Source organism: Anomaloglossus baeobatrachus, chromosome 6, assembly GCF_048569485.1.
Source record: "Anomaloglossus baeobatrachus isolate aAnoBae1 chromosome 6, aAnoBae1.hap1, whole genome shotgun sequence".
Classification (NCBI taxonomy): Eukaryota; Metazoa; Chordata; class Amphibia; order Anura; family Aromobatidae; genus Anomaloglossus; species Anomaloglossus baeobatrachus.
The window spans coordinates 75073423-75145511 of record NC_134358.1 but is presented as its reverse complement, the minus strand read 5'-3'; the positions used below and the strand labels follow the sequence as shown (position 1 = coordinate 75145511).

At 46.2% G+C, this 72089-nt stretch overlaps 2 protein-coding genes across 3 annotated transcripts in view; one reads left to right on the top strand and one right to left on the bottom strand.

The window, feature by feature from the left end:
- LOC142243817 (general transcription factor II-I repeat domain-containing protein 2A-like) overlaps positions 1–7898 on the bottom strand; it is a 9446-nt gene extending 1548 nt beyond the window's left edge. Inside the window, exons 1-2 of the mRNA XM_075316021.1 lie at positions 7002–7898; positions 1496–2309 (exon numbers count right to left, since the gene is read on the bottom strand). Of these exons, the coding sequence (XP_075172136.1) occupies positions 1496–2309; positions 7002–7898 (1711 nt within the window). The remainder of the gene's footprint in view (positions 1–1495; positions 2310–7001) is intronic.
- Positions 7899–44123: 36225 nt separating this feature from the next.
- PDP1 (pyruvate dehydrogenase phosphatase catalytic subunit 1) lies at positions 44124–61320 on the top strand. Of its 2 annotated transcripts, none has more exons than XM_075353046.1 (2): positions 44124–44208; positions 50317–61320. In XM_075353046.1, exon 2 carries the CDS (start codon positions 50361–50363, stop codon positions 51960–51962), a length of 1602 nt encoding a protein of 533 aa, XP_075209161.1. In that variant the 5' UTR covers positions 44124–44208; positions 50317–50360; the 3' UTR covers positions 51963–61320. The 2 variants fall into 2 exon arrangements, with proteins under 2 accessions (XP_075209161.1, XP_075209159.1); XM_075353044.1 differs by lacking the exon at positions 44124–44208 and adding an exon at positions 44255–44393.
- The last annotated feature ends 10769 nt before the right edge of the window (positions 61321–72089 follow it).

The window sequence follows — 72089 nt, the reverse complement described above, 5'->3', positions numbered from 1 at the left end:
ATGATGCAGAATTTGAAATTCACAAGGATTCAGTTCGTAAGGGATTTGATCAGCACGAGTTAAATGATTTAGCACCTGAATTGGGCTTATCAAAAAAAGCTTCAGAATTACTAGCATCAAGGCTGAATGAGAAACAGTTACTTGAACAAGGAGCGAAGGTATCATACTTTCGTACTGGAGAAAGTACATTTTTGCAGTTCTTTTGGTGTGACAGCAGTTTTGTGTTTTGCCATAATATTCCTGGTTTACTACAAGAATTAGGGCTTTCAATGTACAATCCAAATGAATGGTGACTGTTTATTGATAGCTCAAAGCGGAGTCTAAAGTGTGTCCTTCTACACAATGGCAATTTATTTGGTGAAGTCCCTATTGGGCATTCTGTCTCTCTTCGTGAAGAACATGGAGATGTAAAGAGAGTTATTGAGTTATTGAAATATGACACACACAATTGGATCATCTGTGTTGACCTTAAAATGGTTTGCTTCCTTCTTGGTCAGCAACGTGGGTACACAAAGTATCCCTGCTTTCTTTGTATGTGGGATAGCAGAGCTTGAGAAAAGCATTGGGTTGAGTCGAATTGGCCTCCAAGATCTGGTCTTAAACCTGGAGATCCTAACATTCTACATCAGCCACTTGTTGACAGGAAGAATATACTTTTCCCACCTCTGCACATAAAACTAGGTCTCATGAAGCAATTTGTAAAAGCATTGCCAACTGACGGCGACTGTTTTAAGTACATCATGTTGGCACTTCCTGGACTGTCCATTGAAAAAAATCAAGGCTGGTGTGTTTGATGGTCCACAAATTCGACAGCTCATCAAAGATGAACATTTCACCGGGACTATGTCAGATCTTGAGAAGAATGCTTGGTTATCATTCAAAGACATCGTCAAGAACTTTCTTGGAAATACAAGTGCATGTAATTACAAAGAAATTGTTCAGAAACTATTGGAGAGCTACAAAGCGCTTGGTTGCAACATGAGTATTAAACTACATTTTCTGCATTGCCATCTTGCCAACTTTCCGGAAAATCTTGGTGCTGTTAGCGATGAGCAAGGTGAACGATTTCACCAAGATTTGAAGGTTATGGAAGACCGCTACCAGGGTGGATGGGATGTACATATGATGGCTGACTATTGCTGGAGCATCAAACGTGATTGTCCTCAAGTTAAACACTCCAGAAAAAGCTATAAATGTACATTTTTACCTTAAATACTTGCATATATATATATATCCTTTGTAAAAAACATGATAGTGTTAAAAAACATATTTGTCATGCCTATTTCTTAAATATTTCATTTTTTGTTCATATTTGTACTATTTAAAAAAAAAAAACAAAACACTTTTTAGGTACAGTAGTTTACATGTTTTTGAGAAGACAAAAATCCTATAGTTCAAAAACTTGACGTGATAGACAAAAACTGAGATCATTTCTGGATTCAGCATCCAAAAATTAATTAAGAACAGTTGTCTGACCTAACTCCTAAAAAATTGCGTTCCCCAGTGTTAGTTTTAGTGACTTTTTGTTGCTGAATTTCATTGGCTAAATGTTCAATTGAAGGTTGGTATTTTGTACACTTCAAGCCCAAGCAAGCGCTACTAAGTTCCTCTGTCAATCTGTTTCTTTTGTTGGTTTTGATATTATTTAATGCTGAGAATAAGGTCTCACAAAAGTAGGTAGAGGGAAAAATAGTGAGTAAAGCCATTGCTATATTTTTCAGGGTGCTAAAAGTGTCTGGTAACCTATTCCAGGCACTCCAAATTTCCTGTTCATAGTGGCACTCCTCTTGATTCTCCAAGCGGCACCTTTCTAGATTCTCAAGCTTTGACCTCAAGTCAACAAACACTTGAGCCCAGATGCTGTCCTGAAATTCTGCAAGTTGCATCTTCAAATCATCAATTTGCATCCACTGGAAACCATTTAATTCCAAACTACTGTAGACTACTACATCAGGATACTTAATTATTTTCATGGTCTGTTCTAGGCTTCTAAATTGATTAAATCTATCACTGAACTGGTCAAGTAACGAGTCTAAAACATGCTGGTACTTTATATGCAAGGGTTCCATTTCATTTTGTACAGCTGCACTGGCCTTCTCAAAATACTTTGTTACTCGAGGAAAATACTTATAAGTTTTAGTTTCTACATCTCGCTTGAAAATTTTAAGTTTACTTTCAAAAGCTTTTATGTATCCAAACATAACGTCAATACTTTTGCCAAAACCTTGAAGCTTTAAGTTCAGTTCATTAATATGAACAGAGAGATCTGTAAAAAACATCAGGTTGTTGACCCACTTAGAATCATAGAGCTGTGGAAAGTTTCCCAGATCCTTATCCTCAAGAAATACCTTAACCCCTTCACCCCCGGCCACTAAAACACCCTAATGACCGGGCCATTTTTTGCAATTCTGACCAGTGTCACTTTGACAGGTTATAACTCTGGAACGCTTCAACGGATCCTGGCGATTCTGAGATTGTTTTTTCGTGACATATTGTACTTCATGTCAGTTGTAAATTTAGGCCGATATTTTTTGCGTTTATTTGTGAAAATTTAGGAAATTTGGCGAAAATTTTGAAAATTTCGCAATTTTCAAACTTTGAAAATTTATGCCCATAAATCTGAGAGATATGTCACACAAAATAGTTACTAAATAACATTTCCCACATGTCTACTTTACATCAGCGCAATTTTCGAAACAAATTTTTTTTCCGTTAGGAAGTTAGAAGGGGTCAAAGGTCATCAGCAATTTCTCATTTTTCCAACAAAATTTACAAAATAATTTTTTTTAGGGACCACATTACATTTGAGGTGACTTTGAGAGGCCTAGGTAACAGAAAATACCCAAAAGTGACCCCATTCTAAAAACTACACCCCTCACACTGCTCAAAACCACATCCAATAAGTTTATTAACCCTTTAGGTGCTTCACAGGAACCAAAGCAATGTGGAAGGAAAAAATGAAAATTTTACTTTTTAACACAAAAATGTTACTTTAGCCATAAAATTTTCATTTTTACAAGGGAGAAAAGAGAAAGTACACCATACAATTTATTGTGCATTTTCTCCTGAGTACGCTGATACCCCATATGTGGTAAAAATCAATTGTTTGGGCGCACGGCAGAGCTCGGAAGGGAAGGAGCGCCATTTGAATTTTTGAACGCAAAATTAGCTGCACTCATTAGCGGACGCCATGTCGGGTTTGAAGACCCCCTGAGGTGCCTAAACAATGGAGCTCCCCCACAAGTGACCCCATTTTGGAAACTAGAGCCCTCAAATAATTGTTCTAGATGTTTGGTGAGCACTTTGAACACCTGGGGGCTTCACAGAAGTTTATAGCGTTGAGCCGTGAAAAGAAAAAAATTTTTTTTTACAACAAAACGGTTGCTTCAACTAGGTAGCTTTTTTTTTCACAAGGGTAACAGGAAAAAATGCACCATAAAATGTATTGTGCATTTTCTCCTGAGTACGCAGATACCTCATATGTGGTGGAAATCAAATGTTTGGACACACAGCAGTGCTCGGAAGGCAAGGAGCGCCATTTGAATTTTTGAGTGCAAAATTAGCTGCACCTGTTAGCGGACGCCATGTCGGGTTTGAAGACCCCCTGAGGTGCCTAAACAATGGAGCTCCCCCACAAGTGACCCCATTTTGGAAACTAGAGCCCTCAAATAATTTTTCTAGATGTTTGGTGAGCACTTTGAACACCTGGGGGCTTCACAGAAGTTTATAGCGTTGAGCCGTGAAAAGAAAAACATTTTTTTTTACAACAAAACGGTTGCTTCAACTAGGTAGCTTTTTTTTTCACAAGGGTAACAGGAAAAAATGCACCATAAAATGTATTGTGCATTTTCTCCTGAATACGCAGATACCTCATATGTGGTGGAAATCAAATCTTTGGACACACGGCAGTGCTCGGAAGGCAAGGAGCACCATTTGAATTTTTGAGTGCAAAATTAGCTGCACCTGTTAGCGGACGCCATGTCGGGTTTGAAGACCCCCTGAGGTGCCTAAACAATGGAGCTCCCCCACAAGTGACCCCATTTTGGAAACTTGAGCCCTCAAATAATTTTTCTAGATGTTTGGTGAGCACTTTGAACACCTGGGGGCTTCACAGAAGTTTATAGCGTTGAGCCGTGAAAATAATTTTTTTTTTTTTCTACCACAAAACGGTTGCTTCAACTAGGTAGCTTTTTTTTTCACAAGGCTATCAGGAAAAAATGCACCATAAAATGTATTGTGCATTTTCTCCTGAGTACGCAGATACCTCATATGTGGTGGAAAGTAATTGTTTGGGCGCATGGCGGGGTTCAGAAGAGAAGGAGCGCCATTTGACAGCAAAATTGGTTGGAATCATTAGCGGACGCCATGTCACGTTTGGAGACCCCCTATGGTGCCTAAACAGTGGAGCTCCCCCACAAGTGACACCATTTTGGAAACTAGAGCCCTCAAATAATTTTTCTAGATGTTTGGTGAGCACTTTGAACACCTGGGGGCTTCACAGAAGTTTATAGCGTTGAGCCGTGAAAAGAAAATTTATTTTTTTTACCACAAAACGGTTGCTTCAACTAGGTAGCTTTTTTTTTCACAAGGGTAACAGGAAAAAATGCACCATAAAACGTATTGTGCATTTTCTCCTGAGTACGCAGATACCTCACATGTGGTGGAAAGTAATTGTTTGAGCGCATGGCGGGGCTCAGAAGAGAAGGAGCGCCATTTGACTTTTCAAACGCACAGACGCAGTGCACTGATCGGTCGCTGCAGGACGCACGGTCGGATGCGATAAAAAAAGCGTCGGGGATACGTAAAAAAAAAAAAAGTCACGCCAAAAATTGACCATGGATGCAGATACGTTATGTGCATCCCTGATCAGCGCTTGGCGGGATGCACGGACGGATGTGATACAAAAAGCGTCGCAAATACGGAAAAAAGTCACGCCAAAAATTGAGCAGGGATGCCGATCCGTTATGTGCATCCCTGATCAGCGCTTGGCGGGACGCACGGACGGATGCGATACAAAAAGCGTCGGGGATACGGAAAAAAGTCACGCCAAAAATTGACCATGGATGCCGATCCGTTATCTGCATCCCTGATCAGCGCTTGGCGGGACGCACGGACGGATGCGATACAAAAAGCGTCGGGGATACGGAAAAAAAAGTCACGCCGAAAATTGAGCAGGGATGCCGATCCGTTATCTGCATTCCTGATCAGCGCTTGGCGGGACGCACGGACGGATGCGATACAAAAAGCGTCGGGGATACGGAAAAAAAAGTCACGCCAAAAATTGAGCAGGGATGCCGATCCGTTATCTGCATCCCTGATCAGCGCTTGGCGGGACGCACGGACGGATGCGATACAAAAAGCGTCGGGGATACGGAAAAAAGTCACGCCAAAAATTGAGCAGGGATGCCGATCCGTTATCTGCATCCCTGATCAGCGCTTGGCAGGACGCACGGACGGATGAGGTGTAAAAATGGACAGGGGATACGGAAAAAAAAAAAAAAGTTATACTCACAGTACCCACAGGACTAGCAGGAGGATCACTGACCAGAAGAGCTGCAGAGGAACAGATGGCAGAGAGATGGACAGCTTTACAGGAGCAGCAGGCAGATCAGCAGAATGCCCAGGAAGGACCCAGCGATGGACGCAGATGTGATCAGGCCGGTGAAGACAGGTAAGAGGACGTCGGGGGAGAGCAGAGGGGGGGGAGAGCAGAGGGGGAGAGGGGGGGTGAGAGCAGAGGGGGGGGTGAGAGCAGAGGGGGGGCTGAGAGCAGAGGGGGGGCTGAGAGCAGAGGGGGGGAGCAGAGGGGGAGGGGGTAGAGCAGAGGGGGAGACCGGAGAGGGAGCTGCAGAAGCAGAACAGAGATAATGGGGGAGGCAGTCAGAGGGGGGAGGGGGGGGGGGTTGGGGGGAGCAGATCGCAGGGGGCGCACGGCAGGGGCTATCACGGCAGCGCGCAGGGGCACCACGGGAGCGCGCACGGGCTGCAAAGTGAGCACAGTACTCACGTGCAGCAGCGGCGGCGGCGGCAGCAGCGGCGGCGGTGGCGTGGTACCACAAGTACCAGCCACTGCACGCTGCAGACATGTTGGGGGAGGGCTCGCAGCGGCAGGGGGCATATCGCAGCAGGGAGGCAGATGGCAGCAGGGGGCAGATTGCGGCAGGAGGCAGATCGCAGCAGTGGGGCACATCATGACAGAGGACAGATCGCAGCAGGAAGCAGATTGCAGCAGGGGGGCACATTGTGGCAGGGGGGCAGATCGCAGCAGAGGGGCAGATCGTGGCGGGGAGCAGATCGGGGGGACACATCGGCAGGGGGCAGGGCCATCACAGGAGCGCGCAGGGGCTATCAGGCGCGCAATACTCAAGTGGGGCAGGAGCGGCGATCGGGCGGCGGCAGCAGCGTTGTGTGGTACTACAAGTACCAGCCAGTGCACGCCGCAAACATGCTGGGGGAGGGCTTCCCAAACCAACACAGGCCTGGGGAGGGCGGCCACCTCCAGATCAGACCGCCCCACTGCACACTGATTGGAGCGATTGCGCGTCATAGCACGATCGCTCCAATCAGTGCTGCAGGGGCTGGGGGCGACATGTTTGAGGTCCACCTATGATATGCTACTGCAGCTGCGGCATGTCATAGCTGGATCTCACAGGATCGCACTAATTCGGGCATTATTTTTGCCGAAATTAGTGCGATCGATGTGGTTGGCGGTTCAGATTTGAACAGCCAATCACATCGATCGTCGATAGGGGGTGGCGATGCCGCCCCCCCTGGGGTCAAGCAAAGGTCCCCTGCTGTAAGAAACAGCAGGGGACATCATTTGAAAGCCGTTGCTATGGCCACGGCAATCAAATGAAGTTTAGGCCGTAAAATTACGTCCCTGGTCGTTAAGTCACGTTAAAATAGGACGTAATTTTACGGCCCGCGGTCGTGAAGGGGTTAATTTCTTCAAAGCACTCCACAAAGCGCTCAAGAACTTTGCCTCGGCTCAGCCATCTTACATTATTGTACATCAGCAGTCCACTGTAGGTGGAATCAACCTCCAGTAAAAGTGCAGAAAATTCTCGCTTGTGAAGGGGGCGAGCAGCTATTAAATTAACTATTTTTGTAACAATTGACATTAAGTCGTTTAAGTCAGTGAATCCTGCTTTGGCACATAAAGCCTCCTGATGGATAATACAATGAAAAGGCACAATCGGATGTCCAATACCTTCCGTAAACAATTTAACAAATCCGACTTTTTTCCCCACCATGTTTGGTGCCCCATCTGTCGTCACTGACACAACTTTAGAGATATCAATGCTTAGGTCACAGAATGTTTGCATAACAACCTTACATATTTCACTTCCTGATGTACTTGTTGGCACTGATACTAACTTTATCAACTCTTCTCTCATTGTGGGACCATCAGAATATCGACCAATAATGGCCAACTGAGCATGTGATGTGACATCAGTAGTTTCATCAAGAGAGATCGAAAAATATTTACAATTACTTATGTCTCTCTTTAATTGATGTTGTACGTTTGTGTTCAGTCTCATTATTCGGTCTTTTATGATATTTCTACTGAGTGGTAACTCAGATATTCTCTTAATAATTGCATCTTTATTCTGCATATCATGAAATAGAACTAGTGCACATCTTAAGAGAGTTTCTTTAATAAATTCTCCCTCACTGAGTGCTTTTCCATGCTGAGCTATGGAGTGAGCAATGCTCAGACTTGCAGATGTTAAATTTGTAGAGCTTTTTACAAATTTAAGGATGGAATTAGATTGGCTCTTATGAAGGTGTAGCTGCCTGGAAATGTATTCCTTCCTTTCATCCTCACTTTTTTTCAAGAGCTGGGAATGATTAGTTTCAAAATGTCTATTTATATTCCACGTTCTGCTTACTACCATTTCACTACATAGAACGCAAAATGATCTGCCATTTTTTTCTATAATGCCATACATCTCAGTCCATGGCTCTTGAAAGGGTCGGCTACTGCTACTACCACTCCCTTTACTTAACTTTGTTTTTTTAATTTGTGGCTTCTCCATGAGAGGGCCAGTGAGAGAAGATATATAGTTAGCCCTGCAGGCAATTAGGGGTTAACTAAACCTAACTGACCATATGATGGCACATGTAACTGTCTCTTAGGAAAGGGCAGAGTTAATAAGCAGAAATAGGGGTTAATAAGGATGCACAACAGTAATGGTGGTGAAATGGAGTCTGTACTATGCTGCAAGATGGCATTCCTTATGTAAATTAATGGCGGGAAACGGCACCCATAGCACAGGCCTCTTCCAGCCTCCCCCTCACTTATCTCAGTAATGGCCAGTGACACCCCACAGTTCACTGGATGATGGTTGCTGTAGTAATCACAGGGCCTGCAGACAGCAATCACAGGGCCTCCAGACAGCAATCACCTCAGGCCTCAGAAGTGCGTCCCCCGCGGCATTGCGCCGCTCCCTGCTGCGCCAGCCGGAAGTTCAGGCCTACCGTAAGTCCCAGACCTAGACGCTCTGCGCCGGAGCTCTGTTGTTTGGGCGGCATTGCGCTGCTCCCTGCTGCGCCAGCCGGAAGTTCAGGCCTACCGGAAGTCCCAGGCCTTCTTTGAGTTCCAGAACTGCTCTGGACCACATGAATAGTCTTAAATCTATGCTAAATAGAAAAACACGCCTATGGTGGAATGTGGCTTTCATGAAGAGGTATTTGGATAGAGGGTTGGTTCCGAGGGGACTTAGGGTCAGGGTCTTCCCCTCCTTCTCCGTCTCGGATGAAACTATTAAAACCAAATGGGAAGAAGCAGCGGCTGGCTGCTCCCGGACTTTCATGCAGCTCCTTATTGAGCTGAATGAGAAGTCCATCAGCGAACTCGAGGCGGAGATTGGGGAGGCTCAGGCCCTTCTCTCCTCGGAGCTAACACAAGATGAGATGTCCAAGTATAACAAGTCTCTGGACAAGGAATTCTCAAAATGGGAAAAAGAAATTTTGCATACAAAAACGAAAAAGTACCAGAGGGACGTGATGGACTATAAAAACGGACAGGTCTATCGGTGGCGGGGTGTGTCACATCCCAGGAAAAAACATCATGCTTCAATGGTGTTAATCTCAGCCGCCTCATCTATGTCCTCACTGGATGAGGAGTCTACCTCTAATAACAAAAATATGAATATGAGACCTAATACTAGAGCCACCAATGCACGGAACAAACAAGGTATAGCCTTGGGTGGTGGACGCGGGACTCTTCCTCCAGTTCAGAAGAAAGGGGGAGATGCGCACCTTGAGGTGATTAATTTATCCATGCATGTGCTCACCCCTTCTCAGACTGAAGTCCTTAAATTGGGGCTGTCGTTTGTGCCTCAAGCTGACTTTGATCTCTTTTCAGTGATTAAAGATCTTCACTTATTTCTACGGAAGTTGGTGCTACATAAACTGCACCACAAAGTAACTTCTGGTGAACCATCTTTGTCTGCCCGTGAACAGGAAGCGATTGCTACCCTGGAAGAACTGGAGGCGGAGTCCACTCATCATCCACCAGGTAATTTTCCACAACATACCATGCCAAGATCCACCACATTCCCGCCTTTGTCACTTTGTCCTCCCATTCAGATTTTTGGGGAGCTAGTGACTAGAGATATCCAGCGACTCTCCCGTAAGGGGAGTGGTAATAATCTCACTAGATTGCAGCAGTCCGCATTGAGGGAGATACAGTCACTTCAAGGCGTAGTGATCAAACCCGCAGACAAAGGCGGGAATGTGGTGGTATGGCCTGTGGATTTATATGAGAGGGAGGCATGGCGTCAACTCAGAGACCGGGATGCCTACGAATCTCTCCACCATAACCCAGTGCGCGGCTATACCGTCGACCTGGAAGAAATATTGTCACGGGCTTTTGAGGAGGGGATTATTCCTAAAAAGATCTATGAGGGCCTCTTAGTCAGATCGCCAGTGGTTCCAACTTTCTACCTCCTTCCCAAGATTCACAAAAACCCTAAGGTGCCTCCGGGTCGTCCCATTGTTTCTGGCATGGGAGGGCGGTGTGACGTCACTTGCAAATTTATTGAACACTACTTGCACCCATTAGTGAAGACGTTGCCCTCCCATGTCAGAGACACTTCGGACGTCCTTAGGAGGCTGGAGGGCTTGGTCTTGGAGGAGGAGGTATCGCTGGTAACCATGGACGTTGAGGCCCTTTATTCTAGTATTGGTCACCGCGATGGACTTGTAGCCACTCAGTTTTATCTGGATGCTAGTAATCTTGATAGGTCACTGTCCGGTCTGATTATGGAGTTGTTGGAGTTTGTGCTGATGCACAACTTCTTCGTTTTTCGGGACCGGTTATTCCTCCAGCGGCGCGGCACTGCGATGGGGGCGGCCTGCGCGCCGTCTTACGCAAACCTCTTTCTCGGCTATTGGGAGAGGGAGGTTTTCGGGGACGGCGTGCCGGCTAGCTCCCATGCGCAGTGCTGGCTCCACTACATAGACGACATATTTGTCGTCTGGGGGGGAACCGGTTCTGAACTTGAGGATTTTGTGCGTCGGCTCAACTCCAATGACCGGAACATCTTACTTACCTATCAGACTGGGCAGAGGACCATCGACTTTCTTGACATCCGGATATCTATTGAACTGAGTGGCGCCGTATCTACTACCATCTTTCGCAAGTCCACCGCGGTTAATTCCCTCCTCCATGCCACTTCGGGACATCCCAGGTCGACGGTCAATGCAATACCAACGGGCCAATTTCTGCGCCTGCGCAGATTGTGCTCCTCGGATTGCTCTTTTGAGGCCGCATCAGGGGATATGAGGGAGAGATTCATTAATAGGGGTTACAGTGGTCGATCCATCAAAAAAGGCTACCAGCGGGCCAAATTCTCGAAACGCGACCATCTCTTGTCTGGGCAGAATACGATGGCAAAACAATCAGGCTCAGTAGCCAGATTTATCTCTACCTACTGTAGACAGTGGGAACAGATAAGGGGTGTGTTGACCAAACATTGGGCCATTCTCCAAACAGAATCTTCTTTGGAAGGGTATCTGCCTGACCGTCCTATGATGACGGCAAAGAGGGGTAAGAGTCTCAAAGACATGCTGGTGCATAGCCATCATGTATTAAAGATACCTCCCATTTTTGGTTCTGGACCCCAGCGGGTTGGTTGCGACCCATGTGGCTGTTGTCGAGGATGTAAAAACATTATTAGAGCCACTGCGTTTCGCTCTGCCGATGGTCTCAGAGAGTTTACAATCCGGGAATATATTTCTTGCAACACATCTGGCGTAATTTATTACGCCACATGTGGTTCCAACAAAATATATATCGGATTGACCTCCCGGGAGCTCCGTATTCGTACAAGGGAGCATGTACGGGACATTCTTGCAGCCAAGGAGGTTACTAACCCAGAATCCCTGAAGACGATCCCCCGTCACTTCAGAGAGGTTCACAATTGTGACACAACATCTCTGAAGGTTCGGGGGATAGATAGAGTACATCTTGGGATCCGTGGGGGCGATCTTAAAAAGCGCCTGGCACAGGTGGAGTGCCGGTGGATTTTTACCCTGGGAACCATGTCCCCCTTTGGTCTTAATGAGCGGCTTACTTTTGCTCCGTTTTTGTAGATATTCTGCCCTCCATCGTTTTGAGTCTGCTCTACAATGGGCCTCCTTTGTTTATGGAGGCAAATATTCCTATCCTCCTCTTCTTCTTTTTCCCTCCCTTCCTTCCCCCTCCCTCCCCTCCCCCTTCTCCTCCTACTTTCCCCATCCCCTTCTTATTACTCCACCTTCTCTCTTTCTCTTTTTCTTTACATGGCTGGCGTATTGGCCCGTATAGCGGGTTGCAATACTACGTTGGGGATATTCCCCATAGCATTACTAAGGGGTTTTTGACAGTTCTTGGCTGTCTGCGCAGTATTCTTTGGTCCTCAACTTTAACAGTGCCTTGTTTTATTTATTTTTTAGTTTATTATTTTGCCTCATTCCCTGCTGATCCTGCCCTTGCCTATACCTCCTCGGGACATATACTGTGGAAGAAGGGTGATTTTCTCTACAAGCCTTTTGAATATGGACTCTTATGGCATTGGATGTACTACATGGCGTGTACTGCAGTTCGTTTCTAATGATATTTATGATCATGATTGTCTTATATGTCTTTTATGTACATACGTGGATGTTTATATGTACATATTGCAGTATGCTATGAGTGCTTTATATGCCATTATATATTTTCATGTGGCTCAGGCCTTATGTGTCTCTCTACCTTCACTCCTTCTCCCTATCTCTCTATATGCCCCGACTTATATTCCTATATGTTTCGGCCCATCCCCTGCAAATCGCGGTAATATTCTGCCTGTTTTGTAAACCTGCAGGATTTCCACAGGCTTTCTGCTCTGTGGGCGTGAGCTTTACCTCTGGATGGGCTGGCTTCGTGACGCGCTGGTTGGAGGCATTTGCCTTCCGGGTACGACCGCGGTAGCGTCCTTAGCAGCGGAGAACCGGAAGTGTTGGTGACGTCACAGGAAGTTTTCTTCCATCCGATCTCCGCTGCTGATGCCTGACCGCGGCGTTACCCTGCGTGTCATTCACCTGGAAGCACTGATGAGGGGGCGTTCTAATGGGGTCTGATGCCCTTTATAAAGCCTACACTCTGCACTAGTTTTATTGTCCCCCGACGAAGCACATCCAGCGAAACACGTGTTGGGACGCCGGTCCCCACGTGTTATCCCGGCTTTCTGATTGCTTTCCCTGGTAAGTGGTTCCTTTTCCCCTTAGGCCACAATTGAAACCAAGTTGGTTTGTTAGGCTATACCTGTTTTCTTGGGGGTTTTTTCATCCGCTTAGTGACTTGGCTAACTTGGGAAAGTTTATCAGATTTGGAGACCTGTTCTCCATTACCTTTTTTCCGGGACACGTGGGGTATCTCCCCTTAGCACTCATTCTCCTTGGTCCTTCTTATGTATATGTTTTTGCTATATTTTTTGATATACCCTATACTATTATAAATAAAATGTTTTATATATTTATAACTGTGAAGTGTATAGGTGTCTTTTTTACTGGGCAAATTTAAAGACTCTTCTGCCTTGGTTTATTAGTAATCACAGGGCCTGCAGACAGCAATCACAGGGCCTCCAGACAGCGATCACCTCAGGCCTCAGAAGTGCATCCCCCGCAGCATTGCGCTGCTCCCTGCTGCGCCAGCCGGAAGTTCAGGCCTACCGGAAGTCCCAAGCCTAGACGCTCTGCGCCGGAGCTCTGTTGTTTGGGCGGCATTGCGCTGCTCCCTGCTGCGCCAGCCGGAAGTTCGGGCCTACCGGAAGTCCCAGGCCTAGACGCTCTGCGCCGGAGCTCGGTTGTTTGGGCCTACAGACCTCCGGCACAGACCTCCTGCATGGCATCCGATCCGATAAAAAATCAGAACGGCTTGCCATGCTATTTAAAGGATGATTAATTTCTATGGGGCCGCGGCCGGCGGCCGCGTGCCACTGAAAATGACTACGCGTGTCAGCACTGACACGCGTGTCATAGGTTCGCCATCACGGGTTTAGGCAGTACATCCGACTACTAATACCTCAAATTGCTGTATAACATCTGGCAGGAGTAGGGTATCATGTCATAGCCCATCCTCTCTGTCAGAAGCATGTATGGATGTTACCTTATAGTAGGGCATGGGGTATGTGAAACTCCACAAAGACTTGTTACAGCCCAAGGTAAAAAATGCATAAACATGCTCAGTGCTCTCCTTCTCTTCCCGACGTGTTTCCTCTTTGGTGATTCATCAGGGGAAATTTTGGAGGCTGTAGTGTAAGCGACATAATGAGCTAAAAACCAATCCAAGTGGTACTAGAGATAGAATAAAAGAAATGATATGCAGATCCCCATTATTAATAAACATGGAGTATTACCTTATCAAGGGAGCATGGAGCTTATTAATCCCTGTGAATGAACTCCATGTCACTCTGTGCCAAGGGCTGCGCTTCCTATAGAGTCCACGTTTGTTGGTGGACTGGTCGGTACTTTTTTTTCCGGTCTAGGAATTGCGCGATACGTGACAGTAGTCACATAATCGCGAGGGCGAGTACGTGACCACCGCGTCACGAACCCAATCACGTGGTTGTTTCAGTTTCCGGGCCGCGTGACCACCGCGTCATAGATCACGGTCACGTGTCCTCCCCAGTTTCTAGTCAGGAGCATGCTGGGAAGCAAAGCTCACCAGGCGGACCAAGCGGCACCATGTGACCACCGAACAACGCCACGCCCATAGACAAAAGCATATATAGATATTACATATCAATATACAAAGTATGTATTTGATGGCGAGAGCGCAATTGTGCACTTATAAGGAACATTTTCTAGCACAGTCATGACTTATAATCAAGAGATTGATCACCTATAAAGTCATGTGATCGCATGAGATGACCATATATCAGGCAAAAGGTACCTCAATGATATTGATTGCTATAACTATGGATCTAGGCCATGTCTAGCAATATGAAATATACTTTTATAAAGTAGGGGTATAGATGCTTACTCTATCTTGTAGAAGGTGATAAAAAACGGAAAAAAAACCGTCACAAACCACTTGTACCAAACCTATGGATACTGAAAGATAAGGTATTTTTGGCAGAATTCCCAGAGAAACAGGGACCGGTATGACTATATATGTTGTAGAAGAAGTAAATGATAGGGGCAACAATAAATGTGAAAATACCTTGAGATCTGTTACGGGGGGCTGTCTGATAATAACCGAAAGGAGTATCAGACAGTCAGGGTCCACCGTGCAAAGACTTTGCTGCAGACTATGGCAGAGTGCAATACCTCTGTTAACTCACAGAAGGATATAATAAGTAAGTAAAGCAATTCCTCCCTTACTTGGAGGGTGTGTGGAATGATCTCTGTTAATAATCACAGAGACAAAGGCAATGTGTGCGAAATGGCACCTACCTAGGTCCGCTCTTCTAGTGGTGCAAAAGAGACGAACAGCAGCGTAAGCCGCACAAAGCTCCTACCTACGTTCGCTCCACTAGTGTGCGAGGACACGAACCACTAGATATGGCACCTGCCTAGGTCCGCTCTTCTAGTGGTGCAAAAGAGACGAACAGCAGCGTAAGCCGCACAAAGCTCCTACCTCTGTTCGCTCCCCTAGTGTGCGAGGATACGAACAACTGCCAGACGCAGTATAAGGAACGTTACCCTAGCGGCAACGTCCACCTACGAGTAGAATCACAAGGCCCAGCCAGACCATGTGCCTCAGGCACCTGCCTATGTCCGCTCCCCTAAGAGGTAAGGATACGGACAGCAGCCGAAGCTGTAAGGTATAAGAACGCTACCCTGCCGGTAGCGCTCACCTAGCATAGACAGAGGAATGCCTAGAGGAACGCGCACAGAGCGTCTACTCATATGCATGAACCAAGAGGACTGAGCACCATGCGGCGTGTGTCAGGGTCTTATATAGACTCTGTGCCTCATCCAAGATGGAGGACACCAGAGCCAATCCGCTGCCAGAACGACAGGAGTGACGTCATGCTGGCCTATCACCGAGCAAGACGTCACAAGCACATGACCAGCGACCAATCGGCATAGAAGGTGTCAGAGACATGTGACCTTGTGTCAGCGATGATGTCACCCGCACATGTGCAATGGCTCCAAGATTGGACTTAGTCTCCGGCGCTCGCACATGTGCAGTAGCAAGAAATCTGGACTTAGTCTCCAGCGCTCGCACATGTGCAGTAGCAAGAAATCTGGACTTAGTCTCCAGCGCTCGCACATGTGCAGTAGCAAGAAATCTGGACTTAGTCTCCAGCGCTCGCACATGTGCAGTAGCAAGAAATCTGGACATAGTCTCCAGTGCTCGTGTCGCGGGCGGGGAGGAGGGTGTCAGCACACCGCGCTCACCCCTTCTGCTCGGGTCCGGCAGCTGCTCACTGGTGGCTCGAGCCGTGGGCCGGATCCCGGGGTGTCTCGAGTGACACTCCTCGCCCGTGAGTGAAAGGGAGGTGTTTGATGTGGGGATTGTTATAGTTCGTGACGCCACCCACGGTTGTGGTGATTGCACCACCGCTGCTCAGTGTGGGGGTCCCGGGGATGGTGATGCGGAGCAGCCAGGTGTTGTGTTGCCCCTCCGTGGGTAGGGGTTGGTGATCCCGGGGCCCGGTGATGAGATGTGAAGTGTAGGGCCTGGAGGGCGCAGGGACGCGGGGGCAGCGCTGTGCCTTGCGGCACTATGGTACTCACTCAGCCTGACACACGGACACAGTCTGTACGGTAAACCAACGGCTGGTAGGACGGTCCCACAGACGGCTGCACCTGCACTCCCGGTAGGTGACGGTGACGTTTCTCTTCCTTGCACCTATGTTGTCTGATGGTAGCGGTGGATTCCCTCCGGTTACCCGCTCCCCGACTGCAATCTGGGCCGGAGGAGCTCTACACTTTGCCCGCAGGCGCTGGCCCTGGGGAAACTGGTGCCCTGGCGGTGGCGGTGTCTCCCCGGTAATGGTCGGGCTGTTGCCGTCAATCGGGACTTGGTTGCTGGGGGATCTGCGTCCCCGTCACTGACGGATTTGGCAAATCTGGCGACTCCTAGCCTTGCCGGGGTCCGAGAGGCCCCTGCCCTGGTGCTGACTGTCCTTCGGAACACTGCTCCAGACCACCGGGCACACAGCCAACGGGGTCCTTCCAGGAACTTCCAAACGGTCCCCCTCCAAACAGTCACCGCCGTCGCTGACCTTGCTGTTCTGGCCCTACACACGGCTGGGCTCTCAGGCTTTCTTTCCTTCTGTCACTTTGCTTGCTTTTCCTCCTTTTCTACTTTCCTTCCTTCACTTTCACTTAGTTGTTTACTGTAGCCCTGTCTAGACTACTCCTTCACTCCTTCCACTTCCTCCTCCCTGACTAGACTGCCTGGTCTCTTCCTGCCTCCAGTGTTGTGAGCTCCTTGGTGGGCGGAGCCAACCGCATGGCCCACCCCCTGGTGTGCATCACAGACTCCTGGAGGAAGGCAACAAGGATTTGTAGGTTAGCAGGTGTGCCTACCTGGAGTGTGGGGTGTGGTGGTGTTGTGACCTGTGTCCCCTGGCTTGCCCAGGGCGACACACTCGCAGCAACCGTAACAAGATCAGACTGACCAGTCCTCATAAAAAAGGACTATCATTCATTTTTAGAGAAGGTTTTTGTATAAATTTATATATGCATCCACGATTATGGACACATACGTATATCTGGGACTACTCACTGGCTAACCCTGACTCGGCCTATTATCTGTCCCTACCTGACTGCGGATGTCGGCACCCTACCCGTCATGTCAAGGCGCCCCCACTCGGTGGTGGCTTACCCTATCTAGCCCTATTTTGTCCCTTTCAAAGAAAACAGCTGAATGTGAGGATCTCATTTAGTCCCATGGGGGCCTGAGTCCTCAGGGTATATATCCAGAAGGTTTCACGTTGTAAAAGGCTCTTGTCCCAATCACCGCCCCGCATTGGTGGTTTTACAGAAGGAAAGGGGTGCAGATGGACTGTCATAACAGCCAGGAGGCTAACAAAGACCCACTGGTCTGCCATATAAGTGAATCTATTAAGCTTCATGAAATATATTTACTGCAATATAGTGTAATTAACAAAAAACGTTTAGGTAAAAATACTTACCCAATTTTTTATTGTGAAAAAAAAAAACACTCTACACTCCAGGCTGCAGCATCTATTGGAAACCCATTTTGAGCTTGAGATTTCAGTTTTAACATTTTAAAGTTTGTTGTTTTTTGTTTTTTTTGTTTTTTTTTAAATAAGCAGTTTAGGAATTTCCATTAACTTCTGGGGCTTTATTGCATATGATGATGTCACATTCTGTACATTTTTTGCAGCTCAAATTGCCATGTTATTAAAGTCTTGTTTTGCAACTCACAAGAAAGTGTTGTTCTCTTTGAACAAGTTAAAGTGCAAGAAGGACCTTTTTTTTCCACAAGGCATATCAATGCAATTTCCTAACTTTAAAGGAGTTGTCCGGCCTTATGATACTTATCTCCAAAATAGATCATCAATATCAGATCCGACAAAAAGGTTAATCTAAGCAAAAATTCAGTTTGGTGCGCCACCCCCCATACTGAGGGAAATCTGGGCTTAAAATAACATTTTAGTGGCAAAAATATAATTTTTTTTTTCTTAACTGCCCAATTGTATAGCATTTTGTGACATACCTGTAGTGACACAGCACCCCTAGATGAATTAATTGAGGCGTGTAGTTTGTAAAACCACAAGGGGTTTCTGCTGTTCTGGCACCTCAGGGGCTCTGCCAATGTGCATTGCACCTGCAAACTTTTCCAACTAAATCTGAACTCCAATATGGCACTGCTCCTTCCCTTCTGAGCTTTGCACTGAAAACTTTGCCTCAAAAGTAGCTTTCAACCTCGTGTACTCGTATGGGATGTTGGCGAACTCAATTGAAATTCTTCGACAAATTTTTTGGTCCATTTTCTCCTATTACCCTTTTTGAAAACGAAAACTTTGGAGTCAAAGCAACAATTTGGCGAAATTGTTTTATATTTTTTTATTTTCACAGCCCAATGTCATAGAATTCAGTGCATCAAATAAGGTTTAAAACTGCCCACTACACCCCAAGATAAATTCATCGAGAGGTGTAGTATCAAGAAGGGGTCACTTGTGGGGGGTTTCTGCTGTTTTGGAATGTCAGGGGCTCTTCAAATGTGACATGGCATCTGCAAACTATTCCAGCCAAAATGGCGCTCTAAAATTCAAATCACGCTCTTTTTCAAGCCTTGCTTTTTTTTGGTGTACTCAGGATACATTTCAAAATAATTTGTATGGGGCATTTTCTCCTGTTACCCTTGTGAAATTACAAAATTTGGGGCAAAAAACATTTTTGTGGTTAAAATTTGATTTTTCACTTTCACAGCTCATCATTATAAATAAAATTCTGTGAAGCACCTGGGGGTTCAAGACGCTCACCAAATATCTAGATAAGTTCCTTAAGGGGTCTAGTATCCAAAATGGGGTCACTTGTGGGGGAGCTTCACTGTTTAGGAATATCAGGGACTCTGCACATGTGACATGGCACTCACTATCAATTGAGAGACTATTTTGCTTTCTAAAAGGGAAATAGCGCTCCTCCCCTTCCGATCCCTACTGTGTGCCCATATAAGGTATCGGTACACTCAGGAGAAATTGCACAACAAATTGTATAGTGAATTTTCTCCTGTTACCTTGTAAAAATGCAAAATTTGGGGCTAAAGTAACATTTTTTGTGGGAAAAAAGTAAAATTTTAATTTTTTTTTTCTTACACATTGCATTAGTTTCTGTAAAGCACCTGAAGCATTAGTAAACTTCTTGGATGTGATTTTGAGCACTTTGAGAGGAGTAGTTTTTAGAATGGTGTCACTTTTGTGTATTTTCTGTTACCTAGGCCTTTCAAAGTCACTTCAAATGTGATGTGGTCCCTTAAAAAATGTTTTTGTAAATTTTGTTGGAAAAATTAGAAATTGCTGATAAACTTGAACTCTTCTAACTTTCTAACAAAAAAAATATATATTTCAAATTTTGCACTGATGTAAAGTAGACATGTGGGAAATGTTACATATTTACTATTTTGTGTGATATAACTCTCTAGTTCAAGGGCACACTCCCAATATTGCCCCTCACACTTTTCTCATCCCACACATACTGTCTCTTCACACTTTTCCCCTCCCATGTTGTCTCCTCACAGTTCCCTCCACATACTTCCCCCTCATACTTTCTCATTACAGTTCTTCACTACTGTCCCCACAAAGATCCCCCAATGTCCCCTCTCATTTTCCCCCTCATATTGACCTTCACTTTTCTCCCCATACTATCTCCTCACGTACTATTTTCTCCCACTTTTATTCCCCATGCTGTTTCCCCACAATTTCCTCCCCTCACACTGCTCCCCATACTGTCTCTTTACAAGTTTTTTTCTGTCCCCTCAAGAGATCCTCCATCTTCAATAAAACTCCTGTTTCTTTGGCTCCTTTGGAGCATTTCCATTACTGCCATCCACCATTTTTGCAGCAAAGGATCTCCAACTGTATGTGCGTTGTCTCCGCAGACATTTTCCTGAAGCCCATCGCATCCACTGCCCGGGGATGAATGGTGCTCGCATCGCACCGCCGCAACACCACGTCCTACTAGCCCCGGGCTTGCAGCATTGCCCTACTTGTGCTGCCGCAGACGTCCTTTATCTGCAACCCTGCCTCCTGTGACCCCACTCCATCGCCGCTGCGCCCCCCCCTTCCTGGCGAGCTATGTCTGGCCTATAAGACGCACCCCCATTTCCCGCCAAATTGGGGGAAAAAGTGTGTCTTATAATCCAAAAACTACGGTATTTCTTTTTCCTGTGTGTGCATGTTGGAGGGGTCACAGCACACTGGTTTGCCCAGGTGCCCATAATGCTGTTAAGATGGCCCTGCTCATGCCAACTTGGTTACCAAGATTAGATTCATATGTGGCGCCCTGGCCTAGCCAGGTCGTCACAGATAACATACAAACACCCCCCCACCCCCATTAGACAGGGACATCAGCCAAACAAAAATCCTTGTTGCCTCCCTCCAGAGTCTGATGTTCACACCAGGTGGGGCGGGGCTAAGCGGTTGGCTCCACCCACCGAGGAGTTCACAGTCCTAGAGGCTGGAAAAGTGACAGAGAGAGTTTGGAGTTTGAGGAGTGAGGAGTGAGCACTTGGGTGTCTGGGTTTGTGGCCCAGGCACTGACAGCAAGGTTGGCAGATGGTGGTGGCCGTCTGCAGGAGTGGTGGAGCAACGCGGAACCGTAGGACCGGGGACGGGCGACGGCCCGCCGGTACCGACCGGGGAGCGAAGTGAAGCCAGCACACACAGGCAGGGCCATCGGACCCCGACCAGGCTTGGAGCCGCCGTCAATAGTCAGATCCAAATGTGACTGGAACCCCAGGGGTTTCATAACAGCAAAAGTCCCGATTGAAGGCAACCGCCCACACCGTGAGGGTATACAGCTACCGCCTAAGGCTAGAGACCCAAGGGCCAGCGCCTGCGGGCAAACGGGCTCCTCCGGTACCCATACACCGGGGAGCGGACTACCGTTGGGAATCCATAGTAGTCAAAAGGAGAACATCAAGGTGCAGGGAAAGACAGCCGCCATCACCTGTCCGGGGAGAGACACTGCAGCCGGCTGCGGGACCCGTCCATCCAGCCGTTTGGTTTACCGAGGACTTTGTACCTTTCTTGCTGAGTGAGTACACCTGTGCCATCCGGCACCGCGCCGCGCTGTCCCTGCAACCCTGCACCTCACCGACCCTGCCTCCCCGTCACATCATCGGGCCCCGGGACCACCGACCCCTACCCATGGAGGGGAAAAACAACATCCCAGCTGCTCCCTACCATCGCTCCCGGGATCCCCGTCACCAGCAGCGGTGGTACCCATCTTCACCACGACCCGTGGGTGGCGTCACGGACTAAATCCCCCAAACCAACCACCCCTTTCACTCACGGGCGAGGAGCGCCGCTCGAGTCCCCGGATCCGGCCCACCGCTTAAGCCACCGAGCAGCCGCAGCAGCGCCGGACCCGAGCGTTAGCGAGAGCGCAGCAGCGACGGCGTCCTCCCCGCCAGCGACACATATACAAAAATAAGAGGGCTATATTTGAAGCATAGAGAGGAGTAGGAACCAAGCAAAAAAACATACCAGATTAATGAAAAGACAAGGCTTTGACCACAAAAAAAATAATTACATATAAGTGAAAAGTTCTTTCTAAAGTGATCCAGTATTCTCCCAGGTTGGCAACGAAGGAAAGAAAAACAAAACAAAGAAACCAGTCTGTAAATGTAAAGTGATCAGTGCTGCAGACCAGAATAATTAGATGCCCCACACCCGGCCACTGCGCATACTGTATACAATGCATTCCTTATTTTGGCCACACACGTTACATTCCTTTTCTGACTTACAGGTGAAGTAAAATGACAAGTAAGCCTGATCTAGAATAACTGAACCTCCAGACATTTATAAGACGTGTCAAGGTCTCCTCCAGCAGGATCTGACCAGAACTGGTTGCCCACCAGTACCATGTAGTAGGTTTGTGACCTTTCCATTGCTGATGGCAATGCTGATAATCTACAGAGCGCAGTCATTGTTCCTCCCGCTTCTCTGACAATGAATGATTTATGTACAAGCTAAATAATGATTACTGGAAGCATTGTTCGATTAAGAAGCTAGCTTATAAGGCTGGACTCTTAAATATGCAGTGCTCTCGGCTTAGCAATGCGTTGAGGTTTCTGTTGAAAAACTCAATAATATGATTCCAACTCGCTACAATTTATGTGAAGCTCTATTCCCTATTCCAGTGTGCCCAATTATATGCTGTACACCATACCAGTAATTATCCCCTCCTTGAACCTTCCTCCAATGTATATGTTGTCATCAGTGACATCAAGTACAGTACATGGGCATCATCACTATGACTTTGGGATAGCAGGGAACCGAGACCCCTAAGCTGTCCCTCAAGCTAGGGGACCCTATGCTATCTGTAATCTCAGAGATACTCCTGATGGTGGAAAGGCCTGAGTCTCTTTCCTGGCCCTGCTCCTGACCAGTCCTGATCTAATTCCTCCTCCACCGAGGGAGGTATGGGACAGGAGTGTGATGAAACCCACAGGTAAAGACAGATAAGTGAAAACAAAAACTCTATCACACAGCACACACAAAGGTAAAGAGAATAAGAGATTCAGGAGGAAATACAAGAGCAGGAAGGAAGTACAAAACAACAGGGGTAAACTCCATAACTGCATCAAGCAATAGGCACAACTTAAGCACAACTTTCACCAGAGAGTCTGAGACACCACACCTCAAAGACCAACATAGAAAAATTATAGCTGGCATGGGTAGGAGGACTACACCAGCATAAATAGGAGGGGAGTATATGTGATAGGTCACCCCCACAACATATGATTAAAGGAGCAATCAGACTAGCAGATATTAACTCTTGCTAGCCTGTCTATGAATCAGCACACAGCAGGTCGACACCCGAATCTTTCTGTGCTGATCCCTGACACTAAAGAAACCATAGGGCGGAGTGTTAGAATCTACAATCTGAACCAAATCCATTGCTGCCATGTCAATCAGTGAAATTTGTGCAAAACTCCATGTGACAGGCAATCTGGTCAGAGCACGTGTGTGGGAAAGAGCTTGTCAACATGCCCAACTACAAAATGCAACTCTTAGCAAATATATTGGAGGACGGTCCGAGCAGCGGATAATCATGGGCATGATGTGCAGCAGACAATCAGGCACAATGCTGAAATAGGGAACTGAATGTAGCATGACCCGTAGCGAGAACAGCAGAAACTGTGAGTAAATAATTAATATGGGATGTAACAAAAATAGAGTACATTAGGATATTAATTAAAAAGAGATTAAAAAAAATAATCTGGGGACACTCCTCAATTGTTGCCAATAACAGAAAGGCATTTAAGATTTGTTCACGGTTGAGCATTACAGCTGGAGAATACATTGACTTCTAAAGGACATGTAGACTTTTGCAACTAAATCTTTGTTTTAATGACTCTAAAAAAAAAAATACATATTCCGTTTTGTATGTATAGTTTTATATTTTTATGGTTATTTTGTATAATTATGACAGTTTTGAATCTGCTGCTCACTGAGTGACAATAGTTGACAGAGGCCATGCTAGGTTGTCAGAAATGTGAATGGATAACCCAGCTGCTCAATCAGGGACTGGAGTGTGCTGACTATTCTCATGCTATTCAGGAATGCCCAGCAGCCAATCAGGCTGGGCCTGCTGGGCTTCCTCCAGTTGTCACCCTATCCGGGTGATTACCTGGCCATTTGGCTAGCTGGCCATAGTCAGACCATTCCTAGTCATAACTTTGCTCGGTGGTGTGTGCGCTTTGTGCTGTAGTGTACCATTGTTCTGATCGCTTGCTTCCTGATCTCGGACCTTGCATTTGACCATTCGTTTGCCTGGCCCCTTTTGTCTCAATTCGTAACCGTTTTGGACTTCTGACTTCGGGCTGTGACTTTTCTCTTTTGCCTCTCTACCTTTGATGCACATTCTTGTTAATTTGACCCTAGACTTCTTGACTCCTCTGTCTCACGACTTATCTGTGAAAAGTGACGATAGCCAGCGTCACAGACACCATGAAAAGATGGGACAGTCACTTGCACACGACTCTGTACCTTCTATTATCAGATAAACAACAAAAAATACACAAAGTCATTGGCAGTATGCCCAAAAGAACTAATAATGATTGGGTGACCTCACTTATGTTTAGTGTAAATATAAGAATGTAATTAAATTTTCCAATTCGCCCATCCTTTGCCTATTGCATGTGTATAATTTACAGATATACAGTATATAATATAGAGATGGAGATAAGTGAATTCGAACTCCACTGTAGACCATTACTGTATGTGTGTATTGTCTCGCAGATGATGCTTTACAAGAACATGTTAACTCTGGTTTACCGCCTCCTTCAAAATTCTACTTTTCCCCTCCCCTGTTATTGTAAACCCCTTAAAATGTAATAAAGTATACAAAATTCTACTTGTCTCCAGTGTGCAGCTGGGTCTTTGGACTAAATAAAAAAAAAACCTACCTCTTGTCACTTCTCACCAAGTTCTTTGCCCTTACTTTTTGGTAAAAACTACCTCTCGCCACTTCTCAATAGGGTATGTGGTCTTAATTTTTTGTTAAAACCTACCTCTCGACACTTTTCTCCAAGGTATGTGGCTTTAGTTTTTAACAAACGTCTACTTGTCGTCAGTCTGCAGGGTCTGTGAAAAACAAAAATTAGTCACTGTGCACCAGGTATTGCGGGCTTTATCGGTCACAAACCTGTAACTCTGCTGCAGCAAGCACAGTATTGCAGAGCTCAGAAAACCATCCGTACTACAGCACTGTGCAAGACTGTTGGATCCTGGGCAATCTTGGCTGTGAGGATCAACTGGGTGCAGAGGCTGTTTAAGGGCTTTAATAAAATAGGTTTTCTGGAGGGTGGGAAGGCAATCTGTACATTTTATACTGCAATACACCTCCAACTGATGACAGGTTGTTGTTGCTTCTGGGCAATGTGGCTAACGTGAGTTAATCCTCGCAGTGACTGCCAAGTGACTGCCAAGTTCTCCTGTTACCAGTGCTAATTACTGGCTGGCCGCCTGCTGGATGCTCGCTACTACGTCAAGGTGCCATGTTTACTTCCATCACCGAAGTGTGGCCGAGTCACCTCTTCATCATGGCCACAGTACCAAAACCAAAAATGGAAACAGAGTTAATCCATTATTCAAAGCTGTCATATTCAGACAGTACTACCTGCTTTGACCAATAATTTTTTCAAAATAAATGCTTTGGATTCACGGGATACACACTGAGCAGGATAGGTGGGCCACTTCAAGTCAAATAAAACAGTGAGTATAGCGTGCCATGCTTTGTGAATATCTGTGAAAATTGATACTGCGTTGCATCACGCAGCTTTGGATAGCTGTCCAAAATTGCTGTGTACAAGTAGCGTAATCTCTTAGTGGCGACAGTACCACCAAATCCAAAAATGGAAGTGCAGCCTTAGTCCATTATTGAAAGCTGTCCTATTCAGACAGAGCTTCTTGCTCTGAACAATATTTTTTTCAAAATAAATGCTTCGTATTCGCAGGATAGACACTGAGCAACATGGGTGCGCTGCTTCAAGTTTAAATGGCTGGGACTGGCAGTAGCAAGTCTAGCTGGCGTACCTCTGGCTTGATTCCAAATCCAACTATGAGCTTTTTAAAAGCAGAAACTAGACTGTCCACCATTGGAGCAGAAAATTGGCTTCTGTGTTGGAACTGTTAAAACAGGCAGTCAAAGAATTTGTGCCCTGCTGAAAATGCATCTGAGGAGCATGGCCATGTTTCGTCAATTTCACCCCCTTGAAAATTAGCAAAGCAGTGTGAGCTTCAACAAGTCAGGCACCTCACACTTCTGGTTTATGAGCACTCTGTTGGATGGAGTCTCGTGGCCCATCTCTGTTTTAATTGGCTGCTGTGTGGTAGAGCTCAGGCAAAGAGAGCTGTAAGGGTCAACAGGCAGTTTAGGGGTCTTATTTTTACAATTTGGTGGTCTGTGGGGGAACTTTGTCAATCTTGGCTGTGTGGGTGAACTGGGAATACAGGTTACATGGGGGACATTATTTGTTAAACTTGTTGCTCTGTGGGTAAACTATGCCAATGTGTACTGTATGCCTGCTTTGTACAGTAATGTTTTCAAAATAAATGCTTCAGATTCATGGAATACACAATGAGTAGGATGGGTGGGCTGCTGCTAGTCAAACAAACATAATAGTGTGCGTACAGCGTGTCTTGCTTTGTGAATATCTGTGAAACTGTGTTGCAGCATGCACCTGGTTTTTGAGCACTCTGTTGGATGGGGTTGCATGGCAAATTGCTATTTTAATTGAGTGCTGTGTGGTGGATCTCGGGCAATGAGGGTCAACTGGATAATCAGGCTGTTTATGGGCCTTTTTAAACATTGGATGCTGTGTGGAGGATCTCAGGCAATCTTGGTTGTGAGGGTCAACCAGTTAAAGAGGCTGTTTTACAATTCGGTGGTCTGTGGTGGAACTCTGTCAATCTTGGCTCTGTGGGGAACTGGGAATGCAGGTAACATAATGGAAATTTGTTAAACTTCCTCCTCTGTGGGGGAAGTCTTGCAATCTGCTCTGTGTGTGGCAACCGTTTAAAGAGGCTCTGTTGTGGCCTCCATTTGAAATTTATACTCTTTGGTTAAACTGACTGTCTTGACTGTGTAGGTGAACTGGGAATACAGTATCTGTAAGGACTCTTTCTTAAATTATTGGTCTGTGATTATCTGAAATCCATCTGTGGCATAAAGGAGGCTTTACACGCAGCGACTTCGCTAGCGATGTCGCTCGTAAAAGCACCCACCCCCGTCGTTTGTGCGTCACGGGCAAATCGCTGCCCGTGGCGCACAATATCGCTAGGCCCCGTCACATGGAGTTACTTGCCTAGCGACGTCGCTGTGGCTAACCGCCTCATTTCTAAGGGGGGCGGTTTGTGTGGCATCACAGCGACGTCACACGGCAGCCGTCCAATAGAAGCGGAGGGGCGGAGAGCAGCCGAAAGAAAGTGACGCCCACCTCGTTGCCGGAGGACGCAAGTAAGGTGTTGTTCGTCGTTCCTGGGGTGTCACACGTAGCGATGTGTGCTGCCTCAGGAATGACGAACAACCTGCATCCAGCACCATCAACGATATTTGGGATTAGAACGACGTGTCAACGGTCAACGATAAGGTATTTTTGATCGTTAGCAGTCGTTCGTACGTTTCACACGCAACGACGTCGCTAAAAAGGCCGGATGTGCGTCACGAATTCCGTGACCCCAACGGCATCTCGTTAGGGATGTCGTTATGTGTAAAGCCCCCTTAACTGTGAACATTTTGAGTTTCTTCATTTACTTGCTATGTAACTATAATTACGAGGGTGACAGAACCCCTTTAAGTCATTTGCCTATCCACATTTGTTTGCATATTTTATGCCCATTCAGGTTCCTTTTGCAGGCTCCGAGCACTTACTACAAAGATTTTACAGCCCTGAACTTGGGCTCCCCATTGACTTGTATGGGCTTCATTGTTCAGGGGTTAAGTCCGACAGCAAGTTTGCTCGCCGATCCCGATTTTTTTTTCTCGTGCTAGTTTGGGTTTGCTCATCACTAATGGTGACTGCTACTTCGGTTTTCATCTTCACATTTTAATAAGTATATAAACAAAGCAATGTGAGTTGTACTTTTGAATGTCACTGTCCATATTATTATATGATGTAATGGTAAGTGAAAATTTTCTTTAAAGTGTAGCGAAATAGCAAAAAAAAGTGAAATTCTGCAATTGGTTTTTAGTTAAAGTTCATTTTACCATAAAACTGAAGTGATCGTATTGTTCTGCAAGTCAGTACGATTATGTCGATACCAAACATATAAAGTTTTTGTTTTATTTAAGTGATGAAAAAACATTTATAAATTTTGAAGAAAAAATAAATCTTACTTTTGTTGTGACTTTCTGAGAGCCGTAATGCCTTCAATTTTTGGGATATGGTGCTGTATAAGGGCTTGTTTTCTAGTGCTCCGAGCTGATGTTTTTATTGACATTATTTTGCGGGTATATACAATGTTTTGATCTCCTGTTACTACATTTTGGTTGTTACGGAGGCCGATAAAACTGCAATTCTGCTTTGGTTTTTTTTCTCGTTACACTGTTTACTGATCAGATTAATTTTTTTTATATTTGATAGATCAGACTTTACGAACATGGCGATACTAAATATATGTATTTTTTATTTTTATTTATTTTTATGTTCAATCTATTTTAATTGTAAACATGTCATAATATACATTAAAAGCATAAAAAACAGGATATCCAACATGTCAATCATTATAAATTGCATAGTAAAGAAGTCAAAATTTCACAATTTAACCAAATAATGTGCGATGTTCACCAATAATCATATCAGATTAGATTCCAACAGGAACACAGGAAAAAAACAAAAAAACAAAACAAAAACACAAAAACCCTTATTATATCTGTAAAACAATTGCAGTTATTTTATGGGACTTTCGGGTTGTTAAATAACAGGAAAGTGATTCCAAAAACTACCAGTATATAGACATAAGTCAAGTGCAATACATCATATACCCCTATAGTCTTCAGGTACTAATTTGATCTAATGGACAATGTTACTTCTTTGGAATCCAGAAATTTATGAGAGATTGGCAAACGATATGTATAGAATAAAAAAAATCATAGCTAAGAGATCTAGAGAGAAAAGAGAATAACAATGAGAGAGAAAAAGAAAGGGAGAGAGAAACAAAGGGGGGGAGTAGGTAGCAGTGTGAGTTAGCTAGGGAGACGGAAGGAAACACATAAGGGAAAGGGGTGGAACGTCTGAGAATCAGGTAATGCTGCATTCTATCCAGTTCATCCCTGCCCATGCTTTACCTCACCAACCTAATAAGCAGTCATGGCTCCATCAAAACAATTTCTCAAAGTCTGAAGAATCTTTAAATAGGATCCACTCGCCCCAGGTCCTGCAAAATGAGTTGCTAGTACCAGCAATGTCGGCAGAGAGCTCCTCCATCCTGCATATGTTTGCCATTTCAGAATAGCACTCCGAGATAGGAGGGATCGTAGAGGACTTCCAGTACCTAGGAATGACGGAGCGCGCCGCCATCAGGCAGAAGCGGAGTATGTCTCTTTTATGATAAGCGATTGAGTGTGGTAATATGGAGAGGAGAACTATCTTGGGGCAGTTCTCCACCGTCTTCCCAATTATAAGCTGATAATTGGCAAGGACCTTTCCCCAAAACTGTTTTATTCCACCACACTCCAACCAGATATGCGTCATTGTACCGACATCACGCCCACATTTCCAACACAACGCAGACACCGAAGGTGGTATGTAATTTAGACGGAAACTGGTTCCAACGTGTCAAAATTTTAAAAAATTCTTCTCCCCTGCAGAGCACGCGACTGACAGTTTATGGGTAAATAAGAAACATTTCTTCCACTCGTCGGGTGAGATATGTTGCCTCAGCTCCCTTTCCCAAGCCACTTGGTAGCCTTGTTTGCCCGAGACCCCAGCTCTGATAAGAATACCGGCCAGAAGGGTGACTGTGTGTTCAGGTGGGACGTTATATTTATTTATTTTTAATGTGGTAAATGGGGGGGTGATTTGAACGTTGATATATTTTTTAAAAACATTTTTTTCTACTTTGTACTGTATTTGATAGCCCCTTAAGGGACCTGAACCTGCAGTGGTCTGATCACGTGTTCTATACTTGCTGTATGTGTTGAGGTGAGACTACAATGGGTCTCTTAAGGTCTGACTGCCATGTTCAGATTATAATGTCATGTGTGCACGCGAGAAAGAACAACATAATGGACTATGAGTCAGTTATGAACCTTCTCCATGACAGACGCCAGAGAATTTTTGCTTGTTTATTTTTCTTACAAAGCCTTTATAGTTCTAGAGGAGTAAAGGGTGTAGACAAAATATAGTCCAATCAAATATCACAAGCTGGACTCCGGATGTATAGGAATTTGCATAGTCTCTACTGGATTGGTTGTTCCAAACTTTGGGAATTTCTCTGTTTCTCAACTTCTTGAGCGTTGTCCAGGATGCAGGGGCCATCCTTAAGTTCCATACTGTATGCTAGTATATTGTATGAAGGAAAATCACATACACACACACATATATATATATATATATATATATACACATATATACATATACACACTCACACACACACACACACACACACAGTGGAACCTTGCTTAACGAGAACAATCCGTTCTGGGACTGTGCTTGTTAACCAAGTTACTCGTTCAGCAACGCAAGATTTCCCATAGGAAATCATTGCAATGCAGGCAATTCCTTCCACAACTTGTTAAATGTCCCATCCTGGTCCCCTATTCGGTCATTCCACACATGCACAAACGCGTACAAATGCGTACAAACACACACAAACACACAAGCATGCGTACATATTATATGCTCACCTTACCTTCCGTTCCATCGCCGGTCTCCTGGGACTTAGTGTTCTCTGGTACGGGGCCGGGCTGTGTATCGGATTACCATAATGACGAGGAAGGAACTTCCTCGGCCAGAGCGCTGACGTCAAAGGCAGAGCCGCTTGCCTCTGATTCGCCAGCGCGCTGCCTTTCAGTAGCGGTAACAGGAAGTTCCTGCCTCGTCGCTATGGATGCCGATGCACAGCCTGGAGTGGAGCGGAGCGGCGAACTACAGGACACAGGAGGCCGGCGATGAAACGAAAGGTACACTACATTATATGCTCACCTTACCTTCCGTTCCATCGCAGGCCTCCTGGGTCTTGTAGTTTGCCGAGGACGTCGCGATGTACCTGGCAACTACAAGAACTATGAGACCGGCGATGCAACGGAAGGTAAGGTGAGCATAATACAGTATGTGTGTGCGTGCGTGTGTGTTTGTGTGTGTTTTGTGCGTACATGTGTGTGTTTGTGTCGAGTGCAAGTGCGGGTCACAGCGCGGTGGATGTACGGAACAGGAAGTGTGTGCCGTGAGGATTTTCCTCATACAGCAAAGCTTTCTCGTAAATCGAGTTACAAATTTACAGAAAGCTTTGCTTGTTAAGCGAAATTCTCGTTAAGTGGGTTACTCGTTAAGCGAGGTTCCACTGTATATATTAGTAAAAAATCAAAAGCATTCATTAATATGTCTTAGGTTACATCAACTAAGCTACATACCTGAGTCTATGAAATGGCTAAATTAAGTATTTTTGGTTACTTGATTCTTATCCTCAACAGTCCCCCCTAAAGACTTATTTCTGCCATTTCTGAATACTAAGGGTACTATGTTCCCTTAGGCCTCTTTAACACGTCCGTGAAAATCACGCACATTTTTCACGAACGCGTCAAAGGTGCGTATTGCCCTCGGTGAGCCGTGTGTATGGCACACGTGTGTTCTCCGTGATAACACATGGAGAATGGGAACTTTCTACTCACCTGTCCCTGGCTTCGCTGTCCGTGGTGCTGAACTTCGGTCTCCGGTCCTGCCGACTTCCCGCTGCTGCTGCTTCCGGCCGCAGTGAAGTGAATATGCAATGAGCATAATGAGCGGCGGACGGAAGTAAGTGACAGCAGCGGCAGAGACTACAGGGCTGGAGAAGGTGAGTAAAGTTTTTTTTTTTCTTCTTGCAGACAAATGTGTTTTCTCCGGTGCGTGTCACACGGAACACATCCGTGTGGTCCGCTTGTGTTACGTGTGACCCGTTTGCGTTCCGTGTGGCACCCGTGATGGCGGAGAAAAACGGACATGTCTACGTGTGGAGCACACGTATGTTCCACACGTACACACGCTCCATGGCAGAATACGCACGTGAACGCAGACCCATTGATTTTAATGGGTCTACGTGTGCCCGTGTCTCCGGTATGTGAGAAAACTGACCAAACACGTACTGGAGGCACGGACGTGTGAAAGAGGCCTTAGATGAGAGGAAGAAAATATCTGTTGGGAAAACCTGCCTGACTGACTGAACGTTGAGGTATGGGCGGAGAGGGAAAGGGGTTTTCTTCACCGGTTTGAGACCAAGGACTCCTAGGCGAGTCCTTAACCTTTGTAGTTGGACTTTCCCATGTCTCAAGGTTCTTTAAGTCCTCTCTTCTACCTGTTTTGACAATGGTGGCCTGTGATTGTACAGGTCTTCTGAAAAGGATAAATATGAACAGGACGCTCAGTGCAGCTCTGGTGGGTTGGCCCTTTTGCAATGCGAGGCGTGAATCCATGTTGTCCTGCCTTCGAGCTTCATCGAAGTTTCTATGGTTGGGAGAAGCTGGATCAGCTCATCTAGTCTTGACTTATGGCTCTTTCTCACTTGTCCTTTTAGGATTAATCAGTCCCCTGACTGAAGACCATATGCTACTAGCTCTGATTTAGGATCTGGAATTGGAGAATACACCTGTTTATTACACTATTTAATCAATCATTTAAAAAATTGTGCATGCCTGGACTAAAAAAAAAACATACATCTTACATAAAGACCTGTTTATTATGAAAAGAGAACAAAACATACATTTGGTTCACGACTTGCCAGTTTCCACCTTTCTATAAAATATACCCTTTTTTGTAAACCCTTTTTTTTTTACATACCACTTTCATGTGCTTTTCAGCAATAACGTTGTTTTCTGCACTGGAATGCCTTTAATCAAACCTGGAAAGAGATTTACACAACACACGCAAACTTGCATAAAACCTGCTCATGATATACATCTAGAATCAGTCTCCAGTCTCTGAAATGGGTAGAACAGGTGCAGGGTGTGTTTCTGCAGACTCTTTATAGTTTTTTTTTCACATTGTTTTAAGGACGTGTTTTACAAGACTGGGTGAGTCTGTCCACCTGAGTACTGAACCCTGGTGTCACCAAAGCACACACTGAAAACTATCTTTCACAGATTTTAGTCAATAGATTACCTGGGCCATCAGTAAGAAGAGATCTCATGACAGAGAAAGCTTACCACCCTATATCCACAGACCTTCCTCAGTCAGCGGCTCCCGGCGCCTCACATGCCATTCTTTGTTGAACCGTTTGTTCCTGTAGGGATTTAAGAACACAAGGAGTGGCAGGTGTCACCGACGACGTGACAGGTGCCACTGAGGTATGGTCCGTATTGGTGAAAGACTATCAACTCTAGGCCCGTTGTCAGCTGCACCTGTGCGAGGATCTCTTCTGGCTCCATCACCGTCAGCTCAGATCTAGACTTTATCTTCAGTATACCTAGCTCATTTGACAACAGGAAAAAATCTACAACCTACATACACATTTGACAATCTTACCCACTCCTGTTCTACCCATCTAGAGAGGGCATCAATAGGTCACTGCCTCCTGTACCGATAGGAGGGGAGGGAGTGGTTCAAATTTTGATTACCTCATGTTGTGTAAACCGTAGCATATCCAGTGTAGAATCAACCAACATCTTATTCCATCTATGAAAACAAAAAACTAAAAATATACATTAGATCATTATTATAACTTTAACTCTGACCATGATACAGTTAGTGGCCATCTATACTTTCCATAACTGAAAATACTAAATGAATAAATAACATATAGGACAAGATTTTCCTGCTTCAGTTAACAGATATGCTTCATAGTAATCCAGTAAATATGACTTGCGGGGGAAGGGCCAGCTTCAGAACTTGTCTAATATGTCTGCTGCGCCCTCTACTGCTGGAAAATATAATAGATGACGATAACTTCTACCCCCTTTTTTTTGTGTACCAATATGGCAAAGTTCATAGTTTTTATGCTGCTATTCTCTAAAAGGAAAAATAAGACAGCAAGCCATAAATTGCTATAAAACCCAATTAAAACAAACACTGGATATAACCTATATCAACAATATACACTGCTGGGGAATTTTGAAACCTTACGACAGATAACACGGTTCGTATATACTGTATCTATAAAAGAAAGAAAAAACAACTAATAAAATGCTGGCAGTCTGTAAGCAGGGACACAAAATAAAAATATATTATCAGAATAAATCACTGTTAGAGCAGATGCAGATGAAGGCTGAATCATTCAACTTTCATCTGCAGGGAACAATGCAAGCTTAGCGTGCATGCCTGCATCGAAGGCAGAGAAGAGAATCATGACGTACAAAGCACATCATTAGTCATAAAGGGGTTAAACTACTGCTCTTGTAATAACTGCATTTCTTCTGAAAGATGTCAGACTGCATACACTTCACTGCTGATTTACTCAAGGACAATGGTTAAAGGATCTTGCATTGACTGATCTAAACCCTGAAAGCTAAAAAGAGAAAGTTTACACCCTAGGGTGAAAAGCCAAGATTTGGTTGGGGTTCACACTATTCTCCAGTAAATACAAATTGGTTGTACCTATGTCTATGGAAAATTTTATTGACCTCCCCCTCGAGGAAGGCTGAAAATTCCTTCCTACTTCTCAAACTAACTGCCAAATAACTCTGCAATTCGTCATGGTCGGATCAAATTTAGGACTGTGAAGGCGATTCTTCATATTGGAAAACTACATTTTGAGGACATTTCTTTTTCTAGCTTTGCCAGTTTTTAATGCACCAGTACTCAGACATCCATGGTAAAGGCTACATGCTCCGGTTATTGGTAATGATGTAACTAGATCGCCCAGTAGAGATCATCTCGTTTTCATAATTGCCTCAAAGCTCTACCTTAACCTCCTCTGAAGCTAAACTCTGCTTCCATTTCCTTCAACTTGCCTGCTCCTTAAGGCCCTCTTCACACTTCAGTGACTTTGGTACATATGTCGTAGTTTTTATACATACCAGAATAACGGACATACGCAGACCTCCTAAAATCAATGGGTCTGCGCACACATCAGTCATTTCTCACTGATGTGTTTCCATGCTGTGCATACGCAAGTCCGTGTGTCCCGCACGGAGGCAATTCTGTTTTTTTTCCGGCATCACTGATGTCCCACGGACCACAATATGATGTGATCCGTGAAACACGTACCAGAAAGATCACGCACATGTAAAATAAAAAGCTTTTTAAATTCACCCGTCTCCTGCTTCAAGGCCGGCTAATTATTCTCATACATATGCACTGCACAGTGACCCAGAAGTAGCTGCAGTGGGGAGACAGCGGCGGCTGGAGACAGCAGAGACGGAGATATCAGCACCACGGAGAGCAGCGGCGTGGACAGGTGAGTATAAGTGCCTGCTCTCCGTGTACTATCACAGATAGCACATGGAGATCACACGTGTGCCAAATTCACAGCACACAGAGGGACATTCACACCTTTATCACGTCAGTGAAAAATGTCTGTAAAAGGGTATCCTAGAAAAACAGTTGCTTCCTTCTGCTCAGGCAATGTCCTGCAACTCTGAGGACTGATTTTTCCAGCAGGACAATGCGCCACGCCACACAGCTAGGTAAATTGATGTGTGAATGAAGGACTACTACATCAAAACCCCGTCATGGCCAGCCCAATCTCTAGACCTGAACCCCATTGAAAACCTCTAGTATGTAATCAAGAGGAAGTTGGATAATCACAAGCCATCAAACAAAGAAGAACTGCTTACATTTTTGTGCCAGAAGTGGCATAAGGTCACCGAAAAGCAGTGTGAAAGACTGGAGGAAAGCATGCCAAGACGCATGAAAGCTGTGATTAAAAATCATGGTTATTACACAAAATATTGATTTCTGGACTCTTCTTGAGTTAAAAAATTAGTATTGTTGTTTCTAAATGATCATGAACTTGTTTTCTTTGCATTATTTGAGGTCTGAATGCAATGCATTTTTTTGTTATCTTGATCATTTCTCATTTTTGGAAAATAAATAAAAAATTTTTTGCTTGGAAATTCAGACACATGTTTCCAGTAGTTTATAAAGTAAAAGAACAATTTACATTTTACTGAAAAATATACCTATAAAAGAAAAATCAGAAAAACTGAAAATTTGGAAGTGGTCTCTTCATTTTTGCCAGAGCTGTGTGTAATATTATATATACAGTTAGGTCCAGAAATATTTGGACAGTGACACAATTTTCGCAAGTTGGGCTCTGCATGCCACCACATTGGATTTGAAATGAAACCTCTACAACAGAATTCAAGTGCAGATTGTAACGTTTAATTTGAAGGTTTGAACAAAAATATCTGATAGAAATTGTAGGAATTGTACACATTTCTTTACAAACTCTCCACATTTTAGGAGGTCAAAAGTGATTGGACAAATAAACCAAACCCAAACAAAATATTTTTATTTTCAATATTTTGTTGCGAATCCTTTGGAGGCAATCACTGCCTTAAGTCTGGAACCCATGGACATCACCAAACGCTGGGTTTCCTCCTTCTTAATGCTTTGCCAGGCCTTTACAGCCGCAGCCTTCAGGTCTTGCTTGTTTGTGGGTCTTTCCGTCTTAAGTCTGGATTTGAGCAAGTGAAATGCATGCTCAATTGGGTTAAGATCTGGTGATTGACTTGGCCATTGCAGAATGTTCCACTTTTTTGCACTCATGAACTCCTGGGTAGCTTTGGCTGTATGCTTGGGGTCATTGTCCATCTGTACTATGAAGCGCCGTCCGATCAACTTTGCGGCATTTGGCTGAATCTGGGCTGAAAGTATATCCCGGTACACTTCAGAATTCATCCGGCTACTCTTGTCTGCTGTTATGTCATCAATAAACACAAGTGACCCAGTGCCATTGAAAGCAATGCATGCCCATGCCATCACGTTGCCTCCACCATGTTTTACAGAGGATGTGGTGTGCCTTGGATCATGTGCCGTTCCCTTTCTTCTCCAAACTTTTTTCTTCCCATCATTCTGGTACAGGTTGATCTTTGTCTCATCTGTCCATAGAATACTTTTCCAGAACTGAGCTGGCTTCATGAGGTGTTTTTTCAGCAAATTTAACTCTGGCCTGTCTATTTTTGGAATTGATGAATGGTTTGCATCTAGATGTGAACCCTTTGTATTTAATTTCATGGAGTCTTCTCTTTACTGTTGACTTAGAGACAGATACACCTACTTCACTGAGAGTGTTCTGGACTTCAGTTGATGTTGTGAACGGGTTCTTCTTCACCAAAGAAAGTATGTGGCGATCATCCACCACTGTTGTCATCCGTGGACGCCCAGGCCTTTTTGAGTTCCCAAGCTCACCAGTCAATTCCTTTTTTCTCAGAATGTACCCGACTGTTGATTTTGCTACTCCAAGCATGTCTGCTATCTCTCTGATGGATTTTTTCTTTTTTTTCAGCCTCAGGATGTTCTGCTTCACCTCAATTGAGAGTTCCTTAGACCGCATGTTGTCTGGTCACAGCAACAGCTTCCAAATGCAAAACCACACACCTGTAATCAACCCCAGACCTTTTAACTACTTCATTGATTACAGGTTAACGAGGGAGACGCCTTCAGAGTTAATTGCAGCCCTTAGAGTCCCTTGTCCAATTACTTTTGGTCCCTTGAAAAAGAGGAGGCTATGCATTACAGAGCTAGGATTCCTAAACCCTTTCTCCGATTTGGATGTGAAAACTCTCATATTGCAGCTGGGAGTGTGCACTTTCAGCCCATATTATATATATAATTGTATTTCTGAACATGTCTTTGTAAACAGCTAAAATAACAAAACTTGTATCACTGTCCAAATATTTCTGGACCTAACTGTAATATATATATATATATATATATATATATATATATATAAAATATATACAAACACACACACACAGGGTACGGAAAGTATTCAGACCCCTTTATATTTTTCCCTCTTTGTTTCATTGCCGCTATTTGAATTAAAAAAAGTTAATTTTCTTTTCTCAGTAATGTACACTCTGCACCCCATCTTGACAGAACCCCCCCCCAGAAATGTAGAAATTTTTGCAAATGTTTTAAACAAGAAAAACTGATAATATTACATGGTTTTAAGTATTCAGACCCTTTGCTCAGACACTCATATTTAAGTCACATGCTGCCCATTTCCTTGTGATCCTCCTTGAGGCCTCTTTCACACGTAAGTGCCTCCGGTACGTGTTTGGCAGTTTTCTCACATACCGAAGACACGTACACACGTGGACCTATCTATTCCTAATGTTTTGGACACACGTATTTTCGAACGGAACATGTGTCTGTTCCGTACTTACGTGTGTCCGTGTGTTCCACACGCCGACATGTCTGTTTTTTCTCCGGCATCACGGGTGTCACACGGAACTCAAACGTGTCACACGTAACACACGGATGTGTTCCGTGTGACACGCACCGGAGAAAAGACATGTGTTTGCGAGAAAAAAAAATAAAAACATTACTCACCTTCTCCTGCCCTCCTGTCTCTGCTGCTGCTGTCACTTGCTGCCCACCGCTGCTCATTATGCTAATTGAATATTCACTTCACTGCGGCCGGAAGCAGCAGCAGCAGCGGGGAGTTGGCAGGACCGGAGACCGAATTTCAGCACCACGGACAGCGACACCAGGGACAGGTGAGTAGAAAGTTCCCGTTCTCCGTGTGTTATCACGGATAACACACGGAGAACACAAGTAGGCCATGCACACAGCACACCAAGGGCAATACGCACCTCTGACACGTCTGTGAAAAACGTGTGTGTTTTTCAGGGACGTGTGAAAGAGGCCTTAGATGGTTCTACTCCTTCATTGGAGTCCAGCTGTGTTTAATTAAACTGATAGGACTTGATTTGGAAAGGCGCACACCTGTCTATATAAGATCTCACAGCTCACAGTGCATGTCAGACCAAATGAGAATCATGAGGTCAAAACAACTGCCCAAGGAGCTCAAAGACAAAATTATTGCAAGGCACAGATCTGGCCAAAGTTACAAAAGAATTTTTGCAGTACTCAAGGTTCCTAAGAGCACAGTGGCCTCCATAATCCTTAAATTAAAGATGGTAGGGACCACCAGAACTCTTCCTAGACCTGGCCGTCCAGCCAAACTGCGCAATCGTGGGAGAAGAGCCTTGGTGAGAGAGGTAAAGAAGAATACCAAGATCACTGTGACTGAGCTCCAGAGATGCAGTAGGGAGATGGGAGAAAGTTCCAGAAAGTCAACTATCACTGCAGCCCTCCTCTATCAGGTCTTTATGGCAGAGTTGCCAGACGGAAGCCTCTCCTTAGTGCAAGACATATAAAAGCTTGCATAGAGTTTGCAAAAAACACATGAAGGACTCCCAGACTATCAGAAATATGATTCTCTGATGTGAGGAGATGACGATAGAACTTTTTGGTGATAATTCTAAGCGGTATGTGTGAAGAAAACCAGGCACTGCTCATCACCTGCCCAATACAATCCCAACAGTGAGACATGGTGGTGGCAGCATCATGCTATGGGGGTGTTTTTCAGCTGCAGGGACAGGATTACTGGTTGCAATTGAAGGAAAGATCAATGTGGCTAAGCACAGAGATATCCTGGAAGAAAACCTCTTCCAGAGTGCTTTGGACCTCACACTTGGCCGAAGGTTCACCTTCCAACAAGACAATGACCCTAAGCACACAGCTAAAATAACAAAGGAGAGGCTTCAGAACAACTCTGTGACCATTCTTGACTGGCCCAGCCAGAGCCCTGACCTAAACCCAATTGAGCATTTCTGGAGAGACCCAACAATGGCCGTCCACCAACATTCACCATCCAATCTGACAGAACTGGAGAGGATCTGCAAGGAAGAATGGCAGAGGATCCCAAAATCCAGGTGTGAAAAACTTGTTGCATCATTCCCAAGAAGACTCATGGCTGTATTAGCTCAAAAGGTGCTTCTACTCAATACCGAGCAAACGGTCTGAATACTTATGACCATGTGATATTTCACTTTTTCTTGTTTAATAAATTGCAAAAATTTCTAATTTCTGTTTTTTCTGTAAAGATGGCAGATGAGGTGCAGAGTGTACATTAATGAGAAAAAAATGAACATTTTTTGAATTTACCAAATGGCTACAGTGAAGCAAAAAGTGAAAAATTTAAAGGGGTCTGAATACTTTACGTACCCACAGTATACATATTGGTAATAATTGGTACTACCACCTACCTAAAAGTCCAACCATTCAAAATATATTTAACACTAAGAGGTAATTGCTTTTGTTGCTGCTGAACCTTCTCATAAAAAACTTCAATAAAAAAAGTTACAGAGACGAAAAAACAAGCAACAAAAAAACCCCCAACAAAACAACAGTAGGAGGACTGAGTTAATACTATGATGCCCTCATCACTCTGGAGTTGTACAGAGCAGCATTATACAAAGATTATGGTGAAGGAGACTTCCTATACACGCACATATCCCTGTACATTAAAGGGAACCTGTCACCAGATTTGGCAACTATAAGCTGGGGCCACCACCACCTGGCTCTTATATACAGCATTCTAACATGCTGTATATAAGAGCCCAGACCGCTGTGTTGAACACTATAATACTAACCCCTCCTTCTGAAGCCGGAGTGCATGACACGTCCTACGTCATACACACTCACTGGCACGGAGTTCCTGCGCAGGCGCACTTTGATCTGCCCTACTCAGGGCAGATCAAAGTATTGTAGTGCGCCTGTGCAGGACCTCAGTACCAGCGAGTGTGTATGACGTAGGACGTGTCATGCACTCCGGCTTCAGAAGAAGGAAGACCAAGATGGCCGAAAGAGGAAGCGCCGGTCCCGGAGAACTGAGACACCCATATGTCCAGTCTGCACCAGAGCGACCTTGTAGGTGAGTATTATAAAGTGTTTTTTATGTTCTACACAGCGGCCTGGGCTCTTATATACAGCATGTTAGAATCCTGTATATAAGAGCCAGGTGGTGGTGGCTGCAGCTTATAGTCGCCAAATCTGGTGACAGGTTCCCTTTAAGGAGAACATTAGTATTCCCCCAGCAGGTCGTGATCTCTGGCATTATATCTCGTAGGTCTCCCATAAGCTGTTTCTCTTGGGGCCTCCTCAGACCGTCTCTCTTGTCGTTCCCCTAGGCCTAGGCCGTTTCTCTCGGGGTTCCCACAGGCCATTTCTCTCGGGGCCTCCCCAGACAGTCTCTCTCAGGGTTTCCACAGGCCTTCTCTCTCAGGGGCACCCCCCGACAGTCTCTCTTGTGGTTTCCCTAGGCCATTTCTCTCGGGTTCCCCACAGACTGTTTCTCTCGGGGGCGCTCCAGGCCGTCTCTTTTGGTTCCCACAGGTTGTTTCTCTCAGGCTCCTCACAGGCTGTTTCTCTCGGGGGCGCCCCAGGCCGTCTCTTTTAGTTCCCACAGGTTGTTTCTCTCAGGCTCCCCACAGGCTGTTTCTCTCGGGGGCGCCCCAGGCCGTCTCTTTTGGTTCCCACAGGTTGTTTCTCTCAGGTTCCCCACAGGCTGTTTCTCTCGGGGGCGCCCCAGGCCGTCTCTTTTGGTTCCCACAGGTTGTTTCTCTCAGGTTCCCCACAGGCTGTTTCTCTCGGGGGCGCCCCAGGCCGTCTCTTTTGGTTCCCACAGGTTGTTTCTCTCAGGCTCCTAACAGGCTGTTTCTCTCGGGGCGCCCCAGGCCGTCTCTTTTGGTTCCCACAGGTTGTTTCTCTCAGGTTTCTCACAGGCTGTTTCTCTCGGGGGCGCCCCAGGCCGTCTCTTTTGGTTCCCACAGGTTGTTTCTCTCAGGCTCCCCACAGGCTGTTTCTCTCGGGGGCGCCCCAGGCCGTCTCTTTTGGTTCCCACAGGTTGTTTCTCTCAGGTTCCCCACAGGCTGTTTCTCTCGGGGGCGCCCCAGGCCGTCTCTTTTGGTTCCCACAGGTTGTTTCTCTCAGGTTCCCCACAGGCTGTTTCTCTCGGGGGCGCCCCAGGCCGTCTCTTTTGGTTCCCACAGGTTGTTTCTCTCAGGCTCCTAACAGGCTGTTTCTCTCGGGGCGCCCCAGGCCGTCTCTTTTGGTTCCCACAGGTTGTTTCTCTCAGGCTCCTCACAGGCTGTTTCTCTCGGGGGCGCCCCAGGCCGTCTCTTTTGGTTCCCACAGGTTGTTTCTCTCAGGCTCCCCACAGGCTGTTTCTCTCGGGGGCGCCCCAGGCAGTCTCTTTTGGTTCCCACAGGTTGTTTCTCTCAGGCTCCTAACAGGCTGTTTCTATCGGGGCGCCCCAGGCCGTCTCTTTTGGTTCCCACAGGTTGTTTCTCTCAGGCTCCTCACAGGCTGTTTCTCTCGGGGGCGCCCCAGGCCGTCTCTTTTGGTTCCCACAGGTTGTTTCTCTCAGGTTCCTCACAGGCTGTTTCTCTCGGGGGCGCCCCAGGCCGTCTCTTTTGGTTCCCACAGGTTGTTTCTCTCAGGTTCCCCACAGGCTGTTTCTCTCGGGGGCGCCCCAGGCCGTCTCTTTTGGTTCCCACAGGTTGTTTCTCTCAGGCTCCCCACAAGCTGTTTCTCTCGGGGGCGCCCCAGGCCGTCTCTTTTGGTTCCCACAGGTTGTTTCTCTCAGGCTCCTAACAGGCTGTTTCTCTCGGGGCGCCCCAGGCCGTCTCTTTTGGTTCCCATAGGTTGTTTCTCTCAGGTTCCCCACAGGCTGTTTCTCTCGGGGGCGCCCCAGGCCGTCTCTTTTGGTTCCCACAGGTTGTTTCTCTCAGGCTCCCCACAGGCTGTTTCTCTCGGGGGCGCCCCAGGCAGTCTCTTTTGGTTCCCACAGGTTGTTTCTCTCAGGCTCCTCACAGGCTGTTTCTCTCGGGGGCGCCCCAGGCCGTCTCTTTTGGTTCCCACAGGTTGTTTCTCTCAGGTTCCTCACAGGCTGTTTCTCTCGGGGGCGCCCCAGGCCGTCTCTTTTGGTTCCCACAGGTTGTTTCTCTCAGGTTCCCCACAGGCTGTTTCTCTCGGGGGCGCCCCAGGCCGTCTCTTTTGGTTCCCACAGGTTGTTTCTCTCAGGCTCCTAACAGGCTGTTTCTCTCGGGGCGCCCCAGGCCGTCTCTTTTGGTTCCCATAGGTTGTTTCTCTCAGGCTCCTCACAGGCTGTATCTCTCGGGGGTGCCCCAGGCCGTCTCTTTTGGTTCCCACAGGTTGTTTCTCTCAGGCTCCCCACAAGCTGTTTCTCTCGGGGGCGCCCCAGGCCGTCTCTTTTGGTTCCCACAGGTTGTTTCTCTCAGGCTCCTAACAGGCTGTTTCTCTCGGGGCGCCCCAGGCCGTCTCTTTTGGTTCCCATAGGTTGTTTCTCTCAGGTTCCCCACAGGCTGTTTCTCTCGGGGGCGCCCCAGGCCGTCTCTTTTGGTTCCCACAGGTTGTTTCTCTCAGGCTCCTAACAGGCTGTTTCTCTCGGGGGCGCCCCAGGCCGTCTCTTTTGGTTCCCAAAGGTTGTTTCTCTCAGGCTCCTAACAGGCTGTTTCTCTCGGGGCGCCCCAGGCCGTCTCTTTTGGTTCCCACAGGTTGTTTCTCTCAGGCTCCTCACAGGCTGTATCTCTCGGGGGTGCCCCAGGCCGTCTCTTTTGGTTCCCACAGGTTGTTTCTCTCAGGTTCCCCACAGGCTGTTTCTCTCGGGGGCGCCCCAGGCCGTCTCTTTTGGTTCCCACAGGTTGTTTCTCTCAGGCTCCCCACAGGCTGTTTCTCTCGGGGGCGCCCCGCAGGCCATGTCTCTTATGGTTCTCCTAGGCCGTTTCTCTAGTGGTTCCCGCAGGCCATCTCTATCGTCTTGGGTCCCCCCAGGCTGTTTCTCTTGGGTCCTCCCCAGTCTCTCTTGTGGTTTCCCTAGGCCATTTCTCTCGGGTTCCCCACAGGCAGTTTCTCTTATGGTTCTCCTAGGCTGTTTCTCTCAGGGGCCCCGCACCCCCAAACCGTCACTCCCCAGTCATCTCTCTCGGACCACCACAGACATCCATCACTCCCTTCCTCCACACCCAGCCGGTCACCCCCCGCCCTCCACGGCCGTCACTCCACGGCCCCGCCTAGCAGCGCTCACACGCAGCGCCCGCCGTCCGTCACCGCTCTGTGCCCATTATAACCAGCGCCCTTGGCAACCTCACTTCAAAGAGCCGCCTGAAGAGGGGCGGGAAAATTGCAGTCATAACGGCCAATCAGGAATTAGGTGGGAGGTGCTTTTTCAGAAAGCGGTGCTGTTATTGGTCGGAGGGAGGGCGTGGAGAGAAATTTTCGCCGCTGAAGGACGTGCATCTCTGGTGACGTCACAGAGGAGATTATCGCTGCTCGGCGGAAGGTCGGCCGCTCCGGAGCTCCGTGTGTCCCCAGTGCTGCGGTGGATGGCGGGCGGTGAGGGCGCTGAGTAGGGGCCGCAGGTACCGCTCCCCCCGTGCTGTCTGTGCGTCTCCTCCCTCCGCTGCTCTGTGTCTTGTCTTCTATGTGGGACTGTCTCCCTCCTTTTCCTGCGCTGCTCTGTGCTGTCCGCCGGGCGGGTGCAGGTTGTGGATGTTCGCAGCTTGTGACCGGAGAATGTGTGTGTGTCCCGGGCCCAGGCGGATCGGTACGTATCCTTCTGCTTCCTCCTTTTTGTCTGTAACGAGCTGTTATGTAATAGTCATATAATGTACAGGGCACTCTGCACACTGTGCGCCATTTGTCGGCGACTTTTAGGACAGAAAAATCGCCTCCTGGTCACCGTGAAATCAGACCCCACCACTGACCCTGTGATCTATAGGGGCAAAGTCATGTGACCCTCAACTGGAAGAGTCCACCAAATTTTGGATTTCCAGCATCGGAGTCGATGTCCCCTCATTGTCGCCTCATCGTCTGGGATCGGGGATCGTTGGCGTCAAGATTTACAACTTCAAGAAGTCGTGGACCGGGATGAGGGGGGGACAAAACAAGACTGGTATATTAAAGGGAACCTGTCATCAGAAATTTCGCCTAAAACCTAACAGATTCCCCCTCTGCAGCTCCTGGGCTGCATTCTATAAAGGTCCCTGTTATGATTGTGCCCACTTTCTGACCGAAAAAAAGTGTTTATAAAGTTGTACCTTTTTGGCTTCTGATTCTGTAAATCCGTCACGGGGGCGGGCTGCCTGATGGCCGTTATTCTGCCCCCTGGTCCTGTATGCCGCCCCCATCGCTGATTTCAATACTTCTGGACGCCGCCCACTGCTCCAGCCATCCCCGCGCATGCCCAGTGCCCATCTCTCGGGGATGAGCACTGTGCCCAGCGTCACCGCTGGTGACGTGCACGCAGGGTTAAGATTATGGGCGGTGCTGTGATGTTTATTCCTAAGCAACCGCCCATAATCGCGGGGCCGCGCTTTTCCCCTCGGCCTGCTTCGTTCTGCGCAAGCGCGCTGCTGGCCGAAGCAGGCCGAGGGGAAAAGCGCGGCCCCGCGATTATGGGCGGTTGCTTAGGAATAAACATCACAGCACCGCCCATAATCTTAACCCTGCGTGCACGTCACCAGCGGTGACGCTGGGCACAGTGCTCATCCCCCGAGAGATGGGCACTGGGCATGCGCGGGGATGGCTGGAGCAGTGGGCGGCGTCCAGAAGTATTGAAATCAGCGATGGGGGCGGCATACAGGACCAGGGGGCAGAATAACGGCCATCAGGCAGCCCGCCCCCGTGACGGATTTACAGAATCAGAAGCCAAAAAGGTACAACTTTATAAACACTTTTTTTCGGTCAGAAAGTGGGCACAATCATAACAGGGACCTTTATAGAATGCAGCCCAGGAGCTGCAGAGGGGGAATCTGTTAGGTTTTAGGCGAAATTTCTGATGACAGGTTCCCTTTAAGGACACTTCAAAAGGGAAAACAAGTAACCACACACACACACACACACACACACACACACACACACACACACACACACACACACACACACACACACACACACACACACACACACACACACACAGTAAATCTAGACCAAAAAAAGGCACCAATGTAATGCATCATGTCTGTAGATCGTGTGATGATATGGATCTGTTGGGTAGAGGCATAGTTGGGTCAGTATGAGGGTGGGTGCATCGCATAGGAGAGGGTCCCCGTATTAGGGGGGTTGCATTGTACCAGAGGGGGTGCATTGTACCGGAGAGGGTCCCCCATATCGGGGGGGGGGGGTGTGCATTGTACCGGAGAGGGTCCCCCATATCGGGGGGGGGGGGGGGGTGTGCATTGTACCGGAGAGGGTCCCCCATATCGGGGGGGGGGAGGGGGGGGTGTGCATTGTACCGGAGAGAGGGTCCCCCATATCGGGGGGGGTGTGCATTGTACCAGAGAGAGGGTCCCCCATATCGGGGGGGGGGGGTGTGCATTGTACCGGAGAGAGGGTCCCCCATATCGGGGGGGGTGTGCATTGTACCGGAGAGAGGGTCCCCCATATCGGGGGGGGTGTGCATTGTACCGGAGAGAGGGTCCCCCATATCGGGGGGGGTGTGCATTGTACCGGAGAGAGGGTCCCCCATATCGGGGGGGGTGTGCATTGTACCGGAGAGAGGGTCCCCCATATCGGGGGGGGTGTGCATTGTACCGGAGAGAGGGTCCCCCATATCGGGGGGGGGGTGTGCATTGTACCGGAGAGAGGGTCCCCCATATCGGGGGGGGTGTGCATTGTACCGGAGAGAGGGTCCCCCATATCGGGGGGGTGTGCATTGTACCGGAGAGGGTCCCCCATATCGGGGGGGGTGTGCATTGTACCGGAGAGAGGGTCCCCCATATCGGGGGGGGTGTGCATTGTACCGGAGAGAGGGTCCCTCATATCGGGGGGGGTGTGCATTGTACCGGAGAGAGGGTCCCCCATATCGGGGGGGGGTGTGCATTGTACCGGAGAGGGTCCCCCATATCGGGGGGGGGTGTGCATTGTACCGGAGAGGGTCCCCCATATCGGGGGGGGTGTGCATTGTACCGGAGAGGGTCCCCCATATCGGGGGGGGGGGGTGTGTGTGCATATATCATTAGGTGCATCGTGCCTGAGAGGGTCTCCTGTGTCCAGCGGTGCTTAGCACCAGTGGCTCACACTGTCCTCAGCCCGGTGTATGCCAGCTCTGCAGGCAGTGATTACAGGACATATACACTGGGACTTGGGTCACTTTCCACCTGTTACTATGTTACTATTACTATAGTAACAATAGTTAATAGTTACTAGTAATATTACTGTTCCATCTGACTATGCTTGTATATTCTAATTTTTTCCATTGATCATCTTTTGCCATCAGTGTCTGTTGCAGTCTCTATGAACAGTGGCTTCCTTGGGATCAGTTGGTCCCAGGACTGTTCTCCAAGTAACTACACTGGTGTTGTACTGTTGATCTGGGCAGACATTGGAGATGATGGGCACTGCCATCCATGGTGACTGTGGAAAAGCTTGGCCATCAACTAGACCCTTTGATCCTCCATAAAACTCCTTATGTTTAGGCTATGCAATTACCTTTATTGTCAGAGATCTGATCTCTTGGACCTCAACCAACCTTGAAAATGAGTATTAGCACAGGGCTGACTTCAAAATTTTTACTCCCTTACCCCCTCCCCCCTCTAGTCACAGCGGCACTCTCTACCCCCCCCCCCCACCCCCCTCCCGACTGTAGGGGTGATCATCCAGCCCCATTTCCATGAAACGCACTGTACTGCACTTCCCCGCTGACCTGGTGGCCTCCGCACTGCTGTATAGAAAGCTGTGAAGGGGATGCAACGCTGAGTAAATGTTGCACACCCTTCATTTTCTGGTTCTTTCTTTGTTGCTCCTCTATAGGGGTACCAGTCTGCCCACGTAGTAAATTATAGTGTGGCACACTTCTGTAGGGATAGGCATTCTAGAAATGTCGTGCATCGCTTGTGTGATATGGGCTGATTGGATCTGTAGGATTTCCTTGGCCATGTCTGATCTGTGAGTGGCCGGCACATGCTTTGGGTCAGTGGTTCCAGGACAATGGATATTGTGACTGGTTCCTGCCTGTTTCCAGTATATATCATGTATGGTAATGCTCCTCCTCATGTATGGTCCTATAATGCCCGCCTCCTGTAGTGCCCCTCCAGCTCCGGTTACACAGGCTCTAAAAATACCCAGAGCCTTTCATCCGGCTGAGCAGTCAGTGTCGTGTTACACGGTGCTCCTCGAGGTTTTGAATGAGAAGGTGACTTCTTGTGTATGCAGGACACATGTCGCGTGTCCACCCTACAGATGTTATGCTACGTTACTATGTCCGTGCATATATCTGCTTTGCAGACTCTTTTATTGTGCTTTATTTCCTTCTTGCTTTGCAAACTAAATTATTCCAGTAACCTCTATGTGTTGCACTATTCGTACTGAGGGACTACAGGGCGGTCATCTTTCATCACTAGGGGCCCCAATGCTGCATTAGACTAAATTCACCCTAAGGGGTACTTCTCACATAGCGAGATCGCTGCTGAGTGACGTTTTTTGTGACGCACCAGTGACCTCATTAGCGATCTCGCTGTGTGTGACACTGAGCAGCGATCTGGCCCCTGCTGTGAGATCACTGCTCGTTACACACAGTGCTGGTTCATTTTTTGGACGTTGCTCTCCCGCTGTGAAGCACACATCGCTGTGTGTGATAGCAAGAGAGCAACGATCTGAATGTGCAGGAGCAGGGAGCCGGCGTCTGGCAGCATGCGGTAAGCTGTAACCAACGTAAATATCGGGTAACCAAGCGAAGCCCTTTGCTTGGTTACCCGTTATTTACCTTGGTTACTAGTGTCCGCCGCTCTCAGGCTGCCAGTGCCGGCTCCCTACACAAGTAGCCGGAGTACACATCGGGTAAATAAGCAAAGCAGTTTGCTTATTAACCCGATGTGTACTCTGGCTAGGAGTGCAGGGAGCCAGCGCTAAGCGGTGTGCACTGGTAACCAGGGTAAATATCTGGTAACCAAGCGCTTGGTTACCCAATATTTACCTTAGTTACCAAGCGCAGCATCGCTTCCACTCGTGGCTGGTCGCTGGTGAGATCTGCCTGATTGACAGCTCACCAGCGACCATGTAGCGACGCACCAGCGATCCTGACCAGGTCAGATCGCTGGTGGGATCGCTGGAGCGTCGCTAAATTGTGACGGTACCCTTACACTCTTTGTGGGATTGGACGACAGTGATCTCCCATACCACCACCCCCCTCCCCCCACCCGGATGAACTAAATACACTGTAATTGTGTGTGACGTTCCTGCTTACATTATAGCCTTTTTCACGCATACAGGCAGGGTTGGACTGGCCCACAGGAGAACCGGAGAATCCTCGGTAGGCCCCTGTGCAGTAGTACGTCACTTACCTCCCAACATGATCAGTAGTTGGCACAATACACTTATTTCACTACATACAGACAGAGGAAGCATCTCACTCATTTTCCAGACTACCCAGTATATTCTTATGTAGAAGCGTTGGTAAATGTATGAATGTAATATTTGCATGTAGTTTCAGTGGGCCCCCATAGTTAGGACTGAAGCGGTAGATGGACATTGATTGCACAGAGCACTCCAACAAGCATGTTGTGGAAATTCTCTTCAATTTCACTACATATTTCCATCTTAAAGGGACCAGGTTTTTGCCACCTCATCGGAGAGCTGCATGCTGAAGTAAAAGAGACCATGATTCCAGCAATGTGTCACTTACTGGGTTGCTTAATGTAGCTTTTATAAAATCGCTGTTTAGTCAGCAGTAGCTTATCATTACAGGACTACTTGGTGTTCTGTAGGTAGTCCAGCATATTCATGAGCTCTGTATAACTGCTAGAACTGCTGCAGAGAAAACATTGATTTATCAAAATGACACCAAACAGCTCAGTAAGTGACCCATTGCTGGAATGTTAGTGCTAAAGATAAACAAATCAATTCTCAGGACCCTTATCCAGTCAGTATTCTGTGGCTTTTGGACACGTGGCCCTGCAAACCGCTTCCTACATACCGACATGTTTTCTCAGTAATATAGGCTGGATGTGAGATCTGTGTATCAGGGGTGCTGCTGTCTTCATTAGCTTATACATCAGCACAGCTTCTCTCCTGCACCTATGTTCTCTCCATGTGCTGTTCTCCTTGTATAGCCTGTTGTCTTTGCTGTACATAAACATTTAGATGCCTTCCCTCTTCTCTGAAGTTCTGCGTACACCCCCCCTCCTTGCTGCTGACCTCTAACATGAAGAGCAGGGAATAGGAGAGCAGAGAGCCATCACGAGCTGGGGATGTGAGGTTTTTTTTTTAATATATTTCTTTTTGCAGAGCACTCAGCTAGATAAAGGACTTAATTTCTGTATGCAGTAGCAGAATGTTCCTTTGTTTTTACTGCAAGTTGTTTAATTTTTGCATTTAGGAAGCAAGTGAACAGTAGTAAAACCAAAAAAAATCTATGCTAAAGTCTACATAGTTTCTGAAAATGTTTAGAATATATGTCTTTTGGAAAATAATTGTCCATTTTGTATCTGGGCAATGAAGAATGATGACTAATCTCCTTTTCTTCTCCGCAGGTTTCCCAGGGAGAAGTTGCTCTCCTTCTTTGTTACTGGATGCAATGTCTGTTCCTACACAGCTTCTGTTTCCTCTCATCAGGAATTGTGAACTTGGCCGGATCTGCAGTTCTGTGTGTTACTGTCACCACAAGTCTCTGTGCTGTCGGTCCAGTTACCCATCTGTGAAGCCTGTTCGATGCGGAGCAGATGGGAAGTTTGCTTCTGCCTTCCGACGACCCAGAGAGCAATGTTTTCAGCTGCGACAATATGTGACTACACCGCAGAGGTTTTACCTAACCCCTCCCCAGGTTAACAGTATCTTGAAAGCCAACGAATATAGTTTCAAGGTTCCCGAATTCGATGGCAAGAACATCAGTTCAATTCTTGGTTTTGACAGCAATCAGCTGCCCGCCAATGCTCCGATCGAAGACAGAAGAAGTGCGGCTACCTGTTTACAGACACGAGGCATGCTCTTAGGCGTGTTTGACGGCCACGCTGGTTGCGCGTGCGCTCAGGCTGTCAGTGAAAGACTCTTTTATTATATTGCTGTTTCTTTGCTACCTCAGGAGACTCTGCTGGAGATTGAACATGCCGTAGAAAGTGGCCGAGCCCTGTTACCCATTTTGCAGTGGCACAAGCATCCAAATGATTACTTTAGTAAGGAGGCATCCAAACTGTACTTCAACAGCTTACGGACCTACTGGCAGGAGCTGATAGATCTGAACACGGGGGAGACAACCGACGTTAAGGAGGCTTTGATCAATTCATTTAAGCGACTCGACAATGACCTGTCTTTGGAAGCTCAAGTTGGAGATCCAAATTCTTTTCTGAACTACTGGGTTTTAAGAGTGGCTTTTTCAGGAGCAACTGCGTGCGTAGCTCATGTGGATGGTGTAGACTTGCATGTAGCTAACACAGGAGATAGTCGTGCCTTGCTTGGAGTCCAGGAAGAAGATGGATCTTGGTCTGCGGTAACCATGTCCCATGATCATAATGCTCAGAATGAGTCTGAAATTCAAAGGCTCCGATCCGAGCATCCAAAGGAAGAGAAGAGCGTGGTAAAGCAAGACCGACTTCTTGGGTTGCTGATGCCCTTCAGAGCGTTCGGTGATGTTAAATTCAAGTGGAGCATCGATCTTCAGAAACGTGTCGTCGAGTCGGGACCAGATCAGCTGAATGACAATGAGTACACTAAATTCATCCCTCCCAGTTATCACACCCCACCTTACTTAAGCGCCGAGCCCGAAGTGATATACCACAGATTAAGGCCTAAAGATAAGTTCCTCATATTGGCTACGGATGGGCTTTGGGAGACTATGCATAGACAAGATGTGGTTAGAATCGTTGGAGAGTATCTGACCGGCGTTCACCATCAGCAACCTATAGCAGTAGGAGGTTACAAAGTTACTTTGGGACAGATGCAAGGTCTTCTTATGGAAAGAAGGGCCAGGATTTCTTCCGTTTTTGAAGATCAAAATGCAGCCACCCACCTTATAAGGCATGCCGTGGGTAACAATGAGTTTGGCACCGTTGACCATGAGCGACTTTCAAAGATGCTCAGTCTTCCCGAAGAGCTGGCACGGATGTACAGAGATGATATTACCATTATAGTGGTTCAGTTTAACTCTCATGTTATTGGAGCCTGTCAAAATCAACCGCAGTAATACACTATTATTGTGTCTAATGTACCAAAGTTATCGGGGCTTGGACATTTGGCATCATTTATATTGATTGGCATGAAACTTACAACTTGGCGCTGTAACTTTTTTTTTTTTTTTTGTGCAAGTTCATTGCATGGCGGATAATGGCTTATGGTTTAAAGCGGTTTAGTAATCTCAATTGATAAGTCATTCCACCGTGACCCTGTAAAATACTTTCTATGGGGTGAATGTTACTAAATGCTCTACAGTTGGCTGTCCTCTTCCACTGAAGAGTCAGTCATTGCCTAAGGAGTGTATAGATGATGCTATATGAAGATGGTTATGTAATATCAAGTTCTTCCTTCTAGCTCTTCCTATTGAGGTCACTTTTGGACATTATCACGCTTATGAGTATTCCGGCCCAAAACTGGATTAAATGATATTGGAGGGATGATTGCCAGAACAGCCTTGATTCTAGCTGCAAGACCATGGCTAGAAGTTGGAGTGGTGGTCGAGCATGTATGGTGCTATTTCATTAAAGGTTTACGGGACTAACGGAGGTGGCCAAGTAGAGCTTCGACCCGATCTGCACTATACGTGCTCGACCACCTCGCCATCCTATAATCTCAATGTGGTTTTGTAATATTAGAGAAATGTTCTTGGATTTTAGAAGGACCCAAGGGAGAGTTGCCTACTAATCAGACATGTAGGGTAGGTTTTTCTAGGCTGTTGAAACCATCTTTTCTAGTGGAAACTGCTTCAGGAAATGTTCCTTTTTTTGGATGAGTTTTTCATTTTTGTTTTTCCAGTTTACTGATATGACCGTGCCAAGCTTCATGCATTTTCAATCACGAGCCAAATCAAACCAGTGACATACACATGCTTTGATCCCAATAGGCGTTTTTAAAAACCGGAAGAAAAACTCCTAAATTACCAAACATTAGAACACTGAGCTGTTCTGTAATATCAATAAATAGGAAGAGTATTTCAAACATTTTTTTTTTTTCTTTTTTCTTCTATGTATTTTTCGGCTCTGCACCATTTCAAAAGATACCTCAGAACTCCGTGAGCTCGTACCTTTATCGTTTGTCTAGTCTTTAAACCTACTTAGGGCTATGTTTTTTTTTAATGAAGTGTGATCACTTATGGTATAATGCCACCTATTTATTGATCATGGTCTAGAGATGTGCCCCCCTCCCGGTTATTGGTTATGGTCTAAAGATTCCCCCCCCCCCTCTCGTTTATTGGTCATGGTCTAGAGACTTGTACCCCCCTTCCTTTTATTGGTCATGGTCTAGATTTTCCCCTCCACTTTCCTTTTATTGGTCATTGTCTAAAGATTTGCACCCCCCCCCTCTCGTTTATTGGTCATGGTCTAGAGATTTGCCCCCCCCCACCTTCCTTTTATTGGTCATGGTCTAGAGATTTGCCCCCCCCACCTTCCTTTTATTGGTCATGGTCTAGAGATTTGCACCCCCCCCCCTCTCGTTTATTGGTCATGGTCTAGAGATTTGCCCCTCAGAAGAAGCTTAGATATTGCAATGTAAAATCATGGCTATTTAAGGCCATCTTTAAATGCTGCTTTACTAAACCCCTAGTTTAAAGGGAACTTGTCACTGAGTTTTCCCCCTATAGACCACCAGTAAACCCTTTTATACTGTATTCTAGAATACAGTATAAAAGAGCCCAGGGTGCGCTTTATAACCTAAAAACAGCTTTTATCATACTCCTCTGTGGGCGGTTGGGTCCGATGGGTGTCACTGGTCTCGGTCCTGTGCCTCTCTTCTTCCTCCATCGCCGTACTCCTTCCCTGCTCCTTCTGGATGATGTGATTTACGTCAGCCGCAGAGTCCTCCATTGGGCTCCTGCACACATGCACTTCTCTCTGATTAAGGTATTGTAGTGTACGGGCGGTCTGTGACCTTTCTCTGCCCCTGTATATTAGAGTACTGTGCTCTGCCTGCAGCAGGGCAAAGAGAAGTGCGCAGGAGCACAGTCGCGGCCTTTGTGTGTATGACGCAGGACACGTCATCCACATGGAGCTGGGAAGGAGGACGGCGATGGACGGACAAGAGGAGGCACCGGGCCGAGACCAGAGACGCCCATCAGACCGGACCAACCTGCATCTGAGTATAATAAAATGTTTTTACCTTATACAGATCGGCCTGGGAACTTATACAGCATTCTAGAATACTGTATATATCGAGCCTTATAGGGAGCATATCTGGTCACAGGTTCCCTCTAAAGATCACCATAAATTAGGTACACGTTAACATTTTTAGCTTTTTCTGGAAGTCCTGTTTTTTCTATGGTTGTGGACAATCGCAGCTTGTAGTGGTGATGTGATGGACGGGATGGCACTGGGGGCAGTGGAGCTCCTGGCCTACTTGGTAAGTGCCAGGTTAATGACGTGTGCCATAGCTTATGATTAACTATATGTATCCTTTCATGATGACGCTGGAGGAAAGATTCTGCTTACCTAGGATTACCATTTTGTTGATTTACTCCTATGGCCAGAAGGACTGGATCATAACTGGGCATCACTTATAAAACAGGACAAGACTGGTAACCAGTGCACTCCATACTAAGCCAGCTTTAGCGGTCACATATGTTAAAGAGAATCTGTCAATAGTGTTTTGGTATGTAATCTGAAATCTGAGTGCTGTAGAGACCCTGATTCCAGTGATGTATCACTTACTGGACTGGTTGGTGTAATTTGGACCAAATCCATCTCCTCTGATGTTGATGTAGCAGAGATCAGAATGTTGAACTGTGTATAACCTCGCCCACGCCCCTGATTGGCAACTTCCTTTGTCCACTGTGTATTGCAAGTAAGCTGCCAATCATTGATGGGGGTGAGGTGTCCCAGATTAGCTGGTCTTGCTTGTTTGATGGTCCAAGTGATTTCCTGCTGATACAACACTGATTTATATTAAAACTATAGCACACAGACTAATAAGTGACGCCGCTGAAAGCGGGGTCTCTGCCCCTACATTATACTGGAGTCCGATTTTTAAATGGCAAAATGCTGCTGGCAGATTCCCTCTAAGGGTATGTTCACACGCGGCGCTTTTTTTTTTTTTTTTTTACCACAAAGATGCAGAGTTTTTGTCCCAAAAAAAGCACCCCCGGCAAAAACACATTAAAAACGCAATGCGTTTTTACGCGTTTTGACCAATGTGTTTTTTAAAATCAAATCTATTGATTAGAAGGGCTCAAAAACGCTGGAAAAACACAAAGAATTTACATGCTGCATCTTGGGCGTATCTTCAAAAACAGCCAAGATACAGCCAACAAAAGTTTTGCCCTGTGTGGACAGCAAAATAGAAATCTCATAGACTTTGCTGGGAGAAAGAAACGCATGCATCTTTGTGACTTCAAGAATGCAGTGAAAGATGCCCTGTGTGAACATAGCCTAAAGGAAATTTGTCACTAGGTTTTTGCTCACCTAATCTGAGAGCAGCATAATGTAGAGGCAGAGATCCTGATTCCAGCGATGTGTCACTTACTGAGCTGTTTAGTGTTTTGTTGATAAAATCACTGTAATCAGCAGGAGATTATCATTACAGGACTACTTGGCGTACTGCCAGGTAGTCCAGCATATTCATGAGCTCTGTATAACTGCTAGATCTGCGGCAGAGAAAACAGTGCTTTTATCAAAACGACATCAAACAGCTCAGTAAGTGACACATCTCTGGAATCTGGGTCTTTGCCCCTACATCATACTGGTGTCAGATTAAATAGCAAAAACCTGCTGGCAGATTCCCTTTTAATATGGGCTGCAGATCTTTCAGGGGCCTGGCGTTGATATTTTGCCTAAGTCAAGCTTGTTGTTTCTTTCTGATTTTCCATTTTTTGGTTTTTAATACTCTACGTTATCCCCGATCCTGTGTGGTTGGCATTGCCTGCATCATTTCCTTTTGTGTATGGCCACCGTTTGCACTTTGAATCCACAACTTATAGGAAAAGTCAATCTACTAGAACGGCTCAATGTAGAAACCTGCGTTGAACATTATCTCAGAGTAACAAGCTGCTGCGAGTTCAGAGCTTCTCATCACATTTATTCGAGTTTGTGAGACAGATTTCGGCTAACTGAGGCTGCGTCTTACCAGTGACGAACTGCAAGTGTTTCCAGTCTCAATAGCTGCAACGCCAGGTGTTTTACGTTAAAGTTTGAGCCTCTCATACCAATTTATCCACAGGTTTCCAGGGTCCATGTGTTGTAGCTGTAATACGAACACTAAAATAAAACCTTAATGGATCCAACATGACTGTGGTTGAAAACCTAAGGCATGTGGAAGGAGTCTTATGCTGGCGTCACACGATACGGTATATCTAACGATATGTCGTCGGGGTCACGTCGTTAGTGACGCACATCCGGCATCGTTAGAGATATAGTAGCGTGTGACCGCTACGAGCGACTGTGAATGAGCAAAAATACTCACCTTCTCGTTGCTCGTTGACACGTCGTTTAATTTTCATAAAGTCATTCCTCTTTCTGCGCGCAGGTTGTTCGTCGTTCCCGAGGCAGCACACATCGCTACATGTGACACCCCGGGAATGACTAACACAGCTTACCTGCGTCCCACCGGCAATGCGGAAGGAAGGAGGTGGGTGGGATGTTATCTCAGCCCCTCAGCTTCTATTGGCTGGCAGCTGTGTGACGTCGCTGTGACGCCGAACGTCCTTCCCCCCCCAACCCCTTCCCCCTCAGGAAGAGGATATTCGCCGCCCACAGCGAGGCTGTTAGGTAAGTACATGTGACGGGGGTAAACGACTTTGTGCGCCACGGGCAACAAATTGCCCGTGACGCACAAACGACGGGGGCGGGTGCAATCGCTCATGCGATCGCTCGATAAATCGTCTCGTATAACGCCGCCCTTAGTGTTGACTACCATTAGTATTGCTCCGTTCTTTTAAGACGTAAATGGGTGATTTTGTCAAAGTAAGTATCCTCGGTGTTCCCAGTCGCTGCTCTCCAGGCCAGGAGGCGCTGAATGGAGCAGTAGATCGCACTCATATTCTCCGGTGCTAGAGCTACAAAGCGAGACAAGTGCTGCCTACGATTTTCTTAATCTGTGTCAGCATTGAATGAATCTGTAGGGCACAAGGGTGTCTTGCTGTCGTCCAACTTTCTGAACGCAGCCTTGCATCCAAAGGAGAACCGAGCACACGAGTGTCTGGAATGGTGGCAATCGGTGGGAAGTGATAACTCAAACCGGTATACAACTTTAATGTTGCAGTTAAAAAGAAAAAAAGTACTACAGTATTTTCCGGCGTATAAGATGACCCCCCAACTTTTCCAGTTAAAATATAGTTTGGGATATACTATATATACTCTAGTATAAGCCGACCCGAGTAATGCCCCCATTGTCTAGTAATGTCCCCTGCAGTAAGGCTATGTGCCCACGTGTGCGTATTACATGCAGTTACGCTGCGTTCTGCACCGCAGCGTAACTGCATGCGTCCTGCGTCCCCAGCACAATCTATGGAGATTGTGCAGGAGCCGTGCGCACGTGGCATGTTAGAACGCAGCGATTCGGCTGCTTGCCGAATCGCTGCGTTCTAAGAAGTGACATGTCACTTCTTTCGTGCGTTCTGCATGCTGTCTATAGGGAGAGGCAGCATGCAGAGCGCACGAATCTGCCGGCACCATGCGCTTCAGAACGCAGCTTTTCAGCTGCGCTCTGAAGCGCACATTTTCGGTGCGGTGCAGAGCGCACACGTGCGCACATAGCCTAATGCCCCCATTGTTTAGTAAAGTGTCCTCTAGTAATGAGCCCATTGCTTAGTAACGTCCCCTGCAGTCATGTGCCCATCCTTTAGTAATGTCCTTCTACTGGTCCCCTTCTTGTCCCCTATTATGCCATTGTTTACACACAATAAAAAATATTTTCACCTCTCCTCTGTTCCTGCAGTGTCCTCAGCTGCTTCTTGCAGTCCTCAGGCACATACCCCCCCCCCCCCCCCCCCGTGAACTTTTCTGGTGCCCGGAGTTGCCGCTGCTGTCTGCCGTGATGGCTTTACTGCAGTTGAATGCTTTGCAGCGCCATAAGGCATTCATCTGCAGTAAAGCACTGACAGCGGCGGTGGCCCTGTGTATGGGATGCGATCATGGGGGAGTTCTTGCGGACCGCAAGCACATTGACCCCTTCCATGATTTACGGCAGACAGCAGCACCGTACACCACTGTATAAGACAATACCCGGCGTATAAGACTACCCCCGACTTTTGAGAAGATTTTCAGGGGTTAGTTAAAAAGTCGATATGCCGGAAAATACAGTATTTTTCTACCCATTTCACGAACGAGAGGGAAAAAATGAAAAATAAACGTTTCTCCTTTGAAGACTTTAATTGATCTGGTACTAGGGGTCGTTCTTGGATTTTCTGACATCGACCATAGGACCGGTCTTGGCAGAACGTTTGGATGCCATCCAGGTTTTCGAGAAGCCACTATTTAGGGCAGAAACAAAATCTTTAATATAATACAATCTATATTTTTTGTTACTTTAAACTTTTTACTCTTCCTCATAGACAATCCACTCTTTTCATAATCTGTACATAACATTATTAGATCCAGTAAAAACCGTGTACATATTTCTATCTTCACGCATTTATCTAGTGGTTTATAAATAGTAAGATGGCAATTATTACCATTCTTATTATTTTAACACCATTCTGAGTAAAAAAATAAATAAATAAATGGACAGACAACCCCTCCAAGGACAAAATGAATACTTCATTATTGACTATGCAAAGAATGTGTTTGCTATTGGAAATTGTAGCTAAGATTGTCAAACAGCAGAATTGTCTGCAGATCTATACACTATGATGGGCTGTAAGTTTAGATTACTAAACGATGAATAATCAACTTTTGCATCTAGCTGTACTATCCAAGAAATGTTAAGTAAATTGGCCATTTATCAAAAAATGGAATGTCCTGAACTTCTTAACACATTTCAAAACATGCAATCAATGTGGCCTGTAAAGGGGGCTTTACACGCTGCGACATCGCTAATGCGGAGTCGTTGGGGTCACGGAATTAGTGACGCACATCCGGTCGCATTAGCGATGTTGCTGCGTGTGACACCGATGAGCGACTTTGCATCGTTGCAAAATCGCTCATCGGTGACGTGTGGGTCCATTCTCGATTATCGTTACTGCAGCAGTAACAATGTAGTTCGTCGCTCCTGCGGCAGCACACATCGCTATGTGTGACGCCGCAGGAACGAGGAAGCTCTCCTTACCTGCCTCCCGGCCGCTATGAGTAAGGAAGGAGGTGGGCGGGATGTTCCGGCCACTCATCTCCGCCCCTCCGCTTCTATTGGGCGGCCGCTCAGTGACGTCGCTGTGACGCCGCACGGACCGCCCCCTTAGAAAGGAGACGGTTCGCCTGTCACAGCGACGTCGCCGGGCAGGTAAGTATGTGTGACGGGTCTGCGCGATGTTGTGCGGCATGGGCAGCGATTTGCCCGTGTCGCACAACAGATGGGGGCGGGTACCCACGCTAGCGATATCGGGACCGATAGCCTTGAGGGTATGTGCACACGCTGTGGATTTGGTACAGCAATTTTCTGCATCAAAATCTGCACCTTCTGACAGAAAAAAAAAAAAGCATGCGTTCTTTGTATGTTTTTTTTTTTTGTTTGTTTTCTTTGTTTTCTTTATTAGCATGAACCTGCCAGGTCCTGTATGCACCCAGAACCAAGAGCGGTTCTGGGTGTATATTGCTAATCCCTGCCTAGCAGTCCCAGCCTATAGTAGCATAGATAAAGAGATCTGTAGAAAAAGTATTAGTTCCCTTGGCTAGTCGGCTTCCTTAGCATATGCACACCCAAAGTACTAACATGCTAATAAATGTGCAGCGTCAGAGGAATGGTCGATCTCACCGCTCTCTGCTGCCACCGCGCCAGACGCTGGATTTCGTCTCCGTGTGTATGATCATAAGTCCTGGAATTTCAGTCATGCGTACTACGAAGCCTGGTGTATGCGTCCCGGCTTCAAAGTGGTGTAGCGCGCATGACCGGAAGTCCGGGGACATTCTGATCATGTGCTCTGATCCAAAAACCAGCGGTGGCAGCAGAGAGGTGAGAGCGACTATGCCTCTGACGCTGCGCATTCATTAGCATGTTGGCATGCCCACATGCCCGTATGTGCTAAGGGGGCCAGGGGAAGGAACGCCCTTATGACTAGTCCCTGCGCTAATTAGCATATCATAAAGGATCTTTTGGTTCGCTTTAATGAAAATGGAATGGCTAAACGCAGGAAAAAAAAAACACCCCAACAATTGACATGCTGCAGATTTTTTTTTTCTGCACCAATTCTGCAAGGAGAAAAAAAAAAGCATTGTGCGCAAAACAATTCAGAAATCTCAGATTCTACTGGTTTCAGAATAGGCATGCAGAGTTCTCAAAAAAGTAATCAAAAATTGCATCAAAAAAACACCGTGTGCACATAACCTAAAGGCCACCACTGGAAAAAAAAATTAATCTCACTAACTGTATTAACCAAAAAGCTCCCAGAAAGTCTGAACTGCTGGTTTCTGTGGTTCTTTATAGCTATTACACTGGGAATAATAGTTTTTATAAAGCAAGGGTTTTAGTGCCGCATTGACAATGTTAGAACACACTGATACACAACCATAAAAAAACCCAACCCTTGAATCCGTGTTTGCAGATCTCACGTGAGTTTTCTCCAGGCTTTAATGCAATATTAGCTGCTCCTCGTCACCTCTCTTTGGGTCTAAAATTTCAGCTCTAAAATTTTGCGTTTCAAGTTGCACAGACGCCGGCTTTTTGTTTGTTTTGTTACATTACTGAGACTTATTGCTTGACCGGTGTCATCCTGCAGCTCTAACCTTAGGAGGCTCCATGATCTGGATCCCTCCTATACTAGTTTATAGGGAATGCAAGTATTTACGAAAAACAAAGCATTATTAAACTTTTTTTCTCCTTTTGGCTGTTTTTCTGTTTTGCCTCCTGGAAATGTATGATTTGATTAAACTGTGTGTGCCAGTGCCATGTATGAGCAAATTCTGTAAATATATCTTTATGGAACCTGGTCTCCTCCAAGTTTCTAAACTTGTCCTTTTCTCTTCCAAAAATGACACTGATATTGCTCCCTATACCCATGCAGGTGCACTACTTTTTATTGGGGTCTTTTAACCCCTGGCGTTCAGGATAGTATATGCAGTACAAGTTTAGATCTCCGTTGGGTGAATAGCACTTCTCGTGTTTCGTATCAGAGCTGTTACAGTATTTACCCTTCTGATATGTTCCTTATTACACTGTATGTACTCCATGTGTGTAGTGTTTATGCTGAAAGAAGAATATTGAGTGCTGTTTGGTATGTAACCGCTTGTATTATTAAATACTTGCTGAAATATTCGGGGCTCTGACTGTTATTCAGTGTAATTTTTTCTGAGACTGGGCACTTTGTCACAACGATACCTCTTTCAAAACAAAGGGAATGTTTATGTGGCAATATTTTCAGTTGGAAAAAATCCAACCTTTATTTGCAGAAGAATCTGGAGAAGAAATCCAAGGATGACTGTTGGATCACTGCCTTGTTTTCGGAGTTTGAACTGCTGTGGATCCACGTGCGTTAATCTGCATTTGGCTTCCTAGCACTGATTTTTAGGGCTTAGGGCTCATGGCCATACAAATTAGTCCAATCTCTGACTACTCGTGGGTGTTCTGACTGAAGAATGATTGCTTCATATATTTCTGAGCCTGTGATGCTTGGGTGGGGAGTCTGCTCATTGTGGTCCAAGAACAGACCTCTTTACAACCGCTCTCCATGGTTAGGCCGGAGTCACACTTGCGAGTCTCGCATCGCATCACCTTGCACGACCTGCTGCTCTCAGATCAGGAACATCTCAACTGCATAGACATACATGCAGTCAACCTTCACCTGTCAAAGGAGAGTGCGGCCATGCCGGGGTGATGCAATGCGAGACTCGGTGAGTCACTCGCAAGTGTAACTCTCTAGCCTAAGGGGTACTTCTCACATAGCGAGATTGCTAGCGAGATCGCTGCTGAGTCACGTTTTTTGTGACGCACCAGTGACCTCATTAGAGATCTCGCTGTGTGTAACACTGAGCAGCGATCTGGCCCCTGCTGTGAGATCGCTGCTCGTTATACTCAGTGCTGGTTCATTTTTTTTGGATGTTGCTCTCCCGCTGTGAAGCACACATCACTGTGTTTGACAGCGAGAGAGCAACGATCTGAATGTGCAGGGAGCAGGGAACCGGCGTCTGGCAACCTGCGGTAAGCTGTAACCAAGGTAAATAACGGGTAATCAAGCGAAGCCCTTTGCTTGGTTACCCGATATTTACCTTGGTTACTAGCGTCCGCCGCTCTCAGGCTGCCAGTGCCGGCTCCCTGCACAAGTAGCCGGAGTACACATCGGGTAAATAAGCAAAGCGGTTTGCTTATTAACCCGATGTGTACTCTGGCTAGGAGTGCAGGGAGCCAGTGCTAAGCGGTGTGCGCTGGTAACCAAAGTAAATATCGGGTAACCAAGCACTTGGTTACCCGATATTTACCTTAGTTACCAAGTGCAGCATCGCTTCCACGCGTCGCTGCTGGCTGGGGGATGGTCGCTGGTGAGATCTGCCTGATTGACAGCTCACCAGCGACCATGTAGCGAGGCACCAGTGATCTTGACCAGGTCAGATCGCTGGAGCATCGCTAAAGTGTGACGGTACCCTTAGAAGGAAACAAATCGCCACCATACACCTCCTAGATTAAGCTTATCTCATACCAGGACAAAAGCACCAGGCTTTGAATTTCCACATTCCCAATTCTTCTCTTCCCCCAACATCCTCTTTTTGTAGAGAATCTGTGGCCCCACATACATATTATTTATTTGTCAAACTTGTCTGCCGCCCTTCTCCAAAGACTCAGAGCGGCTCACAACATATATTGAAAATACTGTCCCTATTGGGGCTCGCAATCTAGAGTCCCTATCTGTATGTCTTTTGGAGTGTAGGAGGAAACTGGAGTACCCGGAGGAAACCCACGTAAACACGGGGAGAACATACAAACTCCTTGCAGATGTTGTCCTTGGTGGGATTTGAACCCAGGACCCCAATGCTGCAAGGCTGCAGTGCTAACCACTGAGACACCCATTAGTCAGCTACTCACGTGTCTTGAGACAAAAGTAATCAAATGTGTAAGGTCTCTGGGATTCTTCAGCTCTGAGTTATTGTTGACCTGCCTTTTATTTATCTGTTTAGCATTATATAAATCTTGTACTCTTGAAATCCTGGAGCTAGAAGCTAGACTCACAGATCAAATTATTTCCAGCTCTAACACTTGAGCACTGTGCCAGTTTTAACAGTAGTTTTCCACTGTGAACCTCGCGTCCCACCCTTACCACTTTCCATGAATAATAACATAATATAATATTTTATTCATTTATATAGCGCTATTAATTCCGCAGCGCTTTACATACATTGGCAACACTGTCCCCATTGGGGCTCACAATCTAGAGTCTCTATCTGTATGTCTTTGGAGTGTGGGAGGAAACCGGAGTACACGGAGGAAACCCACGCAAACACGGGGAGAACATACAAACTCCTTGCAGATGGTGTCCTTGGTGGGATTTGAACCCAGGACTTGTTTTCCTTAGGTTCCTAGTTGCGGCCGGGACTGCAAACGGGCTGGATATCCACACCTCAATTTCATTATCTATTGATCAGAGGTGTCTGGAACAATTTTTACTTTTTTTGCCCGGTGGTGGTGTCTGCAGCTTATAGGCCAAAAAAGTGGTGACAGGTTCCCTCTAAATGGGCACCCAGGGCCATAACAACATCATAACTATCTCAAAATGGTATAAATAAAAATTTCACTCACTTGGCAAAAAAAATGTGCCCTCACAGAGCTCTATCGACCTCAGAATGAAAATGTTATCAGTTTTAGAATTTTATTTTTTTATATACATATATATATATACACAATATTTTTTTCACCACTAAAGTAATTTAAAAAACACAAAAACTGGAGAATTTTTAGATTACTGCAATCCTACTGATGAAGAGAACTATATTGCTAAATTATTTTTACCACTTAATGTACGTCGTAAAAGCAATTCCTCAAAAAACTCAGAGTTGCAGGTTTTGGGGTTTTTTTTCCCCCCCGCAATTTCTACGCTTTGGAATTTATTTTCCAGTACACTATGTGGTATAATCAGTGGCGTCAAACAATAAATAAGCTCTCATATGTCTGTGAACAGAAAAATAAAAAAAAGTTATGACTATTCGGAGGATAAACGAAAATACAAAAATTGGAAATTCGCTGTCGGGGAGGAGATAAAAGAATCGGTGGTCGTTTTAATGTTGCAAAGTGGTAGATGTAAACTGTGACCGTTTCATTTTTTTTTTTTTTTTATGGTTTTCTGAAGTCAAGAGCTCCGCTGCATGTAACATTGGCTTTATGTGACGGAAGGCTTCAGTGACCCCCCCCCTATCTTTCCAAATTGTGGCATAAAACTGAAGGGTAAATGCCACATGGTCCTTTTTAAATGATGACTTCTGTATACCTGATTGGATAAATGAACACACATGTTTATGGTTCACTGGAGCTCATTAATAATATAAAGACTCTTTAGGAACAAGCACTTGATGAGTTATTATTTGCTCTTATCGCTTGCGGTAATAGCTTTATCATTGATAAGCCACTTTAGAGCACATTCACGATGGTTGCCAGGAGCCAGCAAGATTACTTATCTGCCTTTCCTATAATTGCTAACAATGTTTTCTAGTGTGAAGCCAAAAATGTGAGAAACATCTGTCGCGGTGTATGACCATCTGATGCCTCTTGTCAACTGAAGGGCCAAATTCACACAACCGTATTACGTTGTTCGAGTATAAACCACTATGCAGGGACCGGCCGCGGGTCTCCAGAACAGAATGTGACCGCTTTGTTTAATGCCCATGAGGCTGTCTAGATTGGGTCAGGAGACCCGCGGCTGCTCCATGCGTTGTTTTAGGCCCCAATTCATCATTTGTGGGGAGGGGGTTCTCCTATAAACAGAGTCTCTTTTAAGTGATTCGACTTATTTTCTTCAACCTCCAACTCAACCCGCCATAACGACTACTTCTAGCTACAACTACAAGTAATCTTTGTAGTTTGTCCCTTGCCGGATGTTGGCTGTAAGTTATAAGGTTGGGGAATATGGATCAGACTTGTTCTTTCAGCACAACCCACAGATACTCGATCAGTTTAAGTGTAAAACTTGGAGGCCATGTCATCACCTTAAATTCTTTAGCCTACATTCAGCAAATCAATTCCACCAGTATTCTGGTGTAAATTGTAAAGTAGCAAAAATTTTGCATAGCTCAGAGTTGCACAAACATCTTGTCCCTTTTTTAGCATTTTCACACCCGTTTCCCTGAGATCTGCAAAAATGGTCTTGGTGGGAGCGAGATGCCGCAGCTCATCTAATTCATGGTTGGGCGGGACACCACTGCTCATCTAATTCATGGTTGGGTGGGACACCACAGCTCATCTAATTCATGGTTGGGCGGGACACCACAGCTCATCTAATTCGTTGGAGCAGCATCCACAGCTCGTCTAAATCCTGGTGGGGGTAGCATGCCACAGCTCATCTAATTCATGGTTGGACGGGACGCCACAGTTCATCTAATTCATGGGAGCAGCATCCACAGCTCGTCTAAATACTGGTGGGGGCATTACGCCACAGCTCATCTAATTCCTGGTGGGGGCAGGATGCCACAACTCGTCAAATTCATTTTGAGCTATGGCATTCTCTGCTCCACAACTCGTACTCCAGTCTCAAATTGGTGTAAGATTTCTTGCGTTGCGCATGGATGTGCACACCACTTGGCAGACACTCCAAAATTGTGAAAGGGTGTGAATCTACAGTATTAATGGATCAGGAGAGGATAATGCACGCCTCGTTACCAAGATCGCCAAGAAAATCCTCGCTCTTGATTAATTGAGGCCTTTGTTGCATTCCTCAAACAGTTTTTACAATAGTGGTTGCAGTGTTGCTGATGCTTTATATTGCTGAAAGAGACCGCAGGTATTGGAAATTACCATGTCATGAAGATTTCTACTTCTTCTGTTTAGGGAGGTGGTACGTGTCAATTTAGCTCCTTACATCAATGCCAAATCCCAAGGTTTATCAGCAGGACCTGGCCCAAAGCTGCCCCCTGTTGTCTTCCCATGCTGTATCCAGGTGTCATCACTTTCCCAGGTCATCTACACGATTCATCAATCGTCTTCCATTGCTCAAAGGGACACTTCTGATGCTCATGCACCCATTATAAACAGTCTTTTTGTTGGTCAACTTTGCCATTCCATCTGGTCTGTGGCTACACAGCCCCTTGTGTAGGAAGATGCAATGTTATTTCTTCTGACTTCTTTCTATCTTAATCAGCAGTAACATTTTCAGGCATTTTGTGTTATTCTACCTCTTCTTTTGGGTAAAACTAAATGGGCTAGTGTTTGTTTTCTCAGATACACTAATGAGCCTTGGCAAGTTTACCGATTGTCCTTCACCTTTGGCAGGTACTAATGTGCATATAAGGAATGTCCCACATCACAATTTGTCCCTTGTCAGTTGCTCAGATTCTTATTGCACGTTGTTCCTGCTTTCAACACTTCACCTTTTAAGAACGGAATGTTCTATAGTTTCCTAATATGTCCACCGTTCCACAGGAGCCGCGGTTATTCATCTCACCGGTTAGTGGTTTTAGGTCCTGGCTAATTGTTGTATGTTAGAAAGAAGTAGTGGCCAGTCAGCTGCAGGATCAAACTAGTTGCACCTATTATGACTAAAGCCCACATTTTCTAAGGATATTTGTCATTTTCTGTTGGGAATTTTATTAAAAAAATTGAGAGTCCAGTGCCTTGTCTCCGACGCTGTCTTGGTCTCTGTGAGTTTGCTGTTGGCAATTACTGAGTTCAGTTGCTCTGCTAATGTAGATGGCACAAGCTGCTGATCTCAGTTGATGTAGAGGGCACATGCTGCTGATCTTAGCCATTGACTGCAGCACTCTGGACATGACATCACCGCTGCAGCTATTCAAGAGAGACTGGGGCAGTAGCAGAGGGGCAGCTCAAGAATTCTGGCAGCAGCGGAGCGTCAGCGCTGAAACTGAGGAGGAAAAGTAAAGCTAAATTTGTTTGAGCCTATGAGCAAGTTTGTTGTTTATATCCCCCCACATATGGTAAACCTGAACATGCCAGACTGACAGTTGGTTTAGTATTGGGTCATTGGCAGGAAGTGGTCTGGGCTTAAGGCCGCTTTACACGCAACGACATTGCTAACGAGATGTCGTTGGGGTCATGGAATTCGTGACGCACATCCGGCCTCGTTAGTGACGTCGTTGCATGTGAAACGCACGAACAACCGCTAACGCTCAAAATTACTCACCTAATCGTTGATCGTTGACACATCGTTCTAATCCCAAATAATGTTGCTGTTGCAGGACGCATGTTGTTCGTCGTTCCTGCGGCAGCACACATCGCTACGTGTGACACAGCAGGAACGAGGAACATCATCGTACCTGCGGCCGCCCGCAATGAGGAAGGAAGGAGGTGGGCGGGATGTTATGGCCGCTCATCTCCGCCCCTCTGATTCTATTGGGCGGCTGATTAGTGACGCTGCTGTGACGCTGCACGAACCGCCCCATTAGAAAGGAGGCGGTTTGCCGGCCACAGCGATGTCGCTAGGCAGGTAAGTACGTGTGATGGGTCCGAGCGATGTTGTACGCCACGGGCAGCGATTTGCCCGTGACGCACAACCGACGGGGGTGGGTGCTTTCATCAGCGACATCGCTAGCGATGGCGCTTTGTGTAAAGTGGCCTTTAGTTGGTCCTATCCTTTTTGCTACTGGGCGGCAATAATCTGTTCAGGTCTGCCCACTCCAGAGGAGCCTGCATTGTTAACATACAAGGAGCCTAAGGGCGGCTTTGCACACTACGACATCGCAGGTGCGATGTCGGTGGGGTCAAATCGAAAGTGACACACATCCGACGTCACTTGCGATGTCGTAGTGTGTAAATCCTACATGATACGATAAACGAGCGCAAAAGCGTCGTTATCGTATCATCGTTGCAAGCTCCGACTTTTCCATAATTGTGCTGCAGCGATGGTACGATGCTGTTCCTCGTTCCTGCGGCAGCACACATCGCTGTGTGTTACGCCGCAGGAGCGAGGAACTTCACCTTACCTGCCGCCGGCGGCTCTACGGAAGGAAGGAGGTGGGTGGGATGTTTACATCTTGCTCATCTCCGCCCCTCCGCAGCTATTGGCCGCCTGCCGTGTGACGTCACTATGACGCCGCACGACCCGCTCCCTTAGGAAGGAGGCGGGTCGCCGGCCAGAGCGACGGTCGCAGGGCAGGTGAGTGCATGTGAAGCTGGCATAGCGATAATTTTCGCTACGCCAGCTATCACACGATATCGTACCTGCGACGGGGGCGGGGACTATCGCGTGCGACATCGCAGCATCGGCTTGCGATGTCGCAACGTGCAAAGCCCGCCTAAGGCTATGTGCGCACTTTGCATTTTCACCTGCGTTTCCGCAGCATTTTGAGCTGCAGCGTTTTGATTTTCCATAATAGTCTATGGAAAATGGTGATTTTCAGACCGCACTTTGCGTTTCAAAACGCTGCGTTTAATTTGCATAATTTGTGGCAAAAACCATGCGTTCAAAGAAGCAGCATGACTGTTGTTTTTGCCATTTCTGCAGCGTTTTGCTAACATTGAAGTCAATGAGAAGTGTCAAAAAGCACCAAACATCAAAATTCCAGTGTTTTACCTGCTTTTTAGCTGCAGAAACACCACGTTTTGGACTACATAAACGCATGCTTTTCTGACATTAAAATAATGGAATAATATGTCCCTTTACACACACACACATAGTCCGACAATTAAATTAATGATAAATATAAAATTATTGCTATTTTACCGCTAAATAGTATAAAACCGCTATAATTATATGATATATAACTATTTTCTTTATTATTTCAATAAATATGAGTTCCTTTTTTTCCCTTTTTTTCATTGTGTTTGACTGTTCTAACTTTATTTAGCAGTGTCTTTATGTTCAAAACGCATCTGTCAAAACGCAATGGAAAAGCATGTGAAAAGTGCTAAAAACGCGGCAAAAGCACGGTAAATACGCATGCGTTTTTAACGCTATTTTGTGGTCAAAAGCAACTTTGGCAAAATCAATTACTGCCAGAGGGTGCGTTTTGAACTGCAAGTAGGACGACGCAAAGTGCAAACATAGCCTAAAGGAGATGGAAAGGGGGTGTATAGGGATAAAAAGAAAACTCACCTGGACCTTATGTCCCAGCACCATAAGAAATAATCAATGTGGTCTCCTCTTGTTATGTATGGTACTTGCAATTTGCAAGCAAAATCCTTCCCCTTACGCCAAACATGCTTGGTATTTCTATTAAAAGGGGTTGTCCAGGATTAGGAAAACATACCTGCCTTCTTCCACAAACCGCTCCACCCCTATTTAGATGTTGTCTATGGTACTGCAAGCTCTGCACCATTCACTTCAATGGTGTTGGGCATCAATACCCGACATTACCTGTAGACAATGTTTTTAGAGAAAGGCAGCCATAGTTTTCTAATTCTGGTCCGTTCAAGAACAGTAACGTGAAAAGCAATGATCATCTGGCTGAAAAGTCAGTCCTCCGCTCTCCTTAAGGCAATCCAAAAGTGCAGATCCTTTTTTCATTGGTGCAGCTAAGCACTGATATTGTCTATATCTTGATGTATTGGCCTGTTATTTTTAATTTCTCACCTGGTGAGGCTGCTTCTTGAAGTCTTTCATCCGGATGAGCAGATCATAAGCAGCATGGACAAATGGCGCTGGTGCAGTAGGGTCGAGATGACAAGTGAAACTGGAGTGGTGGAGACCAGATGAAATACAACTGGAATAGCAGAACTGTTGTAATGGAAACCAGGTATATAACAATATTACAGCTGGAACAGCAGAGCTGTTGTAGTGGAAACCAGTTATATAAAAATATCAAAGCTGGAACAGTAGCGTTGTAGTGGAAACCAAATCTAGCATAGCTGGAATAGCAGAGTTATTTTAGTGTAGAGCAGATGGAGCAGAGCTGAAACTTGTATAGTAGAACAACGTAGCCTCAAGAATGGTACCTACCTTAATACATAGGCAGCACCCTGTAGTAGTGTAAACCAGGTATATAACAATATCACAGCTGGAACAGCAGAGTGTTGTGAATACAGTTTCCAGTTTGGGGCTCCCTCTTGTGGTCAGTGCTGGCGGTGCAGTTGATTTGTGGAATGAGAGCCTGACACCTGTGGAGAACTGGCAATCAGGTCTTTCAGATTGGGCCTATATAACTGAGTAGTTTTCTCCTGTTACTTGCCGATGCTCAATGGATCTCCTGTGTGCTAAGGACATTCTGAAACCAGCCCTTTACTCTACAATAACTCTCAGATTAGTTGGTCTTTGTACCTCTGCTTATTATTTCCACGTTCTTGGTGTTTTTTCTGTTTTGATACTAATGCTTGATTCTTATTTTGCCTGTGTGGAGTTATTGGTGGAGTTGGATCATTCCCTGCTGGGAGTGTCTGTATACTTAGCTCCATGATTCTGCTACGTATTGTGTTTTGTCATGCTTGGTATTAAATTCAGTCCCTCATCTATAGTAGTGTTTTTGGATCCCAGTAACAACAGAGTACTGATATAGAGGGGGAGAGCCTGTGTGGGCTCAGGGTCTTTCCATATCAGGCGTGCTTAAATTTATTAGGGTTTTTACGGCTGCAGACAGTGCTCTTTCCTATAATTTCCTATAAAGATAGTGTGGGCCTCATCTTTGCTGAATCTGTTTTATGGCTTTGTATTGTGTTTTCCTATATCACCTATATCTTTACATGTGGCGGGCTATCTATATCTTTGGGGATTGCTCCAAGGCAGCTTAGCTTTTCTTATATTTCTATCTGTAAGAACATTTAGTTCTCTGCCTGTGTCAAGACGACTTGGTCATCGTAGGCTCGTCCCACGGCTACTTCTAGTTGTGTGTCAGGATTAGGTCTGTAGTCCGTTAAGGTTCCAGCGACTCTGGTTACTTTTTGGGTTTCCACATTTTTGATCCCTGGTCACTGAATCATAACAGCAGAGCTGTTGAAGTGGAAACCAGGTATAGAACAATATCACAGGTGGAACAGCAGAGGTGTTGTAGTGGAAACCAGGTATATAACAATATCACAGATGAAACACTACAGTTGTAGTGGAGACTAAATCTAGCATAGCTGGAATAGCAAAGTTATTGTAGTGTAGACCAGATGGAGCAGAGTTGAAACTTGTATAGTACAACAATGTAGCCTCAAGAATCGTACCTACCTTAATACTTATGCAGCACCCTGTAGTAGTGGAAACCAGGTATATAACAATATCACAGCTGGAACAGCAGAGCTGTTGAATTGGAAACCAGGTATATAACAATGTCACAGCTGGAACAGCAGAGCTGTTGAATTGGAAACCAGGTATATCACAATATCACAGCTGGAACAGCAGAGCTGTTGTAGTGGTGTAAGGGGTGGACGGACCCCTTACACGGAGGCGTAGTTTCCCCCCCTGAAGATGCCCCACGCTGGGGTAGCTAAAGATGTTAATGTTGATTGTGTTTTACAGTATTAACGGGTTTTCCCCCCCTAGATGTCAGAGTGGGACGGCTGTCCCCATAGGAACAGTACAGGAGAGAGGAGGAGCCGGACAGTCTAGGGGGAGGGTGAGAGGTTGCTGTAGGGAAGAAAGTGCAGTGTCTGCTGGGACGGGAGAGAAGGAGCAACGGGGGCACAGTGTGGGGTCGATTGTGGCAGTTAGCCAGAGAGAGAGAAAAAGGAGAGTGTCCGGATCGGGAACCAGCAGTGTACAGGTGGGACCCGAAGAGGCTTAGCCGGCGAAGCAGAAGTGTGTGGGTCAAGTCTGCAGTAACCAGAGTGTGAGCTTAGGTGAAGGAAACGAGAGTAGCCGGGCAAGGCCCCATAACAGAGAAAACAGGAACAGTTTCCCCGGCAGGAATTGTGATTTAATACTGCAAGATTTGTGTACCGAGACTGTTTGGAAGTTATGTGCAATAAAATGCCTTTTGGTTCAGCTGATGCCTGCCTGCGGAGTTTTCCTGAG

Coding starts and splice junctions, on each gene's coding strand:
- PDP1 (XM_075353044.1), top strand. CDS start 44,339: ATGTTCGCAGCTTGTGACCGGAGAATGTGTGTGTGTCCCGGGCCCAGG. Junction 44,394..50,316: donor TCCCGGGCCCAGGCGGATCG/GTACGTATCCTT, acceptor TCTTCTCCGCAG/GTTTCCCAGGGAGAAGTTGC.